The 72089-nt window shown below is 43.2% G+C and overlaps 3 protein-coding genes and 1 long non-coding RNA gene across 4 annotated transcripts in view; all 4 read right to left on the bottom strand.

The window, feature by feature from the left end:
• Positions 1 to 9944, bottom strand: part of slc18b1 (solute carrier family 18 member B1) — a gene marked incomplete at its 5' end in the record, with an annotated part of 19738 nt that extends 9794 nt beyond the window's left edge. Inside the window, 3 exons of the mRNA XM_083632528.1 lie at positions 128 to 201; positions 448 to 543; positions 9846 to 9944. Of these exons, the coding sequence (XP_083488654.1) occupies positions 128 to 201; positions 448 to 543; positions 9846 to 9944 (269 nt within the window). The remainder of the gene's footprint in view (positions 1 to 127; positions 202 to 447; positions 544 to 9845) is intronic.
• A 4407-nt stretch (positions 9945 to 14351) lies between these two features.
• Positions 14352 to 36706, bottom strand: tulp4b (TUB like protein 4b; the record flags this gene model as incomplete). The annotated part of the gene is made up of 14 exons (XM_083632651.1): positions 14352 to 14468; positions 15255 to 18637; positions 19279 to 19422; positions 19530 to 19623; positions 21249 to 21393; positions 22348 to 22489; positions 25561 to 25795; positions 27736 to 27960; positions 30658 to 30824; positions 31148 to 31279; positions 31365 to 31545; positions 32806 to 32967; positions 33726 to 33854; positions 36455 to 36706. The coding sequence occupies 14 exons, from the start codon at positions 36704 to 36706 to the stop codon at positions 14352 to 14354; spliced, it is 5508 nt and encodes a 1835-aa protein (XP_083488777.1).
• A 2977-nt stretch (positions 36707 to 39683) lies between these two features.
• myct1b (myc target 1b) lies at positions 39684 to 42159 on the bottom strand. The gene is made up of 2 exons (XM_083633480.1): positions 42102 to 42159; positions 39684 to 40399 (listed from the first exon to the last, which is right to left on the bottom strand). The coding sequence occupies exons 1-2, from the start codon at positions 42154 to 42156 to the stop codon at positions 39855 to 39857; spliced, it is 600 nt and encodes a 199-aa protein (XP_083489606.1). The 5' UTR covers positions 42157 to 42159; the 3' UTR covers positions 39684 to 39854.
• Positions 42160 to 45840: 3681 nt separating this feature from the next.
• Positions 45841 to 56383, bottom strand: LOC310773807. The gene is made up of 3 exons (XR_014552562.1): positions 56286 to 56383; positions 51600 to 51670; positions 45841 to 46003 (listed from the first exon to the last, which is right to left on the bottom strand). It is a non-coding gene; the product is annotated as an uncharacterized lncRNA (long non-coding RNA).
• Between the last annotated feature and the right edge of the window lie 15706 nt (positions 56384 to 72089).

Below are 72089 nucleotides of genomic sequence, written 5' to 3'. Positions count from 1 at the left end.
GTATTCAAGGATGTACACACAAAATTACCTCTCTCTCTCTCTCAAATATGTTAACAACCACCGTATTATATATCATATGACCATCACTGTTCTCACATCACATAGGAGGAGTGTGACCCAGACTTACCCAAAAAGAATGGTGCAGCCTGAGGAGACAAAGAGTCCTGCAACAAGCATGAACTTTGCACCAATCTGGACAATCTGATGCAAAAGACATACAGAGTGAAGAGGACGGTCAGGTTAGCTGTGCATCAACACACACCGCTCATGAGATGGACTCATTCACAAGTAAATTTTGAACACAAATAAAATAAAGTAAATTTGTAATAAAATAAATAAATAAAGTTGATATATAATTATAATTAATTCATATTTTTATAATTAAATAAATGTTGATAATAATAATAATAATAATATTAATAATAATAAATTTGATATATTACTTACATACTTTCCCATGATCAGTGCACCAATCAAGTTGCAAACAGCGTAGCAACCAAATATGAGACCAACGACCGTCTGGCTGGCTCCTTTCTTTAATGCCTGTGTCGGAATAATAATTGAATATATTTTTTCGGTATATGTCCGGTGGTCTGCAAAAACCCTTCACATGGTGGGAATATGACATTTTATTTTTATTTTTATTTTTTTTACATTTCCATAAATTAGAAAATATCCCCTATAATATAACTTTTTGAATGACTGCGATAGCTCTCTCAGATCAAAGGTTATGAGTATTTTAATCTGTTATGTGTCTAAAAGTAAAACATGGCTTTAAACATTCCACATATTTTCTACAGGGGCATTCCACCACAACCATCCAAATAAATTATTTCCCTTTTGTTTTAGGAAAATAATGATGTGCTGCTACAGAGATGAAAGTAAGCAAATCACTCAAGATCTCAAAATACCTGGAAAACTCATTTTCAACATTGTTTTGCTCATTGCCAACAATGTGCAAGGATTTCTGCAGGCCAGCACAGATAGATCAATAATTAGTGTAAACAAAAGCCCTAAACATATCATAAAATGAATGGAAAACAAATTTAGAGAGGGGACAAAAAAAAATCATTAAACCTACCTAACCCTATGTAATAAGTTATTACAGTACAGGCCAAAGTACAACTGGGAGAAAATGGGTGAGAAATCAGAAGGAAAAAAAAGAAAAGAAAAGAAAACCCAGCAGCTTTGGTTGACACGCGTCATTGTTTAAATGTGCTCTATAAATAAATCTGATTGATTGATCTGATTGATTGAAACATGACTGCAGTGCACACAGGGCTGTAGCTAGGAATTATGGGCCCTCCTATGTACACGAGGGGGCTCGCATCCTCATAATCTTTGAAAAACTATGGGCCCTATTCTCCCACAAGCCTTCGGCGCTAAAACGGGCCTTAAACGCAAAAAAACGTGCCTTGCAACTGTTTTGGGACGATATCAATATGGCTTTACGCTGCCAAATGCGCTTTAGGCTGAATGGGCGTGGCGCAGTCCCAGAATGGGCCAGAGTGGGCGTGTCGGCGCTAAATACCGGTGTACTGCTATCTTCCGACCTGGCGTACATTTAGCGCTTTGCGCTTTTGAAAACCAGGCCTATTCAGAGTGCGCCAGTTGCGCGGAGCGCTCCCCTCTGGCTCTCTCCCTCCCCTCTGGCTCTCTCCTCTGTCACCCTTCTCTGTGTCACTCTCTCCCTCTCTCCTCAGTCTGCCAGGCACAATACCGACTGTCTCTGACTCCCTCGCTCAGAGTCCCATAGAAAAAATAAGCTGTAAGTTCACTGCAATGTGAATGTCCCAACATGCATTGTGTTTCTCCATTTCGCTACTAAATAGCAACCAAATGAGCCGAAAACCTATATTAAGGGAGGATCTAAATAATGTGTAATGGTAAGACAACCTCCAATTGTAGGACATTTCAATATTGGACCAAATAAAACATCGAAATGAAAACACCACCCTATGTGAAACATATATGCCCTACTGGGGCTATAAATATCCCTTGTCGATTTAACGTGATTTAGATAAGTGACAGCGGAACGCGCTTCGGAAGCTTCTACTGTCATCTGCTATACTGTGATGTCCGCTCCAATAACTTGGCCCTATTCCACATTTAGTTTTACAATAAAAACACATTTATGCAATGACTTTACATAATGTAGGCTATATTTATGTGCATCATCCTTCCTGCAGCAGGCGAGAGAAAATTATATCTTTCTGGACAAACTTTCACCAATCTAATAGGCTATATTTTTCTAGCTGATGCATTTAGAACATTATTTTCACTTTGATCTTGCTATAGTGTAGCGTATTTACATGCTTGCAGTATTTAAACTGCAGTTAGATTGGTTTGAGAAGCATAATAATATGGAACTAGATGGTCTACATTTCCTAACGAAAATGTAATTGTGCTTGCTGTCCTCGCCATGCACCGCCTGGCTTCCAAAGTCCCTGCCCATGGACCTAGGGGGTGCCTATGTGAGTAAAAGGACTTTGGAGTAGAAGTACTTGGTAGGTGGGGAAGTCAGACTGGTTGTAGCCTACTAGAGAGACACAAAAGGCTAGCCCAATCTCTGCAATCTAAAACTACATTACCTGCAAACTACAGCATCAATAATTACCATGTATTGTAAATGTCTCCAACTGTCTCAAGGAAAATAGGACATGATAACCTCCAGAGAAGTAGTATTCCTTGTAGTGTCATTCATGTTTATGGTTGCGACAACAACTGTTTACAAAACTAGCAGGCTTACCAGAGCTGCAAACACACAAGTGAAAAGCTATCAATGGCTGCATCTAATCAGCCAGTAACTAATGTAGGCTATGTTCCATTATGTTAGTGTAAGAAGTCAAATGTACTGATAATAGTCCCTGGTCACCAAAGTAATGTTACCCTTTTAGTTTTGTTACAGAGTTGCTGATCGGTTGTCATGTGTCCAGTCAGCCAGAGAAGCTGCTTGGGTAGCATGCTAACTAACGCCTAACGCAGTGGTTCTCAACTGGTGTAGCCTCAGGACCCACTATTTTCCTTGTCATGAAGTCGCGACCCAAATTTCAGATTTTTTTTTAAACCACTCAAATTTATTGCACAAAAAATAGCGCATTTATTTAATACACAATGCCTTCATGCACTGTCAAATGAACAAAAAAGTGCAACAGAAGTGCAACTACGGCTAAAAACCAATTGAAATAAGGCAGACTTGAATTACAGGCCTATATGTTTTTAAATTTAAACAAGTCAAACTGGTCATGGTCAGAAAGTCTTATTTGAACTGTATGAAATATGAAATAAAAGGCAGACTTTTCTTGAATCACAGGCAGGCTATATGCTTTTTAGTTAAACTGGTCATAACTTTTAATTAAACTGGGGCCATGCAAATCCAGTTTCAATCATCTGAATTGAACTAAAATTAAATATGAAATGAAAAGGCAGACTTCTCTTGAATTACAGGCAGAGCATATGCTTCAGCTTGTTAAACAAGTGAAACTGGTCAGGCTAATCCAGTTTCAATAATCTGAATAAAAAAAAAAAAAAAAAAAAAAAAAAAGTACTGTACTGTAAAAGTCCGCGACCCAATCAAAACGGCCCCGCGACGCTACCCACCAGTTGAGAAACGCTGGCCTAACGCTAGCATTAGCTCAATTAGCTTGTTGCAACTAGTCCCAAACATTGATGAACAGTGTGTCCTAACGCCAGGGGGACAAGGTGTTTGTTTTGGCTGGCTGAGGTTAGCCTATAAGGCACAGTTGTTGTGGCTAACAGCCTCCATTCACACTAGGCTATTCACACTAGGCTATCTCTTCCATTATGTTTTCAAACCCAGCTGGCTGTATAAAATGAACAACCACAAAGTGGTGACACTTACCCATGGGTTCAGTTCATTTTGTTCATTCATTGTTTTCTGGACATGTTACCATGCTACATTAACACAGCAGGTAACAGAACAGACAGGCCTCCCATGGTTGGCGACAAGTGTATATCATTGTCTCTACCCAAGATGCAACACTGCTCTACCCAACATGCAACGCTGCTGCTCAGAGCTGCTCTTTAGCTCTATTAATCTGGTCAAATCTCACCGGATTCCTGTTTCCAGTACACTTTTAGCATTTGGTTTTTAACAGAGAAGAGTTGGAGCTGCTGAAAACATACAGTATGCAAATGAGAGTGAGACCATGAGTGATATACCCACTGAGATACAAGCATAGGTGTGTCTGTTGTCTGTATAATAGCGTGCGTGTCATACAAGAAGGAAGGCTGGCCATAATGAGAATGAATCTGCACTTCCTGCCGCCCTTCAAAATAAAACCATTTAGAAGGGACAGGCACTGAATGCTGCTATAGCGCCCCCTAAAGGCGAAATGACAAAATACTTCTGATATAGGCTCAGAGTACATCCCTCCACACCTGTACCAAGTTTGGTTAGCATCGGACGATCTTTGTGAAATAGGCCCCACCCACAGAAAGTTGGAAGTGGATTATATCGCAACGGTGCGTTTTTTTCAAAAACTTCCAAATCAGTGTTGTGCAGGACAGTCCCCACATGATGTGTGCGTTGGTTTGGTGAAGATTGGACAAAATTTCAAGGAGAAATGGCAAAAAAACGGTTTTGGACAAAATGCAAAATGGCGGAAAATCTAGTCAGACGCAAATGGGCGTGGCCTAGTTGAGTAGATGCGGGAGGACCCAAGGAATCCAGGGAAAAAAGAATTTTGATGATAAACCCTACGGTTCAAAAGTTATCGAGCAAAAGGTAAGGAGGGCTGTTATAGCGCCACCATATGGTCAATTGGTGCAATTTTTTCGGGGATAGTAAAAGACCCCTCAGTGCACCTCCCTACCAAGTTTGGTAGCTGTAGTGGTTATGGTTTCTGAATTACAGCTAATTTACTGCAAGATTTTGCAAGATTTTTCCAAACCCCATGCAAGTCAATGGGGAAAAAAATGGCGCTTAATGGCGAATTGCGGCCAAACCGCTTTCACAAACCCTTAGCAAAGTCATAGCATACATGTCCTCAATGAGCCAGTCATTTTGAGGTCTGGCATGTCTATGTGGCGCAAAAATTGAGGGAGTTATTACGCGCCAAACTTTTTGGCAGATATAATAATATGATTAAGTATGTGGGATTTCAAGATTGTGCCTTGCTTGTCAGCAAGCACAATAATAATGGGGGACTTTGTAATTTGTGCCTTGCTTTCAGCCAAAGTGTCAAGTGTCATACAAGAAGGAAGGCTGGCCATAATGAGAATGAATCTGCACTTCCTGCCGCCCTTCAAAATAAAACCATTTAGAAGGGACAGGCACTGAATGCTGCTATAGCGCCCCCTAAAGGCTAAATGACAAAATACTTCTGATATAGGCTCAGAGTACATCCCTCCACACCTGTACCAAGTTTGGTTAGCATCGGACGATTTTTGTGAAATAGGCCCCACCCACAGAAGATTGGAAGTGGATTATATCGCAATGGTGTGTTTTTTTTTTTAACTTCCAAATCAGTGTTGTGCAGGACAGTCCCCACATGATGTGTGCGTTGGTTTGGTGAAGATTGGACAAAATTTCAAGGAGAAATGGCAAAAAAACTGTTTTGGACAAAATGCAAAATGGCCGAAAATCTAGTCAGACGGAAATGGGCGTGGCCTAGTTGAGTAGATGCGGGAGGACCCAAGGAATCCAGGGAAAAAATAATTTTGATGATAAACCCTACGCTTCAAAAGTTATCGAGCAAAAGGTAAGGAGGGCTGTTATAGCGCCACCATATGGTCAATTGGTGCAATTTTTTCGGGGATAGTAAAAGACCCCTCAGTGCACCTCCCTACCAAGTTTGGTAGCTGTAGTGGTTATGGTTTCTGAATTACAGCTAATTTACTGCAAGATTTTGCAAGATTTTTCCAAACCCCATGCAAGTCAATGGGGAAAAAAATGGCGCTTAATGGCGAATTGCGGCCAAACCGCTTTCACAAACCCTTAGCAAAGTCATAGCATACATGTCCTCAATGAGCCAGTCATTTTGAGGTCTGGCATGTCTATGTGGCGCAAAAATTGAGGGAGTTATTACGCGCCAAACTTTTTGGCAGATATAATAATATGATTAAGTATGTGGGATTTCAAGATTGTGCCTTGCTTGTCAGCAAGCACAATAATAATGGGGGACTTTGTAATTTGTGCCTTGCTTTCAGCCAAAGTGTCAAGTGTCATACAAGAAGGAAGGCTGGCCATAATGAGAATGAATCTGCACTTCCTGCCGCCCTTCAAAATAAAACCATTTAGAAGGGACAGGCACTGAATGCTGCTATAGCGCCCCCTAAAGGCTAAATGACAAAATACTTCTGATATAGGCTCAGAGTACATCCCTCCACACCTGTACCAAGTTTGGTTAGCATCGGACGATTTTTGTGAAATAGGCCCCACCCACAGAAGATTGGAAGTGGATTATATCGCAATGGTGTGTTTTTTTTTTTAACTTCCAAATCAGTGTTGTGCAGGACAGTCCCCACATGATGTGTGCGTTGGTTTGGTGAAGATTGGACAAAATTTCAAGGAGAAATGGCAAAAAAACTGTTTTGGACAAAATGCAAAATGGCCGAAAATCTAGTCAGACGGAAATGGGCGTGGCCTAGTTGAGTAGATGCGGGAGGACCCAAGGAATCCAGGGAAAAAAGAATTTTGATGATAAACCCTACGGTTCAAAAGTTATCGAGCAAAAGGTAAGGAGGGCTGTTATAGCGCCACCATATGGTCAATTGGTGCAATTTTTTCGGGGATAGTAAAAGACCCCTCAGTGCACCTCCCTACCAAGTTTGGTAGCTGTAGTGGTTATGGTTTCTGAATTACAGCTAATTTACTGCAAGATTTTGCAAGATTTTTCCAAACCCCATGCAAGTCAATGGGGAAAAAAATGGCGCTTAATGGCGAATTGCGGCCAAACCGCTTTCACAAACCCTTAGCAAAGTCATAGCATACATGTCCTCAATTAGCCAGTCATTTTGAGGTCTGGCATGTCTATGTGGCGCAAAAATTGAGGGAGTTATTACGCGCCAAACTTTTTGGCAGATATAATAATATGATTAAGTATGTGGGATTTCAAGATTGTGCCTTGCTTGTCAGCAAGCACAATAATAATGGGGGACTTTGTAATTTGTGCCTTGCTTTCAGCCAAAGTGTCAAGTGTCATACAAGAAGGAAGGCTGGCCATAATGAGAATGAATCTGCACTTCCTGCCGCCCTTCAAAATAAAACCATTTAGAAGGGACAGGCACTGAATGCTGCTATAGCGCCCCCTAAAGGCTAAATGACAAAATACTTCTGATATAGGCTCAGAGTACATCCCTCCACACCTGTACCAAGTTTGGTTAGCATCGGACGATTTTTGTGAAATAGGCCCCACCCACAGAAGATTGGAAGTGGATTATATCGCAATGGTGTGTTTTTTTTTTTTACTTCCAAATCAGTGTTGTGCAGGACAGTCCCCACATGATGTGTGCGTTGGTTTGGTGAAGATTGGACAAAATTTCAAGGATAAATGGCAAAAAAACTGTTTTGGACAAAATGCAAAATGGCCGAAAATCTAGTCAGACGGAAATGGGCGTGGCCTAGTTGAGTAGATGCGGGAGGACCCAAGGAATCCAGGGAAAAAAGAATTTTGATGATAAACCCTACGGTTCAAAAGTTATCGAGCAAAAGGTAAGGAGGGCTGTTATAGCGCCACCATATGGTCAATTGGTGCAATTTTTTCGGGGATAGTAAAAGACCCCTCAGTGCACCTCCCTACCAAGTTTGGTAGCTGTAGTGGTTATGGTTTCTGAATTACAGCTAATTTACTGCAAGATTTTGCAAGATTTTTCCAAACCCCATGCAAGTCAATGGGGAAAAAAATGGCGCTTAATGGCGAATTGCGGCCAAACCGCTTTCACAAACCCTTAGCAAAGTCATAGCATACATGTCCTCAATGAGCCAGTCATTTTGAGGTCTGGCATGTCTATGTGGCGCAAAAATTGAGGGAGTTATTACGCGCCAAACTTTTTGGCAGATATAATAATATGATTAAGTATGTGGGATTTCAAGATTGTGCCTTGCTTGTCAGCAAGCACAATAATAATGGGGGACTTTGTAATTTGTGCCTTGCTTTCAGCCAAAGTGTCAAGTGTCATACAAGAAGGAAGGCTGGCCATAATGAGAATGAATCTGCACTTCCTGCCGCCCTTCAAAATAAAACCATTTAGAAGGGACAGGCACTGAATGCTGCTATAGCGCCCCCTAAAGGCTAAATGACAAAATACTTCTGATATAGGCTCAGAGTACATCCCTCCACACCTGTACCAAGTTTGGTTAGCATCGGACGATTTTTGTGAAATAGGCCCCACCCACAGAAGATTGGAAGTGGATTATATCGCAATGGTGTGTTTTTTTTTTTTACTTCCAAATCAGTGTTGTGCAGGACAGTCCCCACATGATGTGTGCGTTGGTTTGGTGAAGATTGGACAAAATTTCAAGGAGAAATGGCAAAAAAACTGTTTTGGACAAAATGCAAAATGGCCGAAAATCTAGTCAGACGGAAATGGGCGTGGCCTAGTTGAGTAGATGCGGGAGGACCCAAGGAATCCAGGGAAAAAAGAATTTTGATGATAAACCCTACGGTTCAAAAGTTATCGAGCAAAAGGTAAGGAGGGCTGTTATAGCGCCACCATATGGTCAATTGGTGCAATTTTTTCGGGGATAGTAAAAGACCCCTCAGTGCACCTCCCTACCAAGTTTGGTAGCTGTAGTGGTTATGGTTTCTGAATTACAGCTAATTTACTGCAAGATTTTGCAAGATTTTTCCAAACCCCATGCAAGTCAATGGGGAAAAAAATGGCGCTTAATGGCGAATTGCGGCCAAACCGCTTTCACAAACCCTTAGCAAAGTCATAGCATACATGTCCTCAATGAGCCAGTCATTTTGAGGTCTGGCATGTCTATGTGGCGCAAAAATTGAGGGAGTTATTACGCGCCAAACTTTTTGGCAGATATAATAATATGATTAAGTATGTGGGATTTCAAGATTGTGCCTTGCTTGTCAGCAAGCACAATAATAATAGCCTATAATGGAGACAGACAAGACTGGATGAAGGGAGGGGGGGGGGGGGGGGCAGAGCGCTTGGCTTTCGTCTGGTTTTGCGGGACCAGTGGAATTGGAGCTAAAAAGGCAAGCGTGCGATTCGTTTATTGCAGTTATCCAATGAGCATGACGGTGCATAATTTTACGCTTAAAAGGCGTGGTTGTAATGCTTTAGGCTGCGTGTAGCGCCAGCACGACGATATCAAGTGCGCTGGTCCACGCCCACTGATTTGCGCTGCGCCAGGCGCTCGGCCTAGAAACAGCGCTGATGCAACGATAGGGGGCCATATCTATATCTGCCCGCCCACAACTCAAACGCACCCCCACACATTAATTTACCCAACAATTATCATCAGACAATGACAGTGCTAAGTGTTCTTCTATCCCTGCCTGTCTAGGGAAGACCATTTTGGTTTAGACTGCACAGGAAAACCAACAGTTGCTGAATCATGATTTTGAGAAAGTTTCCAGTTTGTAGACTGCAACCGCACACCATTTCAAAACAAGAGCAGTGTGAAATAAAAGCATGAAATAATTATTTACAAATAAATGAGGACCAAAACAATTATTATTTTTTGTCCAGACACTAGGCTATATAGGGGCCCTTGTAGTCTGTACCCTATCATCAGCATCAGTATGGGTGGACAGAGTGAAGTGTCATGATTTACCCCTTGACCTATACATAGGAAACGCCATATTCAGTGCCAGTGCAATGTAAACAAACGCATGCCAGTTTGACTGACCCACACAGCTTACCTCATTGGGGAAGAATGGCCCTAATATTGAGTAGCAGATCATTGAACTGAAGTTGACAGAAGCCATTGATATCAAGGTGAGGATCTGCTGTCTGGACATCCTAGTCTGGGGAGGCTCTGCTGGTTCATTTGGAGTGCTGTTATCTGAAACGAAATAGTTTACCATATCGGTAACACTTTACAATAACGTACACAAATACTATAGTAGTTACTAGTAAACTAACCATTAACTAATAGCCAGTTAATGAGTAGCTAATGAAAAATTTGGCATTAGTCAATCACTAGTTAATCATAGTTAATGAGTAGGTAGTCATTAGTTAATGATTATTATAAAACGGCTCTCTCAAATCAAGCAATCTGATTGGTTCACCGCCATTGTATAATTCCAGTAACCGAGTTCAATAACCCATGGCCATGGGTTATTGGTTGCCATGAGCAGTTATAGTCCCACTCGGCCTGCGGCCTCGTGGGATAACAGCTGATCAGGGGGATATATTCTTCACAACACACTGGCTCTCATGCTATATTGCTTAAGTATCTAATTTCCTGAGTAGAGTAGTTAATCATTACCTAATGATTACTAAATATCAGCTCGTGAATAGAGTAGTTAATCATTACTTAATGATTCCAAAATGTCAGTGCGTGAATGTATTAGTTAATCATTAGTTAATCATTAGTTAATCTTTTTGTGTACCCTATTGTAAAGTGGTGCATCATACTCAGTAGTTTATGAATACTGAATCATTACCTGTCCATTAGTTACTCTTTTCGCACCCTAATATAAAGTGAAAGATATCCTTATCAAATAAACACTCCCTCCAGGTGAGACCCTACCCTACCATCTGAACTAACCAGCCTGTTGCTTGTTAGAGCCATACTATCGAATGTAGAGCCTGAGACCAAGTATTATAGTTTAAAGGTATATTCCACCCAAATACTACTTTCTGTCCAAGTACTTACAAGTACTTAGACATAAGTAGTATTTGGCTGAAACATACCTAAGTACTTGGACATGAAGTAGTATTTGGATGGAATATACCTTTAAAACTATAAGTATTTGGAGAGAAGGTAGTACCGTATTTGGGTGGAATATATCTTAAAAACTATAAGTACTTGAACAGAAAGTAGTATGTGGATAGGACATAATACTTAGTCTCTGACTCTACAGACCTATAGTATGGCTCTACCAAATAATGAGGCTATTCTCGACTTTACATGAAAATGGGCTGAACCCATTATATAGCCCAAGTGTTTCCTCGATTAACTGTAGCGAACTTAATGTACTTGTATTAAACTTGTTGTAACGTTTTATGACAGATATTATCAGACTAAGAAGCATTATTTATTAGACAGTATAAAGGTCACCAACCTGGCTGCTGAGGATCAACCATAACGTGCGGATCCATTTTTGGATTTTCAAAGTTGTTGTTTTTTGTGATCTAGCTTGTACTTTGTTTAAACTTCTGAGTGGAGATTCGACGAGGAGGAGCGCTTCAGCTCCGATGAGGCTCCGACTCACACATCCATGCCTCCGACAGGTTAAACCTGTCGGAGGCATGGATGTGTGGTCGGAGTATCGGAGCTGAAGCGCTCCTCCTCCTCGACTCTCCCCTCAAGAAGTTTAACAACGTCAAGCTAGATACAAAAACAACAACTTCCGTCCACAGCTTTCAAAATAAAAGCTATGTTGCACTAATGAGCGCCAGAAATGTTTAACCCATATAATCAATATAATTGTTCCTAAATCCTAATGGCCTCCAACATCCTCCGATGTCAAGTCAGGCAGAAAAAGGCCGTCACTGATGTCTACTAATAGCCTATCTTAGATAGGTCTATTTTAACTGTAATTTAAACAAAAATCACAACAATTTAACAGCTATAGTTTAGCCCCATATTTAATCCGACAATTGCACTAAGTATACATGCTTTTTATTGTTCACCCACGCCGAAGCCAGGGGCCAGGGGATTTACTGTCTTCCCTACAAATGTATGCTAACTAATTTTATTCTATTTTGAGGCTTTACTTCCGGTCTAATTCTATCTCTATTTCTCTGTCTGGCTTGACATAGCTCTTCGCGTGCTTTAGTGACGTCAGATCCTAATACACGCACGCACACGCACACAGACACAAACGCGCGCGCACGCGCACGCACACACACACACACACACGTACGCACACGCACACACACACACACACACACACACACACACACACACACACACACACACACACACACACACACACACACACACACACACACACACACACACACACACACACACAGAGAGAGAGAGAGAGACTAAACCTCCCACAGGGCAAATCACAATAGAAAATGTAAATGAAAAGGCAAAAACATTTGAAACAAAAGATTTTATTACCTTTTGGGCAGTCTATAGGCTAGGTCTATAAACCTATGGTCATATAATATTTGTTTCTTTTACAAAATAAGGGGGGGGGGTCAGGCAACCAAATATTAATTATAGGCAGTAACGCTGATAACCGACACACACTGTGGGCCATTAAGTCTCTGAAGCTGCATTCTTAAATGAAAACTCTCTGCATAGGATAGCCTATCGCAAAATATTTTCTCCAAATAAAATAACTTCAAATCAGCAAATTACAAATGTCTAGACATTTCCACAAATATTTCTTTATACGTTAGCACCAAATCTACATGGATCTCACTCTAGTAACAATTAATCAGAATAATTTATTAATATGCTGTATACACAATACTTTTGCTTTTCAACAAGTTCAGTTTTCACATTTTCCGTCTTTTTTTTCTACAGGTGTAACATCCAAAAAACTCTTGATGCCATATCAAAGCAAAGGCAAATTACTACTGAAATTAGCAACATATAAGCACAATATTTGAAGCATAATAACGATGTTGAAGCGGTTTACTAAACAGACAGAGTGCAAAAGCAGCTTCATGTTTTGTTTTGCAGGTACAACATTAGTTCTAAGTAGCATCATTGCAGACAAGCATCTACCTAAAGCAGCATTGTTTTCCAAAAGCAAACTACTTCACACATTCAAATGCAATTTTCAAGTAGCATCATAAACACCCAAATGACAACAATGCAGAGCCAACCAAGCTTAAGATCAACTGAGGGGATCTAGCTCTTTTACGCAGGATATTCTGGGGAGGGAGGGGGGGGGGGTTATTTATTTATTTGTCCCAGTTTCCCCCCACAGGGATAATTAATTAACGTTTGACTTTATTTCCCCCCCCCTCTTTGATAAAGGCTTAAATGTAAACCTACAGTACAGACCGTTGACATGGGAGTTTTAGAAATCAAAAAGAAAAGGACAGAATTATGTATATAGCTTTGACAAACACATCAAGTTAAAATGATTCATGACCAAACAATATAGTGTCAGTCCGTGAGAACTCAAGAGTTGCGTAAAGAAGGATTTGTGGTATTGTGGCAGAAAGCTCTCTTCATTCGACCACTTCATAGAAGTAAGATGGATAGAAAATATGATATGACCATTTTACTCAACTCTATGTTGCATTTACACAATCAATATGGTCTTCTATTGCACATCAAGCATTCTGAACACATTGTAGAGATTTAAAACACAAAACAGATGAGAAACATTCCTTTGAACACGTTGGACGTGAAGAAAATTGGCACAAATAAAGGCATTTCAAAACAATAGAAATCTGTTTGACACTCTATAATAAAAGGTTGTGATTTATTTGGTTAAAAGATTTTCAGGAAACTGCTGAGCCGCCACTGAACTGCCCCAAAAGAATAAGCAATACAGATTATTTTTTTGAATTTTTGTTTTGCATATACATATATATTTTGAGTGTATCAAATATGACATGACGTGGTGCTAAAAATTAATCTCTCTGCAACTTTGGATTGCACCATAACTCAAGATACAGGTCTATTCATTCCCCCCCCCCAACACAAACGCAACCAAAAGATTTAGCGTTTTGAAACACATTGAAAACTCTTGATTCAATGTCACACATGTCAGTCCTTAATACTCACTCAATTCTAGAGTGGAAAGAATGTCATTTGCACACTTTGGCACTGCACTTACAGTTTGAGTTTTTAAATTCAGTGTAGCATTCATTTCAACATGTTTTTTTTTAATCCAGGGAAGGTGTAGTAATTATTATAGTTGAACATTTTAATCATTAATAATATCAGCTTGAGTACATTCAACAAATGAATTGGCAATGGTGGATTTCTAACTAATATTTTGTTTCATAACCATTTACTTAGATTATCATTGTCTTCCAAAGATTGATTGTAAATTATTTGCATGTAGCGAGAACAAGTTGTGTATTAATCTCCTTTTGCAAAAATAGCTGTCACACCTCATTTCCTCCAACTAAAGTCCCACGTGGATGGGCTGAAGACCAAGTTCTCTTTTCATATGAATCAATCTATAACAAAATAACTCTTTATGTTGTCACAAGCACAGAGCAGAGTATCTGTTCACTTTAGCCTTTGGGTTACATTGGCCACAGATCAGAGCACCCGTTCACTTTAGCCTTTGGGTTACATTGGCCAAGGCAACAGCAAATGCCTGCACTGCTGAAAAAGGATACTGGAAATCCAGGATATAGGCATTCCCATCAATTCTCCCAAACTGCATCACCTAAGAAAGACGGAGGAAAAGTTATGACACAGAAAAAGGGCATTTAATTTAAATTATTAGGGGTGTCACGATACACTCAGTTCACAATATGATATGATACATGATATTGGGTTCACGATAACGATACGATATTTTAACTATATGTTTTTGCAATCGATTTGTAAGTTGAGGGGGCATCCTCCACGCTAATTTGAGTAATTTCACCATTTTCATCCTCCGTGTCTGTAACGTCCCTCGTCTGTTCAAACAAAGCAATGAAAAGGAGAGCGAGCATGCAATCAGATGCAGATCAGTGCCACCATGTTCAGCTTCTTTTTCTCGCGATATGAGATTACATTTCAATGATACATATTGTCACGTTTTGATATCGCGATCTATCGTGGTACGATATATTGTGACATCCCTAATATATATATATATATATATACACACAGTATATATATATATGACACAGAGAGTATATATATATATATACTGTATATATGACACACACACACACACACACACATATCTCATATATATTATATATATATATACACATACATACATACATACATACATACACACACACACACACACACACACATATCATATATATATACATACATACATACATACAGACATAAAAAAAATTATATATATATATGTATGTATATATATATATATACAAATATATAAATATTATATATATATATATATATATATATATATATATATATATATATATATATATATATATAAAGTATATCTATATAACTGTTAAAGATTTATTATTTAACAAAATACCTGTCTACCATCCAGCTCAATCTGGAAATTCTTGGCTGACTCCTGAGTAACACGACCTCCAAAGTCAAGCTGGTAGACCTGGGTGGCTTCGTTCCATAGCGGTTGCTTATTGGCCATAACGTAGACAAACCCCTGACTGCCCAAACTGCGGTCCTCTCTGTCGTTGGCCTTGCGGCACTTGATCTCCTCCAGCTCGCTGGCCATGCGCAGGCTGCGCTTGTTCTTCCAGCTCTTACTCTTACTGCTCTGGTTCTGGTTCATGAGCTCGTCGCCGCTGATGAACAGCTCGGGCTCGCTCTCCGAGCTGTCCTGGAACTCGTTGGTGGTCCTGCCCATCTTCTTGGTCTTGTTGAGTTGCTCCCTCTGGCCCTTGGGCTTCTTCTTGTCTCTGCTGCCGAGCCTCGGGCTGGAGATGAGGGTGCTGAAGTCCGAGAGCGCCCGGCCCTCCTTCCTGGACTTGCCCTCGGAGACGTTGGCCACGTTGGCCTCCTCCGCTCTGCTGCTGTCCAGCCTTTTGCGGCTCTTCTTGCCGAAGCGCTCCGACTCCTGCGGGACGGGGCTTTCGTTTAGGGAGGAGCTCCGCTCCGGGAAGCTGCTGGCGGCAGACTCCGCTAGATCTTCCGCTGCGCTCTTCGGAGGCGGCGGCGGCGGCTCGGTGGCGGGCGGGGGAGGAGGAGGAGGAGGAGGAGGAGGGAGAGGAGGCGGTGGAGGTGGAGGCGAGAGAATTGGCTTCTCTAACATCTGGTGAGTCTTGGTGGGGAGGGGGGGCGGCGCCGGGTGGGACGGGGGGTCCTGCATGGGCGGAGGCGGACACGGGTAGGGATTCCAGGGGTGCAGATTGACAGGGTGCAGCTGGAGTCCGGCGCACGAGCTGGCCCCGGGGTACATCGGAGGGAGAGGGCAGCAAGCCAAGCTCGCCAGGCCGGGCGGGTAGCCCGGCGGCAGGACCAAGCCGGGCTCCGGGGTCTGAGCAAAAGGGGCCGCCGCGGTGACCACTTCGTTCGGGGGGTTCTGCAAGGCCTGGAGCGGGGGTCCGCCGCCGTGACCCACAGCCGGAGGAGGGAAAGGCGAGAGGGATATCTGGTAGCCCGACGGGAAGGTGAGCGTGCCGCCGCTCCCGTTGGCGGGAGGCTTCGTCGTGAGAACGAAGGGCAGCCGGGTCATGTCCAGGTGCTGAGCTTGACTGAAGATGAGCGGCGGCGGCGGCGGCTTGTGCGGTCCCGAGGGGGGCGCCGCTGCTAACATCGTCTGGTCCGGAGAGAGCCAGAACTCCTCGGTGGTGGACGGGTCCCACTGGTACGGCGGGGGGCGTTTAACCGTCAAACTGACGTCGCCCAGAGTCAGGTGACGCACCGACTTCTCGAGGTGACAGTGCTGGCTCAAAGTCTCGTCCTCGGTGAAGGCGGAGTTCACGTACACCGTTCTGTCGCGGCCGTTATCCACGACGGGGCTCAGCAGACTGTACGAGGACTGCGAGCTGCTCTTGGACGAGTGCACGATGATGGTGCTGTGGTGAGCGCCTTTCCCCGGGGGGAAGTCCTGCCTCACCACCGTGCCGCCCGCGATGCCGCTGCTGCTCGTGCCGCCGCCGCTCACGCTGACACTGGCGCCGCTGCCGCCGCTGCTGCTGCACTGCGTGCACGTGTACAACGCAGTGGGCACCCTCTGCTGGTAGGAGAGCGCCAGGGCACTGTTCATTTTCGCCTTGGTGGGAAGGGTTCTCGAGCTCTCGATGATCTGCGGCACTTTGAGGCCCGCCTCTCTGCGGTCCCGTCTCAGGGTGGCGTGGATCAGGCTATTGTCAATTCTCTGGGGAGGGGGCAGCGTCACAGTCACTTGATTGGCCGGGTCGGGGTAGGGAGGAGGGTCCCCGCTGGGTATCGAGTATCGGGGGACGGAGAGGCGGCTCAACGTCGCCGAGCTGTAGGGAAGCTGTATCTTTTTATTCTCCGACGAGGTGACTTTGAGCGTGGCCGAGCCGCCGATGCCTTGCGCGGCGTACGCACTCTGGTTGCGGACCAGGCGCCTGCGCGGCCGACACACCTCCTCCACGTTCCCGCTGCTGTCGAAGGTGGTGATCCTCTCGTATCCCAAAGGCGTCGGGTACTGCAGAGTGAGCGGGTGGAGCAAGAACTCGTCCTTCTTCAGGCAGGCGTCCGCCACCAGGACGCTGGGGCTGTCACAGTTGGTGACCAGGGTTTGAGGAGGAGGAGGAGCCGAGGAGGCCGCGGCCGCAGCCGCGGACCCGACGGTGCCCGGGTACGGAGGCGGAGGGTTCACCTTCCTCATCTGAATCTCCAGCGATCCGTCGATGTCCATGAAGGAGGGAGGCAGAGAGCGAGGCAGACTGGGCTTCAGGGTGTGTCCGTGCTCTCCCCTCTCGGGCTCGGCGGTGGGCGGCGGCGGGAGCTGCGGCAGAAGGTGGATCTGCTGCAGGGAGATGGTGGCGGGGTAGCCGGCGGGCGGAGGCGGCAGCGTGATCTGCATCTTCAGCTGCTGCTGCATCTGCTGGTGTTGCCGCTGCATCTGCTGATGCTGCTGCTGGATCTGCTGATGCTGCTGCTGGAGCTGCTGCTGCTGCTGACGCATCTCCAGGATCTGCTGGCGGATCTGCTGCTGCTGCTGCTGCATCTGCTGCTGCTGCTGCTGCATCTGCTCGTGTTGCAGTTGCATCTGGTGCTGCTGCTGCTGGATCTGCTGCTGATGCTGAAACTGCTGCGGGTTCTGCTGCTGCTGCTGCTGCTGCTGCTGCGCGTTCTGTTGCATTTGTTGGTGTTGTTGCTGGACCTGCTGTTGCTGTTGCTGCAGTTGCTGGTGGAGTTGCTGTAGCTGTTGATGTTGCTGCTGTAACTGTTGTTGTTGTTGTTGTTGTGATTGTTGTAATTGATGATGGTGCTGCTGCTGCTGTTGATGATGCATCTTCTGCTGCTGCTGCTGCTGCGCCGCCTGCATTTGCTGCGACTGTTTGGACTGCTGTTGGTGAGATTGCTGCGCATGAGAGCGCTGTGGGTGTGGCTGCGGGGGGAGATGGTGGGGCGGAGGTGGGGGAGGCAGAGTGCCCGGGAGAAGAGGACCCATCTCGAGCCCACTGAAGATCACCTGTCCGGGATTAGAGTATCTAGCTGGCACCGGGTACGGCGCGGCCACAGCATCCTGGCCGTGATCGGCAACTGGGACGGAGGCCGCGGCCGCTGCTGCGGCGGTGGCGGTGGCGGTGGGATTGGTCAGTACATCGAGCTGAATATTCTGATTGGCCAGAAGAGACTGAACCAGGCCAATGCTCTGAGTTGGGGACATGGCCTGGGCTGGGCTGTGGATGGGCGCAATGGGAATGTTGACTGTACAGGCAGGATTGTCTCCCGCCACTCCAGATCGACCCATCACTTTATGAAAACACAAGAGGAAAAAGCTGATTAGTGAGAGGATTTGAGCACGGATGCAAGAATGCACAATACATTTCAATAGAATCACACTCATTTATCAATATTTGCTGTACTGATGTAACAACAAGTACACGTGCAGTGTTTCCCCCTAGAAACATTTTCAGGTCTGGAGGGATTTCGAAAACGTACCTCGACCGCAACGGTGGGGGGGCCCTCGCCGGCGACGCTAAACTTTTAGCTAACCTGTTCGCATCTATGTTGGCAATGGCATCCCAAGTATCATCATACTATTATGGGATGCGATGCGAACCGTTGTATTATGGGATGTGCGTCTCCCAGGCAACGACACACGTCGACGCGTTTTGGAACAGCGCCGCACGCTGGCACAATGCTCCTAAAAGCAAAATGCTTATTGTTTTGAATGATTTGGCATCTTCTATTAGTGTCAACACTGTCAACACCAGTGTTGTTGTATTGTAATAATATGCCATAAAGGTTTGTTGAAATTTTGGGGAGAGCAGAAAAAATATATATTTTTTTTTTCTTTTTTTTCTGGCCTGGCGGGCCGCCAGGCCTGTAGAATGGTAGGGGAAACACTGAATTGTGCATTCATTCACTTCAATTCATTCGTTCATCCACACCTGGCAAGTCGTCCTCATCCTCACTGAACACATTGGGGTTGAAAACAGGAAGGCTCATGAAGTCAAGTGAAATCTTTCGCACTTCTGGAAGGTAGATTGTCATCTGCCTCGGTTGCAGGTGAAGCAGACTGGTCTTATAGATGACTGAAAGCACAGAGGAATATTATAATAATGATATATTATTATAGTGACTGTCAGAACTCACAAACTGCTCCATGTGACGTCTTGTGTGCGGCTTTTGTGGCATTTACCTGCACCCAGATTGGCAGGCAGGAAAGAAGCAAGGCCCACAATTTTGAACTTTGTTCCCCAAATGTTGGATGTGACTTGAGCGAGGTAACTGTGCTGTGAACCCAAAGAAATGAGTGAGTGATAGAAATACATCATGAGAATGAGCAATTGGTGTGATATCAAGAGGTGTGATATCGCTGGTAATAACAAAGAAATCATAAACAAGATTGGCAGACACCAGGGTAGGAAATTAACTTTTTTAAACAAGGGCTATTTTTGCCCCTGTGAAATATATTTCGGCGGCATTTTGGATCATTTCCAGGGCAATTTGATCAAATGTTGGGAGATACCTTAGTTGCACCTATGTTTCATGACAGACCAATCAATGACTCTTATCCAAGCATATTTTATTTCTAAAAGTTCATAAACAATCACAGTTAAAGATCCCCATTTCCTATCTCAACAACACTTTTGATTGTCTGGCGTGTTATTAATGTATTAACGTTCTGCTGGAGAGGCAGAATCTGCTCCGAGGGCGGCTGTTATTGTTTCTTTTTATTTATTTTAAGTGTGCGCACATCCACAGAGAATGGCATGGAGAGCCTTAACGAGCCTTAATGACTTGCACCTGGCGGGGGCGGACTTTCTGCAGGAGGATTTTTCTCCATGAGGTAAACAGAGAGAGAAGGTAAACACTGCCCATGTGCTTATAATACCGAGATTATATATGATACAAAGTGGGTTGATTATCGGTGAAGCCATCCTTTAAAGTCGAGCCGAACCCAAAAATGACTTCTTTTCTTTTAGTTCAAATACCTGGGTATGCAGTGCACCTATTTAATAATGTATGGCAAAAAAATCACAAAAATATAATTTCTTTAGTTTTTCACACTTTTTCACATCAAAAGTTCATTTTTCAAGATTTCATTGATAACAGCAATCAGTTACAGTTTGCTGACGTCACCTAGTACTATCAAATTTCTACCCCATTTCAACCAATCATATCACAACATGCAGCTGTCAATCAAATCTTCATTTCAGGATAATTTTCTCTTCCAAATGAAGTAGAAAATGGCACCTAGTGCCTGTCATCTGGCAGAATTCCTATCCCATAAACTGACTACTAACTTGGCCAATTGCATGAAACATGAACAAAAAACAAAAACTATCATCTCTAAGAATGCAAATGTAACTGGCTCGTTAAAACGCGCATTCCAGGAATATCGTATTTACAGAAATAGCGTGAATGGCGCGCGCATGAGAGTGTGGTAGTCAGGGGTCGCCCCTCGGAGATTCCAGGCGGGCAGGCAGCACCTATGCATCGGATTGTCCGCTCGCTCCGCACGAAGCAGCTGGCTCCCTGGTACTCTGCGGATCCCACTCGCGTAGCACGACAACAGGCTGAATTCCACTCGATTTGGGGGTGGAACACGCCAGGATTGGCCAATGCCAAAGCCAGTCCTCAGAATTATCAAATCAAATCATCGACACGTATATGGTCCGCCTCTCAATTTGTTTTCAGTGTACGACGCTCGCGCTAGTGCATTCCGTTCCGGTTCACGTCGACTTTAAGAAGAACACATTTAAATAACAAACGCCCCCACTTTTACATGCTGCAGCCACCGCAACAGTACCGCAGCAGTGCTGCCTGCGGAACTAAACGAGTAACATCTGCAGCACAGCGTTAATACAGATGCAGTTAGAGGCAGGCTTTGAAGCATATTGTACTATTATGATACCTCTGTGATTCCATCCATAGAAAACTCTCGACGTGTCAGACTGGGGGAGCGAAGTGGAGGTTTCTTCGTCGGTAACCGGGGAGACCGTGGGCCTTCCTGATTGGCCCGTGAGAGTTTGGGAGATTTTCTAGATTCCATGTTCATTCTTTAAAACAATCGAAATAAATCTTCAGTTATATTTTCATTTTTACTTTGACATTCTCAAATCACATTTTAGCTTGGTGATGGGTGATAATAACCGTATTGTATGCTATATTCTAAAATATTTACTTTCAGTCAAACAACAGGATAAAACAAATGCTAAGAATGACACTATTTGCAAATACTATTTGACTCAGATCTTTTTTTTTTTCAATTTTATGCCCCATTAGTGCTCATTTGATTTCTCAATCCTGGTTGCTGCTCCACCCTCTGCCGATCTGGGGAGAGCCGAGACTGGCTCCATGCTTCCTCCGAGACATGGGCAGTTAGCCAGCCGCTTCTTTTCACCTGACAGAGGAAGCTTCACCGGTAGGACATAGCACGTGGGAGGTTCACGCTATTCCAACCAGTTCCCCTCCCTCTGAACAGGCACCCTTAACAACCAGAGGAGGAACCACATTAGCAACCAGGATATTGCATGTTTTTGTGAAGGGGGTTCCTATATGAAGGAAACCCCCGGGAGGCACGGGGAGAACATGCAAACTCCACACAGAAAGGCCCTTTTGCCGACCCCAGCCGGGCGGTGGACACTCGAGGACATGCGGACGGGCACGCATGCCTTCAGCGTTCACCTCGTCCCCAGGTGGGAATCGAACCCACGACCTTCGAGCTGTGAGACGATAGTGCTTACCACTGCACCACCGTACCTCCCTATTTGACTCAGATGTGTATATTGTGTAGAAACTCTATGATTGTCAGTGTTTCTGACCTGGAGAGTTTGGGTCAGATGTGTATATTGTGTAGAAACTCTATGATTGTCAGTGTTTCTGACCTGGAGAGTTTGGGTCAGATGTGTATATTGTGTAGAAACTCTATGATTGTCAGTGTTTCTGACCTGGAGAGTTTGACTCAGATGTGTATATTGTGTAGAAACTCTATGATTGTCAGTGTTTCTGACCTGGAGAGTTTGGGCGATCGGTTTCCTCGGGAGACCTTTGGGGACTTCTTTCCAACCCACTCGTCACTCAGCTCAATGTCACTGGAGTCTGAGCAGTTACAGCTGTCAGTGTAGGAGATCATGGGATTCACACACACCTCCTCTGAAAAAAGGCAAAACAACGACGTCGCGTGACGTCCCCTCACACATACCTGGCTCATGTTCTTTGTAAAGAACATTATTACAAAAAACACCATATTCCATCAGAGAGCAGCGGTCATCAGAGTCTGTGGTGAATGGTTTTTACTCAAGGCGAATGATGGACTTAACCTGACGCTGCCAGATGGGGGCGGTATGATGGACATGGGCATCTTAGTGGAGGTCAGTTTTTGCAGTGGCACACTGTATGCGCATAGCCTGGGAACCTGACGAATCTGCAAGCGCATTTTTCATTTGCTCGTGCAGCTGTGCGTCTGGCCGCCCTCACGTTCAGATACATTTCCACCCGGCCTGAAAATGGCCGGCCCAATCACAGCCCCTTTATTCCACGGCTTTGTTAAACATTCATCTGATTGGTCAATCACACAGCATTCTCGTCTGCTATTTCTGTATAGCAAACCGCTGCTAGCAGACCGTTGCAACTGAACGCTGTTCTGATGGCGAGATATTTTTTCCTACTATGGGCCCGGGATGACCACGCCCCGAACTCATTTGATTGGTCGCCGCAACTGCTTCTTCCTGAAAATGTGCGGCAAGTAAAACAATTTTGGTTAAGATTATGGGGGAAGATGTTCAGCTCAGGTTGTGCTCGGGCTTGTGACTAAAGCGCCCGGCATGGTTTTGCGCAGCCACGAGTTGGAGCCTTGCCGCCGACGAGCGGCGACAGCGAGACTGTGCATACTCAAACGTAAGTCATCCAAAACGTTATCGTGTCGTTTACCAAGAACTTGCAATCATGTCGGTGGGGGAACATTTGATTGTCCCTCCATTTCAAAACTCATTCCGGTGAGCCTGCAGAAGGCTTTGCTAGATGAGGGACAAGCACGTTAAATGAGGAAATGGCATTTCCTCATTCCTCACAACAATGAGTTGTCGGCGCTAGACGGCGCAGGGTGACATTTTCGAGGAGCTGCACGCCCCCTACGCCGAGCTGCGGCGATAGGACGCCCAGCTGCGGCGACCCCCTCGGCGCAGCCGGCGCCGCCGATTTCGCTCGAGCATAATTTCCGCTTTAATGGCTAACGCGCTTGTTTTCCAATCTGAGGACTGGGTGTGTCAAACCACACATAACTTTAACAAGCAACTTTCTTATTTTCAAACAGGGTTAGGCAAGTACCACAATTTGGTTAGGGTTAGGGTTTGGGTATGGTTGTGGTTAAATAAGAAAACCCTAACCGTAATGTTTTTTTTTGGCAAAGGAGCACGGGTCGGAGTTGAACCTGGGTCGGCCACGTGAAGGAGTAGGCTTTGTGGTACGCATACTAGCCAGGTGAGCCACTGGGACGCCCCATATACCCCTAACCTTAACCACATCTTTTTTACTTCCTGCACATTTTCAGGAAGAAGCTGTTGCGGTGACCAATCAATTGAGTTCGGGGCATGGTCAACCCAGACCCATAGTAGGGGGGGGGGGGGGGGGGGGATCTCACGTTCTGATACCCACATTCAACATCCAGGTCAAAACACTTCTGTCAAAGCACCACTAGGTGTCCCTACTCAACAGGCTACAAACATAATGCCTCAGCTCGCCATAACAGCTGATATCATGCGGGTGGCAAAACAGCTGATCCGTAACGCGAGTCTGTTTACATGTGTTTCAGTCACTCTATGCTGTGTGTCACACGTTTCGTTGCTCTGATTGGTTGAGGCGTTTTGGAATGCGCCCGTTGGCAACGCCCCCTGGAAATGGAAATTGAATGGAGAGATTTCAGAACTATTCGCATTTTCAAATGCAATGCAATGCACATTGGTCTGACGATGACAGGCTAGTACAGTGGTTCTCAAAGTGGCGTCCAGGGAGCCCCAGGGGTCCTTGAGGGGGTTCCAGGAGGTCCCCAGCCAAAAGGGGGGTAATTTATTTTCGCTATAATTCCATTCATAAGTAACACAATTCATATTTTAGTCATGTGTTTTATACACTTTCTATAATAAAACATCTAAAAGCATCAATCTTATTATCATATGGGGGACCGTGGGACAAAATCCTATCAAATGGGGGTCCGTGGTCTAATCTTTGTCAGTTTAGGGGTCCCTCATGTGAAAGAAATTGAGAACCACTGGTCTAATGCATTGTGGGTCTCTTTAGTCTACTGGTATTCTCATGAATATAGATTAGAGGGGGCGGACCTACAGGGCAACATGCTCTGACCTCTATTGTCAAGTCAGTCATCAGACAAAAACATGCATACGCATCAAGCACAAAATATTAATTTAGTTTACATATACACGTCCAAACTGTAAACTGAAAAGGTAAATATTCCCTAGGTTTGCACTTGCAATTGCTGTTGGATAATGTTAACCTAGACTCAGCTCTCAGTCTTAATCCGTTTCACTACTGTAAGACTGAGAATATTACTATTTAAATCTTTTCATAACGTTAGGTGGTGCTGTTGGAAGCCTTGCATCGGAGAACCAATCATGAGCGTTGTGGGCGGGCCTGCTTTCTGGGGGCAGTGACGCTCATGCAGAACCGGTGCTGTCGCGTTTGCGGAGAAACATATTAATCACTTAGAAACAAACATAACCTGTTAATAGGACGTGTTTCATCCGGCCCCGGCGGCTAGAGGTCTTTCCCCCAGCGATAAGCCCGACTCCCGAGGCTAACGTTACAGAGCCTGCTGTCTGATGACTTCACAGCTCACAGTAGCAAGCGGGCCACTTCCGGGTAGGAAAAATTATTGTAAAATAAACAACAGGTACAAACTCTCTTTGCAGCACATCAGTGTCTCGCTCTATATTGGAACTATGAAACATTGCATTGCCGCTACCAAATTAAATTCTAATAATAAATGTAGGCGTGTCTGCTGCCGGCCGTTCTCGCCGGGCTCAATGAACCAGATTTGGAACAGTAAATCCCCAGACGTTTGGTGGTTAGGTGGCGCTGTTGGCGCCGCCCACCAAACGTCTGGAAACCGAGACTAGGATAATGTTAACTTGTGTTCTCCTCACTGCAGCAGCCCCCACTCTTTCTATTCAAATGCTCACTATCCGCATGCTCTGAAGTCTAAAGCCCACCTGCTTTGCCGTCTGTTTTTGGATCCATGATGAGGAACTCGGGCCGCAGCTTGCTGATGCGCCGTCCTTTGAGGAGGGGCACCAGGCCGCCCAGGTGTTCCAGGTACAGAGTGTAGCAGGGTCCGCCCGCCTCGGGGTTGTCCTCGGCTCGCTTCATGGTGCAGTGGAGCCTCTCGTTCCCAGCTGTGGGATAGCTGACAAAGTCGCGGATGTTGTTGGGGTCGGGAATTGGAGGCTAGAACAAAGAGGGGTAAATACATTAAAAAAGAATTTCGATATTTTTCAACCCTATTTTCGTATTTGTTTATGTATAACTATAAGTCATGTGAGCAGAATTTTTTGAAATTGAAGCGGGATTGGCCGAGATCGCTTCAGTCGCTTTTCCCACATGCCCCTCCTGCCTCGTGCAGCCTGCACGTACGTCCACTAAAAAAAGCTTGTTTTTTTTGCAATGGACACAGGCTCAGATTGTTATTGTAAAAGAGAGAGAAAATGAACGCCTGTATTTGTGTGTATTTGCGTGTTCACCCTCTGTCTGCTGTCCGTCACAAAGGTAGAGAGAGAGGGGAGTACGGTGGTGCAGTGGTATGCGCTGTCGCCTCACAGCTCGAAGGTCCTGGATTCGATTCCCACCTGGGACGCTGTGAATGCTGAAGTAATGCGTGCCCGTCCGCATGTCCTCGAGTGCCCGCCGCCCGGGTGGGGTCGTCAAAAGGGCCCTTCTGTGTGGAGTTTGCATGTTCTCCCCGTGCCCCCTGGGGGTTTCCTTCTTATAGGAACTCCTTCACCAAAACATGCAATATCCTGGTTGCTGATGTGGTGCTATGTCCTACCGGTGAAGCTTCCCCTGTCAGGTGAAAAGAAGCGGCTGGCTAACTGCCCATGTCTCGGAGGAAGCATGGAGCCAGTTTTCGGCTCTCCCCAGATCGGCAGAGGGTGGAGCAGCAACCAGGATAAATATAAATTAGCACTAATGGGGGATAAAAGAATCTGGGGGGAAAAAACAAAAAAAACAAAGGTAGAGAGAGAAGCTACCGTTGCCCCCGCTCCTCAGTTTGTAATCCGTATAACGTTAGTCTGGCTCAAATAAATACGGGCGGCCTTCGAATTCAAAGGCCTCGTCCATATTCTCGAAATCAGATCAATATTCAGCCATAACTTACAAAATCATGCAGCTCCGCTATCTGTTACCCCAAACAAACATGGCAGCTCCCACTCCCAGCTTTCCGCCCCAACCACAGCTGAGCTTCAATCTCTACCAACGTGACCTCAATACCCAGAGTGCCTTGCGGCCCGAAGAGCTCCCCTCGGAAATTGTATCTCTCTATATCAGGGGTGGGCAACTGGCGGCCCCCGACCTCACTCAGTGTGGCCCCTGGGTAATTTTTTTTTTTTTTATCAAGGCGGACGTTTTTGGTTAGATTAGGTTAGACCACCAAAATCTGTGTTTTTATTTTACTGTACAACCCAGAACATGGCGCTAATGACGTTAGCATTGTCCATCCACATACTGTTTAACGTTAGCATTTGAGCTAACGCTATTGTAACAAACTATATCCAGGATGCACATTGCACATGCAACATTACTAATCTGATTAATACCACATATTTGGGTGATGTACCATCAAATTGCTGTAGCGGGCTGTTTTAAAGCTAGAGCAAAGTTTCTGGTGTCATCTGAATGGAAGAATGACTAAATTTGAATATGAAAAATATAAATGTTGGTATAATAAACTTTGATTACCAGTCCTTTTCATCAAATTAGTAGCTATAATTGGGAGTGATGGTGTTACAGTAGGCTACTGGTGGGAGTGCACAGTCACAATCTGGCCCTCTGGTAGCGAGGACATTTTTTGTGTGGCCCTCTCTATCATCAAAGTTGCCCATCCCTGCACTATATTAATGTCATGATAGAATAATCCTGTCAGTATTAAAAACAAGCTTGTTTAGTGCAGTAGGGGCATGGGGGAAAAGCGGCTGCCAACTGAAGTGATCTTGGCCAATACTGGACCAATATTTAAAAAAATCTGTTCACATGACTTAGTTATACCGAAAGAAAAATATCCTTTAAGGTTGGCGATCATTCAACTTGAAACATTTCACAGTATTTGCATGATAGCCGTGTAACAACGCTAATCAGTCACGCTGCATATTGTTGAGTAGAGCTGAACGCACCTTGATGGTGGGTATGAAAGCGGTGGTCACATAAGAACAGAGCAGGGAGGGCATGTTCAGTTTGCCCACGTCTCTCTCCTCTCGCAGGGCGCTGGCAATGCCCTGTTGGCACAGCAGCTGCAGGCTGGCCACCCTGTGCTCCACGCGCACCACATACAGTGCCGGTCCACAGGCCAGGAAGAGGCGAGAGTCTCTGTGACCCCAACAGATGGTGGTGATGGGTCTCTGAAAAACAGCCAATGATTTAAAAAAAATCAAAATAAATGAATGAATAAATAAATAAATACATAAATAAATACATACATAAATAAATACATAAATACATAAATAATAATAATTATAGTAATAATAATAATAATAATAATAATAATAATTATTATTATTATTATTATTATTATATATACTGTATATATATACTGTATATATATACTGTATATACAGTGTATATATATTATCTATCTATCTATCTATCTATCTATCTATCTATATATATAAATAGTCCATAAATACTTAACAACCTAGTGCATTTTAAGCATGGGGTGGCCCTAGTGCGACCTTACAGGACGGCTTTACCGATTATCAACCCACTTTGCATCATTATAATCTGGCACATGGGCTGTGTTTACCTTCTCTATGTTTTCCACATGGAGCCTTTGTCTGCCTGCAGAAACTCCGCCCCCGCCAGCTGCAAGTCATTAAGGCTCTCCATGTGATTCTCCGTGGATGTGCGCATACTTAAAACATTTAAATAAACGATAACAGCCGCCCTCGGAGCAGATTCCGTGTCTCGAGCAGAGATTCCGCCGTTCCGTTGTGACGCATTGTGACGTAAAACGCGTCACAGCGATAAGGATGGAGAGGCTCAGATCCCTGAGAGCCAACTCACTTCATAAGTTTCTATCTATGTGGGAGCCGTTTCTGGCCGACCTCGACGAGGTTGGCGGTGACTTTCCCGGTTGGTTCCTCTGGGACCCCGAGTGGGACGCCATGCGCAACGTCTCTTACAAGCACTATATCAGGCATGTCCAAAGTCTGGCCCGGGGGCCAATTGTGGCCGACAGAACGATTTTAAGTGGGCCTCGTCTTGCCCCACAAACGGGCACGGTCTGCATAATCGGGCACGTCGGGCGATGCCCGGTGTGTGTGTGTCAGGCCACTCACTGAACAGCAGGCCAGGCGCCGCCTACTGGTTTACTAGTGGTTTTACTACTTTATTAGTTAGTCTGAAGTAATAATTACACCCCAGGGTTAAAGTGGGTGCATCTCATTGTAAAATTGGACTCAGAAGCTCAGAACCATGAAAATATGGACAGAGCCACCGTGATGTCACTCATTCATTTCTGGACTCTTGTGTTGGAGCCTTGAGTTTTGCATTAGAGACTAAAACCAGTGTTGGCCTAATTTTTCAGAAACAAAGGTTGGGGCTTGAGCAGAACACACTACCATGTGTTTAATGTTAGGGGCTTGCTTAAACAGGAAGATGTTTAATGAAACTGAGAATATGAAAATGTTTATTATTATTGTTATTATGATGTGTAGTTCTTAAGCCTGTGGAGAATAACGCAGTATGCACGATCTGATCACTCTTCCTTAAATAAAGTTTGCTGTGAAGCGTTTGTACAGAGGCATGTTTTTGGTTTTACTTCTTCATATTATACTTGCAGTTATCTAGGCAATGTTGATGTTTCTATTAGTGAACAAATAGGTAACATGTATCATCGCGTTAGCATTATATTCACTAAATCTTGCTTCAAACGACCCAAATTGGGCTTCAAACAGCACGCCGGCACGCGCGTCAGCCCATATCGGCCTGGCCTGCTTGGTATCTAATGCCAGGCCTGAATTATGATCCCAGTCCGCCCCTGCTCACAAAATATATTATTATGTGGACCTCCACAAAGTATTGGTTAATGAAACAAGTTCAATAAGCATTTTTTCCATTCACCTAACGATGACAGCACTTTCATACAGTTTGTACACAAGCACCAAGTGGAACTAATGTTTTCAGACAGTAAACAAAATCCTTAGAGTACAATTGTATTGTATGTGATTTGTTTATTTATTAGAAGCAGCTGGCCCCCGGTATTATCTAATCTGGCCCCCATTCAAAAAAGTTTGGACTGCACTATATGGATGGTAGCAGCATATTTTAATTGTCGATTATTATATGTATGTATTTTCTTTCCTTTCCTGTCTCTGCGCTTGTTCGTTTGTTTTGTTTGTATATTGTTAAATTGGAAAATTGGAAAGAAAAGAAAAAACGCGTCACAGCGGAGCGTTTTGCCAGAGGAGGAAATGGAAGCTTTCTGCGTCTAAAACATATAGCGAAGGTAAACACGGCCCATCTGCTTCTATTAACGACATTATAATGATCCAAAGTGGGTTAATAATCGGGTTAAAGCCATCCTTTAACCCAGGGATACTCTACTTGCTTTGCCCGGGGGGCACTTTCGTGAAATGATAGGAGGCCAGGGGCCAGTTAATAAACAATCAATATACATTTTTCTGTAGCGGATTGTAGGTTTTTGGGGTGTCAGCCGGACAGTCTGACAATGTTGTGCACACCGGATAGTTAGTTAGGTTAAGTACATACATAAGTGCCTGGGTAGCGAGCAGACGGCAGTATTTGACAATTTAGCAGCTAAATCATAGATTATTGAAAGATATTCCATATTCCAGACTGAAATGTTATAAAAGTGTATTGGCCAGAATTACATGAACATTTGGACACTTATTCAGCAGGTATCTTGCATGTTGCGTTCAGGTGCACTGTTTTTTGCAATTCCACCGCATGTGGCCCGCGGGCCGCACGTTGAGTATCACTGCTTTAACCCCTAACACTGGCAGGGTTACACTGCTATTCTCGACTATGGCTATACTATATTCTCCTCCTAGGCTATTAGGTTGCCTAGGAGGACTAACCTGTGCGGGCGTCTCTAAAGTGTAGATGTGTTCCCCTTGGACATTATAGAACTTCACCAGGGCGTTCCTCATGATGGAAGCGCAGGCAGGCTCGGCAGGGAGCCCGTGTCTCTCCATGCCGGCCACAGCCAGCAGGTCTCCCTGGGAGCACCACTGGACCTCAACATCTGGAGAAGGAGAAGGAGCGGGAGAAACCGCACGTATGGTCATAAATCTCCAGGTAAACTCAGTCAAAATATCCGTATGCGATCATTCAATAATGCTTTTCAATTGCTTCTTCATATTTATCCTAAAATCTTTTCGTCTTTACAATGTCGTCTATTTTTACGAGGTCGACGGCAATCAGAAATGCACCCGGAGATAACCCTTCATGATGAGCAGGTCACAGAGATTGAGATCATCATCATGCACTTCTACGGCACCTACTAGTTTATGACAAATGCCATTTCACACTTCGTCATAGTCGTACCTCCGAGAGCTGACTTCCTACCTTTCAGTCCTGAGCGAATGATAGTGGGGGAGAGGTCATCATAGTTGTTCATTAAGCTGATATCTCCTGACAAGAAGCCGACAGTCAACAAAGGCTTGACTCTCCTCACTTGCAAGAAATAAAGCAAACCCCCTGTTAGCGTCCCCCAGTCGACACATTGAACAAAGGCAACAAGCAAGTTCTACCCGCGGTGCACAGGGGGGGAGAGGGCGTGTACCTAAAGGCAGGACATTGTCGTCGGAGTCGGTGTCGCTCTCTGTACTGTCCTCCACCAGGAAATTGGGGCAGTTCCAGGACATGCTCACGATCCCATCGGACTCGTGCAGCAGAACGTGGGCTAGCATCCGTCCATGGCAGTCCATCACGATCACCTGCCCATCCGCCGTGCCAAACAACACCTGAAGGGGGCGTTGCACGTTAAAGCCATAATAGACAACAACACCATGAATATGCTATGCATCATCAAATACTTGGGACTGCAAAAAAAATGTCCATCCTAACAAGTCGTTTTTAAAGCAGTGCAGCCGCTTCTATACGTGACATGTTTGTAGCACGAGGTGTCCTTTTGTAGCATGAGAGGGTAGATCAGGGATGGGCAACTTTGACGACAGAGAGGAGCCACACAAAAAATGTCTCCGCTACCAGAGGGCCAGATTGTGACCGTGCACTTCCACCAGTAGCCGACTGTAACACCATCACTCGCAAATTATAGCTACTAACTTGATGAAAAGGAATGGTCATCAAACTTTATTATACCAACATTTATATTTTTCATATTCAAATTTAGTACTTCTTCCATTCAGATGACACCAGAAACTTTGCTCTCGCTTTAAAACAGCCCGCTACAGCAATTTGATGGGGTACATCACCCAAATATGTCCTATTAATCAGATTAGTAATGTTGCATGTGCAATGTGCATCCTGGATATAGTTTGTTACAATAGCGTTAGCTCAAATGCTAACTGTTGAACAGTAAAATAAAAACACAGATTTTGGTGGTCTAACCCAGGGGTTCCAAACCTTTTTTGTGCCACGGACCGTAGATAGATGGGGAAAAAAGTTGTGGACCGGTTGTCAATTTTAATTAATTTTTTTTTTAGTAATAATAATAATTGGACCGGGCTCGCAGCCCGGTACCAAATGCGTTGCGGCCCGGTACCAGTCCGCGGCCCGGTGGTTGGGAACCACTGGTCTAACCTACCCTAACCAACATCCGCCTTGTAAAAAAAAAATATATATATATATATTATTTATTTATTTCTTGGAAATTGACCCAGCGGTCACACTGAGTGGGGTCGGGGGGCCGCATCCTGCCAGTTGCCCACCCCTGGAATAGACCAATCAGGAGTAGCCTATGCATATGGAGAGGGGGGGGGGGGGGGGGGGTTAGAAGCGGTCGACCTGCATAAGAGGCTCTAGGCTTATGTTATTACCAAAGTGACGTCACAAAGGATTTATTTTTGCCAAGGAAGACTTGTTTCCAGGCTCCAAAAACACATCCAATCTGCGCTCCTAAACCTGCACCCCACCTGGGTGTCATTTTCTAATCTTCTCATTATTCTTTTTTTTAAATAATAATAATACTGAAAACAACATTAAATGAATTTAATGTGCGTTTAAAAGACTCATGTATGTACGTTGAAGAAGAAGACTTGTACCTGCTGATCATCGGGCGTCCAGATGCCGCAGGTGATTTGACTCTCCAGGTTGATCTCGGAGGACCAGTGTCTTTGTCCGCTGACGGACCCGACTAACACAAAGCCATCTCTGTACGCGATGAGGGCCTGCGTGCCATCATGGGACCAGGTAAAGTCACTCACCTGGTGGAGAAGAAAGACGCACTGTCATCAACGTGTGCGGTTCAGTTGTCTTTACTGTGAGTTAACAATATATCTCTACACCTTTTTTGGCTTGTGACCCCACTTTGACGTCACTAAAATCTAGGGGCCCCCCAGACATTCAAATTTCGGTACATCGGTAATATCATCAGTGACATAATCAATGATGCCACATGTATGCTGACTTTTCCCCTTCGGAATTCTGACGTTACTTTGAGAATGCTGACTTTAATCTGAGAATTCTGACTTTTTTCCTCAAAATTCTGACATTAAACTCAGAATTCGGACTCTAATCTCAGAAGTCTTCTGATTTTTTCTCAGAATTCTGACATTAAAATCAGGAATGCTCACTTTTTTCTTAGAATTCTGATATCAATTTCAGAATTCTAACTTTTTCCCAAAATTCTGACATTGAACTCAGAATTCTGACTTTACCGAATTCTGACATTGAACTCAGAATTCTAACTTTATTTTCAGAATTCTGACTTTATTTAAACTCAGAACTCATTCACATTTTTCACATGTGGCCCAAATCGTAGTTTGTGGTGTGTAAAAGAAAGAAAGAAAAACATTTGACAAAGGTTAGGAACCACTGCTCTACATTGACTGTACTTGGCAGGTAAAAGTGTTTCTGAATTTTGAGGCATGTTTTTCAGGACTATCAAGTCACTGCTATTCATCTTAAATGTCTTGTTGTTTCGTCAGTATTTACTGTATTTAATAGCAGGGAAAAGGTGTACCTGTGCTCCTCTGTCATTCACCAGCTCCACAGACCACCTTCCTTCATACTGAATCCATACAAAAATGCCTCCTTCCATATCACATGTGGCCAGTTTCTGAAAGGGTTCATTCCAACGCACCAACACAACCTGCAAAAAGCCCAAATCACTGTTATTACACTCCACAAACACACTCTCGACATACTGCATACATATTACACTGTTATTACACTCCACAAACACACTCTCGACATACTGCATACATATTACACTGTTATTACACTCCACAAACACACTCTCAACCAGCGTTTGGGAAGCTACTTTAGCCGCTTGCACACACACAGATCACGCAAAATTGCAGTTCAGAAGGCCCGCAAAGCCAGCAGCCTCATCACAGAAATTGCTTTCACACACAGCCAAGCAGCATCGCCACATTCGCGTCCTGGGGTGTGCTTTCAGGTGACAGCCACCCCTCCCGGATTGAAAGGCGAGCGGAGGCATTTCCACCCAGCTCCTCCTTGCCCAAATGAATATTTTGATAGGTTAGTGTAGCCTAGGCTACTGTATGCTGAACGAATTCATTCAACAACCAAACATCGCCGATGTATGCCAGCCAACGACGTGCAGCTGCGGTCATTAAGGATCAAAGTGATTATTGATAAAACACGAAAGTGTTTTCCACATGCAGCATGGTAACAAGGCTTTCAATAAATCTGATCGACTTTATGGATCACAGATGCACCATCATGTAGCCTATTAGGTACAAGGCTAATTCTTATCTTTTGGTTCCAGTTTTTTGTAAAGCAAATTATTCCCATGAAGTAGCCTAATTAGCGTCCATTCTGAAAGACAACGCCCGCATATCAAACAGCTGCAGTCTGCATAACGTTCGTCGGGGGAATAGTATAGGCTATAAATGCACATGACTAGTATAACGTTAGTAGTTTTTGTAAGGGAATGCACAACTGGCTAGCTAGACAGATTGCAGTTCTGGAGCAGGTTTCCAGAGGGAATATCCTCAGACCAACTCGCCACAGACAGCTATAGTCCTCTGAAGCTTATTATTATATCCGTTAATTTTACCTACCAAGTCAACATCGTTTGAGCATAAAGCCTAACCTACTTACTCATGGAGCATTCCTCCTGGCGCCCTGCAGTCATGATTGTATAGGCTACTTTTTTTACTTTCACTCATGCCTTTCTTATTGTTGCATGAGGTGATTTCCCCTGTAATTTCTTTTATGAATGAGCTGACCAGTCGCACCGTTCCGGCTTGGCGCTCCTACGCTTTCAAGTGGAGGCGGGTTGCCTGGTAACCCGGCGCTGTCACTATAGGTCCAGTGGCGGAACGAAAGGCGTACAACAATTACCCACCAACCCGCGTTCACAACTTTCACATCGGAGGCGCGGATACTATTTTCCGTGCATTTTGCGGCTTTCAAGGCCGGTGTGAAAGCGGCTTTTGAAAGCATAGCTTAGGAAGCTACCAACATGTGTCGGAGGAAGCATGGTGCTAGTCTACGGCTCTCCCCAGATCGGCAGAGGGTGGAGCAGCGACCGGGGCACCAGGGGGGAAATTGGCCAAGTACAATTGGGGAGAAAATGGGGGGGGAATCAGAAAAAAAGAGTTATGATCCATATGTTCTGACAATGATCATGAGAACAGCCAGGAAAGTGCATGTAACCTTGACACTTGACACTTTTTCTGTACCTACTAGTTCTGATATCTATTGGACTTACTAATTGGCCATTTAGTCAGGCCTCGCTCACAGAGTTGGCATGCAGCCTCTCCTCTCTCTCTCTCTCCAGAGGGCTTTCTGCTCGGGTGTGCTCCATCATCAGCTAACGAATGGAGCTCTCCATGGTGCTGAACCTGTGTTCCCTCATTTTGCTCACTAATTAGCTTTTTTTTTTTTTGCCATTTAGTCAGCCCTAATTAACTAATCCAGCCCTGTCACCATCTGCTCGGGACCTCTGCTGGTACCTCTGCCAAATACGAATGCTGTCAGGCCAACGGTGTCCGAGTAAATGGAAAAAGAGACACATAAATATATACATAGTTTTGCTCATTTACGTGTAAGATGGTACCGTCATATGGAGTTTGGATAAGGTAAACAGCTGGAAATGCACATACAAAATGATGCACATTCTGTAAATGTTATCTAAATATAACCTGACACTGCCAAATGGTTGTGTGATCTGATCTCATGGTTGTGTGATCTGATCTCATGATCTCGCACGAATCAAGCTGCCTTAGTTGCAAGGTTAATCTAAATATGAAAAGTCAATATATTTGATAGCTGAATTTTTTTTTAAATGCACATCTGCATGCTGTGAGACACTTTCTGTACTTATGTACGGCCTTCTGTAGACCTGTTATTTCTAATGCAGTGCACTTTCTCATTTTCTCATTGATTATACTATATTGCATACAACAGGTATTGATGGTATTGGTATATTTTGTTAAGTGATTTATTCATTGATTTATTTTGTTCTAGAGCAATGTTCTGCTGTAATTCCCGCCCCCCATATGTTTCATTTATGTATTTGTATGGAATACATTATGATTTTGTAATTGTTGGTTGCATTACATTTAAGTACCGCTATTTCTTGTTTATATTCTTTCTTCTTGCTGTATCCTATTGCTATTGGTTGCTGCAACAATCCGATTTCCACATGGCGGTCATTAAAACCTCATCTGATCTGATCTGATCTGATCTGATCTCGTCTTTTCTTATCTCATCATTCACCTCGCTGTTGTGTCCTCGCAGGTTAAAATTGATTCTCTGCGGGGTGTTTCTGTCCCTCCTGCAGTGACTCGATGTAAACGTCACCCCGACAACTCCTCTCCCGTTCCCGGTGGCGAGCCAGCCCTCCTCGTAGTAGCGCCTCCGGCACACCGGCTTGTCCTTCTCGCTCTTGGGAACGCGGCCTTTCCAGGAGAGGCAGAGGATGTTGGAGTCGCTGCAGAGGATGGGACCATGTTCCACGGCGGCCAGCATCCCTACTGAGTGACCAGGCTGACGGGCAAAGCAGAGAGAGAGAGAGAGAGGTCAGTTAAAGCTGCCATGTGCAACTTTTTTATTATTATTTTTTTACATCAAATTGGACATAAATAAATAAGTGAACTATATGATGCATTATCAGTGTAGTCTTTGCACACAGGGTCACAGACGGGGGGGGGAAATCAACAATAACTTATATTCCATTTACAAGTCAAACTCATCAGAAACATAATGTGTGCCTATGTGAATATATCCCGAAATTGTAATGGCCATGCAAATAAACTGCTGGGTAGCAGCACTGTGGCGCAGTGGTAGCGCTGCCGCCTCACAGCAAGAAGGTCCCGGGTTCGATTCCTGCCTGGGACGCTGTGGGCGCTTAGGGTGTGCGTGTGTCCCCATCCCCATGTCCTCAGTGCCTACGGCCCAGGTGGGTTAATCAAAAGGCATGTTCTCCCCCTGGGGTTTCCTCCAGATAGGAACCCTCCCCGCTAAAAACATGCAAAATAATATGAATAATAATAAAATATTGCTGATATTCTTTTTTAGGCCTATGGGCTGCATCATGTTCAACATACCTCATAGCTCCTGGACATGTTGAGTCAAGATTCCTCCTCTGAATGTGTCCATATTTCCATTCAGATGATGCACTGATGAGGGCTAAGTTGTTGTAACTGTTCTGGTCGTGATGCTTAGAATGTGAAATCTATGGGGACGCAAAAGGCATGATCGTATACAGCCAGATTTTGTCCAGCTCTAAAAATCCATCTGATCAAGGAGCTCTGCACACTTCAGAGTTGGTGTCTGTCATCATCATCGTGAGGTAGGTAGCCTAATGTGAGTCTTCTCTGGCAGCAGCGGCCCATCCCCATGTCTGTGTGTAGCCTAGTGTAGTGCTTTCTGGAGAACTCTGCGAAAAACACAGAAATAGCTACACCCTTATTCAACAAGTAACGCCATCTGAAAAGGCTTAAAATAGCCGCGTTGTCATTCAGTGCATCAACCTTGAAATGCACTGTTTTCGGTCTCTATGCAACAGCAACACTGCATTGGAGGAGAGCAGGCAGGGGGGCACTCGATCGCAGACAGTCTCCATACTGATATTGTCCGTTATTCTACCTCAACAACACACCACATTGCAGCAAGATAAGGATGAGAAACTCAAACGTGTCACATTCTAGTCTACGTGGAATAGAACGGCAACATCATTTGAATAGGCCTATACGCATCTAATACGAATGCACATTTCAATTAAACGGCGACCAAAAAGGGGATCGCTTATAGGCTCTTAATCAAATAATTTGGATTTACACTGTAATAATTATCCTATTAAAGTCGAGGTAAACGAACAGTCCTCTGCTCTGTTTAAGGTCTCTGATTATTTCACGTAACGCTATAAACGTTACATCAAATGCATATTTATTTCCAAGGCGTCTTATCTGACCGCATGCACCAATCTGAATACCGGTCATTCAACCAAAGCTGGCGTGGCGATTCTGGCGAATAATTAGCCGTGAAATAAAGAAGCCGCTTAATCAAAGAGGACGCGGGTTAATATGATGGAATCGTAGCCTACCTGACACCGCTAATATCGTTATTAATCTGGGCAGTCGGCGGCGCACTGTGCTGCAGCCAGGCGCTTTTCCGCTGGCTGGCTAGCGCACTTTCTCGCTGACTGTGTGTCTTTAAAACAGGTTGCCATGTAGTGGCAGCTTGCAGGGAAAACAGACCCAGCTTTTCAAGTCCATAAAAAAAGGCATCACGAACGGACTTGACCGACACGCCTGGTAAGAATGACTCGAGAGAAATGTGTATGATCTAATCAGATCCGATGTTGAGGTGCCTGTTTGAAACATTGTCTACCGGGTAAAAAGAAAATAACCTCAGATTGACTGCATTTATTGCTGCACCTCAGAAGGGGGGGTTTCTTTCATAATGGCAACCTCACACGGTGCACCCCACCTTTTTGTCATAGAGAGCCAAAGTGGAACGTCACTTCCTGCTTCAGCACTGTACCAGAGATTTCCATCCGCCATTTATTTTCCCATAGACATTTGGTCAAATGCTTATAAAGATAGTTTTACTGGTTCAAACCAAACGGTTCAGATATATTTAGAAGCAGGAGAGACCGCATAACATTTCACAAGGACCAAAACGTTAAAAAAAAATGCAGGTTTAAAAAATATTTTTTTTCAATATTTTTTTTGTTTACATTTTGGTCCGAGTGAAATGTTCTATGGTCTCCCCCGATTCTAACTATAGCTGAACCGTTTGGTTTGACCAAGTAAAACTATTTTTATACGCATTTTACGAAATGTCTATGGGAAAATAAATTGGGAAGAAAATCTCTGGTATAGTGCTGAAGCAGGAAGTGACGTTCACTTTGCCTCTCTAATGTAAAGTTGAAGTGAGATTGTTGACCAGAGACCTTGATGTGATGAATGTGCCGGTTCTGAACAGTCACATGTCTTATTAGATCACATGTGACACACCGTTTTTCTGGATGGTTGCATACAAGTCTTTCAATAAATAAGACCTAAGGTAGGCCAGGCCCCCAGGGATCCTTGAGGGGGTTCCAGGGGTCCCCCAGCAATATAATGTATTTTTCCACGGAAATTGCAACCATAAGTAACACGATAGAGCAGAAGAGGGAAGCGCTGCATGGATCTTTGAGAACCACTGGCCTACAGTGGTCGTTGTTTATGTTGTTATGCACAAAGGCACAAGACATTTGGATAAAACCATCATTTTGTTTTATTGTGATATCACAGAATAATGTGGCATATTGTCTCCTCGTCTTCACCCGCACAGTCTCCCTTCTGGCCCATGCAGGCTCTCCTTGAGACCAGTGTTGCTCAACTGGTGGACCATAACATGGCTCGTGAGATGCCCTCAAATGGTCACACAGACGAACAATGTCGTCTGGGGAATGTCGTGAATATATCTAACATACTGATCTGAGACATCACGGCCGTGGAGGCAAAATGAACCGCTTTAGACTGGAAAGTGGCCGAGGTCGCTATGAGAAATGGCCCGATGTCCCACAAATACAGAAACCTTCTCCTTCGTACAAAGCAGATGACAGCCTGGCCATTGCAATCCCTAGATCTCTCTTTTTTTTCTCTCTGCCATGACATATTAAGCAGAATCAAGTGCACGTCTCTTGGAAGGCGTAGATGACACTGTCGTACGCAGGCGGTGGCGTCTGCGAGGGCAGGAACCCCTTGAGTCCATTTCCGCCCAGCCAGAAGGAGTGCCTCTTGTTCGGCACCAGGGACGACGACTCGGAGGAGATCGACGCCGACGCCGTGTCTTCGTGCATGGCCGCCTGGGTGTCGGCTCCCGCCTCCAGCTCCCGCCCCCTGCTGCTGCTCCCCTCCAAGTCCCGCCCCCTGCTGCTGCTCCCCTTGGGCAGGGGGCGAAAGGTGGACGCCTCGGCGCCGGGCTTGCTCCCCAGCGGGCCCACGGGCTCGAGGGAGGGCTGCCGGTAGACGCTCAGGAAGGTGCTTCGGTAAAGGCCCATCTGGTTGCCCATGAGGCTCTGTGCTTGTGAAGAGCCAGGGGGCTTCGTGGAGCGCCGGGTGATCCTGGCTGTGGCCGTGCGCCGCGACGCCCACGTCAGGAGGACGTAGACCAAAGCACCGAGCAGCAGACCCACCAGCATAGACAAGCAGAAGGCCAGGATCAAGTTGTCTGGAATTACAATGGTCAATGAGGACTGTTAGAAGGTGTAGAGGGAGGCGAAATGTCAATATGGAGCAAAAAAGAATTGTTACAAATGACCAGTGTTGGGGGTAACTCATTACAAAAGTAACATATTACATGTAATATATTACTTATAGCAGTAACTCAGTAATAAACTCAGTAATAAACTCAGTAAATAAAAAAAACTCAGTAACGTATTACTTATAGGATGTCAGTAATATTATACCAGTTACTTTGTCAAGTAACTCAAGTTACAAATGTTGTAACTTTTTTTTAAAAATCAAAGCACCTATTTAAATAAAGATACAATCATTTCCTAATCAAACTGTGTTTTTTTTATGCAAATAACCACTATAGATGACAATAACAAAGGAAATTTGGATTGTTTACACTGACTTCAAGGCGGTTGAAATTATCTTTCGGGATTGTTCCGGGGTGGCAATGTCATTCTGCTGCTGCTGTTGTTTTGGTGAAAGTAATGCAAAAGTAGTGTCATAAGTAACGAGTTACTCTACACAGACAGTAATATTGTAAAGTAACGTATTACTTTTAAATGAAAGTAACTAGTAATATGTAGTATATTACATGTTGAAAGTAACTTGCCCAACACTGCAAATGACTAGGAGGCAGGATGCACTTTGGGGTTCGGGGACCCCCAGGGGTCCTTGAGGGGGTTCCACGGGGGCCACTCCCCAGCAAATAAGGAAGGGGGGGGGTATTTATTTTCACCAATTCCATCCATAAGTAACACAATGACAGAATGTATGACTATTTTGGTCATGGGTTTCATTATACACTTTCTGTAATAAAACATCTAAAAGCACAAATCTGGGGGACCCCTGGGATAAAATCTGATCAAATGGGGGTCCGCCGTCCGCGGTCAACTTTGTGTCAGTTTAGGGGTCCTCGACGTGAAAAGGTTTGAGAGCCACTGTTCTAGGAGGCAGTCAGGCAGGACGCACTAACGTTGAGCTATAGGAAATCTGATCAACATAGACAAACAGTATGGCCCATTAGGAACTGCACATCTTGTTTTGGATCACTGAGATCGTATCTGTGCTAACATTTGTCTTCAGGAACTATTGCTCTGTTATTGATTTGTTATGGCTGGGCACTGCTATACTTGGGCATAAAAGTTACATAAAATCTTACATCACCCGCTGTGTGGGCTCCCACTCGCAGTCTATAAAGAACCATCGCCCACAATTCATTGTGTTGAAACCTAAACTGACCCGAGTACAGTTTCCACCCTTGTCTTTCTTGTTCCAACTTGAAATTATGATAGAAATGGTCATTTGTGATTCGAGTAAGTTCTCCAACAGAAAACATATTCAGAGCCAAAAAAAAAAAAAAAAAAAAAAAAAAAATTGCAAGGATCTGCAAATAAAATAAAATAAAATTGTAGTTCGCGGAAAGCAAAAAAATAAAAATTTGCAAGGATCTGTAAAATAATCAAATTTTCTGTAGTTCCCGGAGAGCTTTTTTTTTTTTTTTTTAGGGGAGAAAAGGTTTTCATGTGAAGGCAGCACTATACTATAGGCCTCCAAATGAATGTATGACTTGATGAACTATTACATGTGCATGTTACATTACAGTACAGCATGCTACTCTCCCACAGCACAGCTCCATAAAATAGCCAATAGCTCTTCACCTGCCATCGCCACTAAAAGCAAAATACAGATACACTCACCAAGATTGAATGATTTGAGTATTTCCAAAAAGACATTGGTTTCGTTATAGGCCATTGTGCCACCATAAACTGGTGTTACAACAACCCACGCTGACTGAGAGCACAGTGGAACACGAAGCTTTTTCCAAGACAGGCTTGTCCCATTTCCCCCCCCCCTTCAGTGTTTGCTCAAACGGAAAACGTTGCTGTCATGCTTCCTTCCCTTTTTGGCTTTTAAAATTAGCAAGTGCTTTGCTTATCTGTGTGGGACAACTCTGGGGAAACAGGCCCGTTTCCTTTTGCATCATTTCCTTAGGATCAATAAATTGGAACAATGGCCGCCCTTTAGCTCCATTTTCCTTTTCAAATCAAGGCATGTTGCTGATTAACCAGAGTTGTGGGTAACTCATTACAAAAGTAACATATTACATGTAATATATTACTTTTAGCAGTAACTCAGTAATATAACTTATTACTTATAGGATTTCAGTAATATTATACCAGTTACTTAAGTAACTAGCAAGTAACTCAAGTTACAAATTGAGTTACATTTTTATTTATTTATCAAAGCACATAAAGATACAATCATTTCCTAATGACACTGTCTGTTTTTTATGCAAATAACCACTACAGATGACAATAACAAATGAAAAAGAATAACATTTTGAATTTTGGATGGTTTACACTGACTTCAAGGCGGTTGACATTTCTGCTGCTGCTGTTGTTTTGGTGAAAGTAATGCAAAAGTAGTGTAATAAGTAACAAGTTATTCTACACAGACAGTAATATTGTAAAGGAACGTATTACTTTCAAATGAAAGTAACTAGAAATATGTAGTATATTACATTTTGCAAGTAACTTGCCCAACACTGCTGATTACACGTCGTCTTCTTTGTGATCAGCCGAGGCTGTTAAAAGCACGGTGAAGTCAAATCAGCACAAGAAAACCCCCGCCTCATGAGAAACACAACATCTCTCTCTCTGATGTAACAAAGGCATGTGTCCGTGTGTGTTCTGGATCAGTTAACCCATGAAAAACGAACCATTCACCAGAGTCTGCAGACTATCAAACTCTCAGTCTCCACGGGGATTTCCTTCCATTGTTGCACTGTTGTTCCCACTTCACTTTTGCCCTCAACGTTTTCAGGCTGAAGAAAAAAAACAGCCCTCTGCAGCTGAACAGCTAACTATGCCCTTATTGGAAATTTACCATTTTTTTTACTTTCATAAATCTAATTAAAACAGGCAAAAAAAATAAAAATAAAAAAATATTGTGCATAGATATATATATATAAGCTTTCCTGGGAATACCTGCCACTTTTAAGAATTTTTTAAAGCTGTCTCCAGTTCTATTTTCCTGAGGAAGAAGTCAAATCATGAGACAGGAAGCCAGCAGGTGGCACTAAAGCACTTCCAATGCAGATTCCTCTGAGAACCACCAGCCTTGAGCATTCCACAGCCAACAATGAATGATGGGCATCCCTATATGGCCTGGCCTATAAAACTACATTACCCATGAGCCTGGCCTATAAAACTACATTACCCATGGGCCTGGCCTATAAAACTACATTACCCATGAGCCTGGCCTATAAAACTACATTACCCATGAGCCTGGCCTATAAAACTACATTACCCATGAGCCTGGCCTATAAAACTACATTACCCATGAGCCTGGCCTATAAACTGTGAGAAACTTGTTGAACCACCAGGTGTGAAGAGGCGGGGCATACAGTTTTTGACCGTGGCCGTGGCGTCTGCAGGTGTAGCTCAAGTTTAGTTAGTATGATTAGGGCTTTTTCACACTACACTTAGCCAGGGTTAAGTCATTCTGTTAGCCTGGGGCTAAGAGAGCTTTCACACTTGCACAATCCTGGCCCACTCCAAAGTGGGCTAACCCTGACTTAGCCCCGGCTAACTGGCCCTGCTCTGGAGCAGGCTTAGCCCCGACTCTCCATCTAAACACAGCAGGGCTAAACGTTGCCAGTGTGAAATGGGGCCAAGGAAACTACAAACAAAAGCATAGGCCTGTTTTCAGGTTAACCTGGGTTAACAATGTGTGTGAGAAAAGGGGCTAAGTTAGCCTGGAGCTATCTACTACTTTGAGTCTCTTTTAGTCCAGCACACATTTTTTTCAACTGGTGGGGGCGGGGGGCGAGTGTATGTCTTAGTTATTATTCTAGCCTTAATTGTGCTTATGTGCGCTGTGAGGGGGGGCCCATCATGTCATAATCTGCCTATGCCACTGAGCCACCATGTGGCACATGTAGGTCATTACACATCTGCAACATATTTCACCAAAGCAAACTGATGAATGGCACTTACACAGCACTGTAAACTCCATGTAGTTTATTTGGGGGGAGAGTGATTGACTCAAACTGACCCAGCAAACTCTACAACCAAATCACAATACAATTTGTTAAACATAATTATCAGCTAAACATTAGATCAGTGATATTCAACTTGCAACCCGGGGGCCAGATGTGACCTATGATACGGTGCCGAGTGGCCCCCACCAACCATTTTATAATTCACAATGAAAAGTAACATTAAATAATGTTTGACTGAGCTCCAACTAAATTGTCAAATATCACTGCTTGCTCGCCACCCAGGCACTTATATCAATGTACTTAACTAACAACTTTATGTTTAGTAACTGGCCCCTGGTCTCCTGTCTGTTATTCCACTGTAGTAATCACAAATCAGACCTTTAACAATCACAGCTCTCCATTCAAACTATTATTATCATTTACTTTGTGATGAGATATTTACATTGTAGCAACGCAATGTCAAGATTTATGGCCGAGAAACAAACATAATTATGCATAGACAGACTTTGCTGTGACTGAACTTTGATTCATTACATGTTTGGATGGAGAGAGAGAGGCTTGTTCCCCCTGCAGACAGTGGAGGCGCTCTTCAGCAGGTTAGATGCAGCGGTGTCTCTTCAGACCAGATGACTGAGTGAACATTTTCTTACAGCGGTCACACCAGTAGCCTGTTCCAGTGTGAAGGCGTTGGTGTGTTGTTAGGTGACCTAACTGACTGAAGCTGCTCCCACATTGGTCACAGTTGTAGGGCTTCTCTCCAGTGTGAATGCGTTGATGTCTTTTTAGGGCAGCTAAGTGACTGAAGCTGTTTCCACATTGGTCACAGTTGTAGGGCTTCTCTCCAGTGTGAATGCGTTGATGTCTTTTTAGGGCAGCTAAGTGACTGAAGCTGTTTCCACATTGGTCACAGTTGTAGGGCTTCTCTCCAGTGTGAATGCGTTGATGTGTTTTTAGGTTACCTAACAGACTGAAGCTGCTCCCACATTGGTCACAGTTGTAGGGCTTCTCTCCTGTGTGAATGCGTTGATGTGTTTTTAGGTTACCTAACAGACTGAAGCTGCTCCCACATTGGTCACAGTTGTAGGGCTTCTCTCCAGTGTGAATGCGTTGATGTCTTTTTAGGGCAGCTAAGTGACTGAAGCTGTTTCCACATTGGTCACAGTCGTAGGGCTTTTCTCCAGTGTGAATGCGTTGATGTGTTTTTAGGTTAGCTAACAGACTGAAGCTGCTTCCACATTGGTCACAGTCGTAGGGCTTCTCTCCAGTGTGAATGCGTTGATGTGTTTTTAGGGTACCTAACCGACTGAAGCTGCTTCCACATTGGTCACAGTCGTAGGGCTTCTCTCCAGTGTGAATGCGTTGATGTGTTTTTAGGTTACCTAACTGACTGAAGCTGCTCCCACATTGGTCACAGTCGTAGGGCTTCTCTCCAGTGTGAATGCGTTGATGTCTTGTTAGGCTACCTAACTGACTGAATGATTGACCACTCTCTCCTGAGTGAAGTATCTGATGTTGCTTTAAGAGGTGCAGCTTTGTGAATGCTTTGTCACACTGCTGACAGCGGTGACGTTTGGGTCCGTTGGTGTCTCTCTGTTTCTGTAGAGAAAGATATATAAAGAAAGGATCAGGACAGAGGCAAAGTAAGTGTGTGTGTGTGTGTGTGTGTTAGGGGTGGGGGGAAAAATCGATACACCACAGTATCGCGATATTTTGCCTGACGATATTGTATCGATATTTGGAGGCCAAGTATCGATATTGCAAAAATATATATATATATATTTTTTTTTTGCAGGCCATGCCAGGCCACCGGGCTACTATAAACTTTAGTTCCAAGGCCAGCAGTAAACAAATGGTAGCATATTTTCATTTTGTTTTAACAGTAACAGTTTTGTCATAACAGTAATTTACAAATTCCCTAGTTACTGAATGGGCTGCACAAGATGTTTTGTGTAAGTGAAGTGAAGTTGCAAAAACTACATAAGTACAGTAGTCCACACACACATCCAGTTAAGGTGGACTGTAAGTAGACTGTAACAACAGTTCAGTTTGTCAGGTGCATGCAACTATGACATGACTTTATGAAAGTTGTTGGTCTGTCTACTTGACAATGTTGCTGCAATAAAATGGTTGAAGTCAGATGTACAGACTGAAAAATTGTTCTTATATAAACCAGATGTTGACAAAGTTTTCCTTTGGGGACATCATTTGCAGTTGAAAAAGTAAGAAATCGCAATATATCGAAATATCGCAATATTCAATATATCGCAATATCGATATATCGCAATATCGAAAATATCGCAGTATCGCAATACTATCGTATCGTGACTCAAGTATCGTTTCAGTATCGTATCGTGGGCATCTGGTGATTCCCACCCCTAGTGTGTGTGTGTGTGTGTGTGTGTGTGTGTGTGTGTGTGTGTGTGTGTGTGTGTGTGTGTGTGTGTGTGTGTGTGTGTGTGTGTGTGTGTGTGTGTGTGTGCAGGGCCGGCTCGTGCATATAGGCGACATAGGCGAGTGCCTAGGGCAGCACTTGAGGGGGCAGCAAATTGTGCGGCTTCACATGCAACTCTCCAAATATTCTCCAGCGCTCTGCCTCTCCCCCCCTACTAGATCCATGCTCTCCCTGCTGTCCACGGCACGAACCGCCCGCCCTACTATGCCTCTGATTGGCTTACCCTGATATTCTTACCCTAACCCAACCAATCATCACTCCTCATGCCTAAACAAGCACTACTACTAGCCAATCAGAGGCAGAGGAGGGCGGGTCATCATGCCTTCTCCATCCAGCTTGATTGAGGAAAAGGAACAAGGAGTAAATTAAATTACATACAAGTAGACTCATTTACATCATTAACTTTGGGTTAAGGTAGCCTAGGCCATGTGCTCATATGTGTGTATGAGTGTAATCAGTAAATTAGCGCGATATTCTAACGTTGTTTCTGGGTTCCAAAACAATCTGTTTCCCTGTGCGGTGCGCAGTGCCTGCCTGCCCATTCATTGGAGAGACCAAAATTCCAATACAATATCTGAAGTTTCTCAAAGTTGAAACTACCTCTGCAGTAGTAGCCTACAATGAAACAAGACAGACTTAATGGACTGGCAACAATCTCCATATAAAATGAACTGGCAGAGAGAATCCTAACTGAGGATGATTGGATTTATTGAAAGACCTTTGCTGACGCAGCCCCCGCTGGTGTCCACTTCTGAAAGGTAAACAAGCTTTATTTGCCAACAACTCGCCATTGTTTAAAGGGGGACTTACCCCCCAGTTATGTATCAGAACAGTGATTTGAAAAAACCTATGGAAAAAAACAAGAAATGACGTATCCTCTTGTCTATACTATACTCTTTGGCTGTGCTCAGCTCAGGAATTTTCTCTGGGAAATCGACGCCATGACAGTTTGCCCACCGCCTCGAAAATAATTTATAGGAGAGCTGCAATATCTTTATAAATATCAACAACTAGCCAACGCTGGTGGCCTGTATGGAAACAGCGTTGCTCAAAATGGTTGAAAGTTATATCAATTTGGCCATTCAGTGGCGAACTAGATATTTAATTATTTTTCTCCTTTGTATGTGTGCGGCGTCTTGTCTAACTACGTGAGTCACGACAAATGCCCCGCTCTCACGCTCATGTAATCATAATGCGATATTTCTCCACGTCATTCCCTCGTCCAACTTGCGATAAACCGCGCCATCAAATCCGTTTTTAATTTTCGTTTCTCCCTTTTCCATGATTCTTTGCAAAAGTTTTCCTCTCAGCGCAGAGCTGCAGGCTGCGTTCTCCCCCTCCCTCCTCCCAGACATCGGCTGGCGAAACAGCAGAGCTCTCCTCCTCCTCCTCGGCCCTTTGAGATGCAGGGAAATATATTATAGTAGCCGATGTGTTTAGAGCAGCTTTGTCACGTCGTAGTATAGCGTTATATTTTACATGTGCGCTAAACTGCGATGAGATTTGTTTGCGGAAATGTCAGACTGTTCTCACCCCATGCCTAAGCCCCCTCCTCGGCTCTCATGACTCATGCTGCTGCGCGCGGCCCGGAGCTTGGGGCTCGTGCATGAGGATACGACTCTCTCCCGCCTGACTGGCCGGGAGACAGTGCTTCCAACTCGGACTGATAATATAAACATCATCATTTGAGCTTATCCAGGTAAGATATTAATAATGTAACGACACATTCAGCGATAAACTGTCTACAATGAAGACATGTGTCAAATATGACAATGTGGTGTTCAGTATTTTAAGAGCACAGGGTTTTTTTTTCATTTCCTGAAAAGTTGGCGTTTTGGAGAGAAGTGGCTTTCATTGCACAGTGACGGTATTATAGTAGCCGATGTGTTTAGAGCACCTTTGTCACATTGTCACGTCGTAGTATAGCGTTATATTTTACATGTGCGCTAAACTGCGATGAGATTTGTTTGCGGAAATGATGGCAGGGATGAAAGTGAGGCTCACTTTGGTGCTGGGGCTCGGAGCTGATGATGTTGCTGCAAACACACAATAACCCCTCCCTCCCTCCAATAGGCTTGGAGATGTGAGGAGCCGGGAAAGGGTACAGGGGGAGTAGGGGAGTAACTATTGTGGGAATCCCGCATCTGTTTGCGTGAACCGCTGCATACGACTAGGCAAGCCGCTGGTCACAGACAGGCGGGCAGAGCGTCAGTGCTAGGGATGTCGAAAATCATAATTTTTCTTGACCGACAACCGACACTCATTAGCCGACAACTGTCGGTTAACCGAGAAGATTAAAATGCGCTATTTTACTGTCTGTGCCCCATTAAACCTTAGGCCTACCAAATGCTTGATTTTTTTTCAGTAGAAAGCGTTTATTTTTACATCTACAAGCAGAAAAAAACACATTAACAAAACGAGAAGACAAGTTAAATCCTCCAGCCATCTAAACAAAAACATTCCTCGGATAGGCTATGATAGGAGCTGCACGCATTTGCAGAAGGGGGAAATACGGAGGGAAAAAACCCATACTCACGCTCACAATTCTTAAATGAATTATCTTACTGCATGTGTCGTAAATAGTCTAATAAAACCAGCAGAAACTAATTTTAAAAGCTCAGAACGAAACGTGTCGCTAATTGAACGAATTTCCACTTTGAATAGCACATCAAGACACCGCCCCAAGCCTTCACGCTGCAGGGCGCACTGACGAAGCGCTTATTGCTCTCTCCTTCTGACATTCTCACTAATTCAACAGTGGTTTACCTGCTTTTGAGATCTGCAAAAAAATAGTTTGCTTCTCTCTCCACGCTTCTCCCTCTCTCTCTTTATCTGCGACGAGGGCTGTAGGTGGCTATTATGCTCTCTGTGTGTCCGGCTGGACGACATGACGACGAGTGCAGCAAGTCCGCACGCTGACAGCTGTCAGCATTGCGGGACTCGGGAGGATGAACAAATGAGGCAGGCTGTCCAAACTTTTTACCGATCTAATATGAGATGCAGAGAAATAATTATATATTAATAGCCGATGTGTTTAGAAGAGCATTCTCACTCTTGCTGTAATCGTTGTGGGATTATTACACCTGAGAGACAGACAGACCCGGAGAGAACTCAATTTACGGTAAAAGTGTGGATTCCTCAGTGAATCGATGTGGAAGACGCAGCTTGTTTTGAAACGCGTCATTGAAAGTAACCTCATGGTCTCATGACAGTGGCTGGAACACAGAAGGAGCATGACTGACTGGCTCGCTGTAGTCTGCACAGGGCAGGGCGTCTTCTCCCGTCTGGTCAAAGCAGAGGGGGGGCGGGGGTGTGGCGCATGTGTGGAGCTGAGTTTATCACAGAGCACATCTCGCACGCGGGGGGAGAGGCGGACAGTGCACACTGCTTTTCCATTTGGAAAAGCCTTTCTCTAAATGAATGTTGTTCTGGCAGTGGCAGGAGCTTTTAATTCCTATATAATGCTGCTACAGTAACTACTTAGGCTAGTTAACATTGTTGCTTACCGCGAAGGAGGGAAAAAAAACACCATATTGGCAACATGTTGTATGCCAATTTAATATGCAAATTAACCGTTTGACCGACATGCTTAACCGACCAATGACGTTGTCGGCGGTTAACCGGTTAACGGTTAACCGTCGACATCCCTAGTCAGTGCAGCAGCACCGTGTCCCCCGCGAAAAGGGGCACAGAAGACCACCAGTGGTCCTTGAGAGGATTCCAGCATTCTATGTTGTCTCTCAACCTAATTATATGGAATTCTGGACAAAATCATATCTAGGCTATAAAAAAAATATATATAAGATTTGCATCTGAGAGACCAAATCTCATCATAGGGCTCCTTAGTATGAAAAAGGTTGGGAATGATTTACAGCAACACAATGCCATGTCCTTCCTTTTATGATTATAGTGGCGTTTATTGATAGTATTGTGTTACATAGGAGTTGGTAGGAAAATAACAGGCGATTCTAATCAATTAACAGGTGATTAACAGGTCAAGTGACATCATGGGAATAGGCTTGGAGTTGTGAGGAGCCGAAAGGGTACAGGGGGAGTAGGGGAGTAACTACCCTGAAATCCCATAGTCTTTGGTTCATCGTGATGTCATGACGTATCAAATATCCCATTCATTTTAGGGCAAAAAAAAGCAGTGTTCCACCCATATGCCGGGTATGCTGCTGAAAAATGATACAAATGGTAAAATGGCAACAGTTTGCTCACAAATGTGGACATTTTGACCAGCATTCTTCACACATCACCCCCAAAGTCATATATATTGGTTAAAAGCTGAAAAAAAAGTGTTCTCCTTTAAGTTGTGAATCTGCTGATGATATAGGCTATAGGCTAAATACATTGTGAGTCTCACATCAATGTGCTTGCGCGGCTGTGCGCACATTCCATGTGTGTGTTTTACGCACATGAGAAAGTGGTAGATAAGAGAGATTTGCATAGTTTGAGGATCTGAAAAACGTGATTATTTGTAAACTAGCTGTGCTGTATCATGACTGCTGTGGTTATTGGAGTTATTATGCAGACATGTGGTTATTTTTGGTAGGCTATATGGATGTGCAAAATGCCTGCATATTGCGTCATGCATACTTTGAAGCTGGTATGGTGTTGCCAATTGGGGGCGGCATAATTTGTTCTCGCCTAGAGCGGCAGAATGGCACGCGCCAGCCCTGTGTGTGTGTGTGTGTGTGTGTGTGTGTTCTCAGCATCAGTGACTGATATTTTCCTCACCTTTGCTGAAGAATTCATTTGGACAAAGTTCCTCTCCTCCTCTGGCAGATGTCTCTTCCCACCAAGCAGCTCTGTAGGTACAGCAGGGTTACATTGTGCTCATCAATCAACATATCAGCAATACACCTCAATGTCAATGTGCCAGAATTAGGGCTGTCCTCCACTCAGGATTCTGCCAGTCCACTCGGATTCCACTGTCCAATATTAATATTCGACTATTCTTAATTTAAAAAAGGAAAAAATATATTTTTTAGAATATCTTCAGTGATTATTTTGACCACATTAAAGCCCCAATCAGTAAGATTTTTGACATTTTTTACTGTAATATAAGAGCTTTTTAGTCTTAGGACATGGTAGATTGACTTGTAATAGGGAGACTCTCGACTTTATTTATCCCACACCGCCCTCCATTGGTCAGCCCTGGGACTAAGCAGGTTGTCTGCCACGTCCCGTGGCAATAAAAAATAAAAAATAAAAGGATGCGTGCATGCGCTGTACAGCGGAAGCACTGTCTTCATGAAAACAAGGAAGTAACTCGATTCGGATTTGCTACGAAAATGATGTTTCACGGAACTATGGATTATTATTTCATCACGTGGTGAGTACCCGATGTCACAACATGTACATAGAGCTTTCTGGCGCTGTGTTTTGTTGACTTTGAACGGCGATATCGTTATCGATACTATTGCACCCAGAGGGCGCAGTTTGTCCAATAGCAAAACTTGGAAAACTTACTGAATGGGGCTTTAACTAGGGATGGGCATTTTAAGCAATTTAAATACTCGAGTACTCTCCTTCCATTATTTATTACCCACCTCAAAGAGAAGGACAAGTCTCCCAATTTGCTGACGACCTCTGCTATTGGGCCTCGTCAAAAAACTTTCAACTTGCCCAAAAAAAGCTGCAGAGAAGCATCACAGAGATCGAGAATTGGGCCAACATGTGGAGAGTTAAGCTAAATCCCCTAAAAACTCAGTGCGTGCTTTTCTCTAGAACCAACAATCGAAAAGACAAAACAATTATTCTTCAACTATATGGCCAAACTCTGCAGGCTAGTCCCACCGCAAAGTTCCTGGGAGTGACCTTCCAGGAGAACATGAAGTGGACTGCTCATATCGCCCTCGTAGAGAAAGAGGCCAGGAAGAGACTGAACCACCTTAAAGTGCTGTGCAGGAGACATGGTGGAGCTAAACCCGAAATTGCTATTCGTGTTTTCCAGGCATACATCAGACCGCTGTTTGAATATGCAATGCCAGCGTGGTGCAATATAGGAAAAGTAGAAATTAAAAAACTCCAGACTGTCCAAAATATTGCAATACGAATGTCATACAGGCTCCCCAGATATACTAACACAAACTATTGCCACCAGATATCTGGCCTGATGACATTAGAAGAAAGACTCATCATTTTAGGAAAAAAGTACTTAAACAAAGCTGAGCTGAACCCCTCGCTCCAACCAGCAATACTCCAAGAAAGAACAGGCCCCCCGAGATATATCTGCAGCACCCCCTTGTCCTTCTTAACCCAACAAATTTAATCATTTTATGATTTTATGGTTTTATTCTATTATTATTTCAACCCTCATTGTGAGTTTTATAGCCGGTTAATTATAACGTTTATAAGGTTAATTTTATGATTTTATTCTATTATGTTAACCCTCATTAAGAGTTTTATAGTTGGGCAATCCTGAAATGTAGTATAACATGTTTATAAGGTTACAGGCTATATTGTTTGTTTTGTTTGTTTTGGTGTTCTAACTCTTAATTTCTCCCATATAGAAAAAAAAAAAAAAAATGCATACGCACAGACACACACACACACGCGCGCACACGCTGGTGAGTAAGGTGATGATGCTGAGTGTAACAGCCTGCCTCCCTGATCCCCTCCGCCCTTCCATCCACTCCGAGGAACAGAGGGACTGAAGAGGACTGTCAGTCCTGAGCTGTCCCTACAAGGTACCAAGATTACTACTACTACTCCATTATGAACGAGTGCTCGAGCACTCGCGCGGGGGGCGCGGGCTGTGTGATTACTATGGTAATGACTGAGCAGGGGTAATTTGCTGTGTATGGGGCTGTTCACACATAACGTTTGCATTTTTGCATGGAAAAAGCGCTACCTGGAGCATTTTTTGTCAGGAGAGGGACTGACTGTGATATTAGGTGACGCTAAGCTAACATCTAAAGCCTACCTTTAGACAGCATCTCCGATGGTTGGATTAGCACTTTGGAGCAGACAAGTTGTGAAACAAGCGAAGGCATTTGATTTCCAATACATGTCCATTGTTGCTGAATAGTGATCACCATGATGCGATTGTCTCCCAAAAAGTGATTCTTTCTCCACATTTCTTGTGACTAACGTTATGGGAAACGACAGTGTAGTCAGTAAACTAGTGCAACGTTTTGAATGAGTTTTATCGGGCGTGCGCTATGAAGAAGCGTGCTTCTCATTCGGGAGAATCTCCAGGCACCATTTTCGGGAAGAGCTGGAAAACTTCCGGTTAAAACTTTCAAAATAATGTTACTTAAACAAAAGTAAATAGCTTATTGATGCACGTTGGAGGAGAAAAGGTATTTCAATGAATGAAGCAGCATCCTTGTATCAGAATACTCATTGTGATGTTATATGGCGTGAAACTGTGGCTGTAACGCATTACTCAAAATAAATAAGGTTACAATAAGCGTTTTATTTTGAAAGCAACAAAGCGGATGACGTACTTGTACATTCTGGCTGACTTGACGCCCGGCCGTGTAGTTGCTGCTGGTTGCTGCCAGATCCACATGACGATGCGTGCGTAGATCTTCTACCATTTTTAAAGGGGTGGGGAGTGAGGCGAGTACCCGAACAGCAGAAACGTTACTCGAATACTGACGTTATGAACGAGTGCTCGAGTACCCGAGTACTCACGCCCATCCCTAGCTTTAACAGTCAATTGCGACAACTCGACGTGGGGATAATGGAGTCTGAATGAGACATATTTCTCTGGCTATGAGCCTATTTTTTTATTTCACCCTTTAAACATGAAAACAACATGTAGCCTACATGAATAAACTAAGTAAAGTCTTTAAACAACATGAAAACAACAACATGTAGCCTACATGAATAAACTAAGTAAAGTCTTTAAACAACATGAAAACAACAACATGTAGCCTACATGAATAAACTAAGTAAAGTCTTTAAACATGAAAACAACAACATGTAGCCCACATGAATAAACTAAGCAAAGTGTAAAGGACATTGCCTCTGCTTTGAAACGACACATCCAATGCCGACGCTACAGTTCTTCTCAAGAAGACTAATAAGACTTAAATAAGTCTAAACAAGAAATAACTGATCCATTTAGATGGAGGGAAGAGGCATAGCATCATGTCATGAATCAATGCCACTGGTCACCCTTCACGCAACTTTTCAAGGAAGCCACAGCTTGTCCAAATAAACACTCTTCCCATTGGCTCACGGAAAATGGGTGCCTGGCCAATCCCGGCACTTTACTGCTGCGTAGGTGGGCACAGGGCGTGGTCTGCCCAAAATTGCGGTGGGTTTCCGTAATAACGCTTCAGGTTATTACTGCGTAGGTTTTACATAATGCAACCAATGGAAAAGCATTAAAACAAGCTTGTGAGTAATTCTTGTAATGCCATTCGCCCTCAATCTGTCACTCAAAGCTAGCTTTATCCTGCTCTCTCCGTCTGTAGCTCCCCAGCCAGGAGGACACTATACCCGGAAAAGACACACGGGCGGACGTGCTGTGTATTCTGATATCGTTCTGACTCTGAGGTGAATTAACCTCGCGTCACCAGGCTCTTCTCGAGGTGAATAGATCAATCAAATGTTTTAGAGTTATACCTAGGCTGCAAACTTGTTTAAACATGCAAATCAAAGTGGTTTCTGATGAGAATAAAGTAACGTTAACATGACGTTATGTCACCCTCTTCTCATCCCCTCTCTGGGCAATGGGAGACAGTGGGAACCCCACTGCTCGTGCCCGCGGCTGGGCAGAGAGTGCAAGTTGGACTGATAACATAAACAACATAATTTGAGCTTATCCAGGTAAGATATGAATAATGTAATGACACATCCAGAGAGAAACTAACTATAATTAAAACATGTGCCAACTTTGACGAGGTTGTGTTCAGTATTTTAAGAGCACAGCACAGCTCACTGACTGGAGGGGAGGGAGAGAAATAAACACGACTGCTCGACTTGAGGAAAAGCCCTCGACTCAGGAGTCTCTCCACTGATGATCGAATCATCCACTTTTAGAAGACAGCCCTAGTAGGCAGAATTAGCACAATTGCTACATTACATGTGTAGTCCCAGCAGGGCAGGTACACTAAACACAAAACATGAAACAGATCACAACACATCTCACAATCACAAAAGACAAATGACAAACAGTACAGAAATAAATCACAAGACAGTACAGTAGCAGCGTCACGTTATGGGGCTAGTGTGTCCCTTACAGACACCGCCATTTGACTGAATTTAGTCCTACGCCGAGGTATGTTTATGTTTACAGTGAATAGAAACTGTCGCGTGGGCTAAAGTAGCTACATGCTAACCGAACTCTCTCTCTCAACATTAGCCTAGCATCAACACGAGACTCAGAAGTCTGGCGTCGAGGCGAGCCCAAACACAGTAAACCATGAGCACAAAACAGCGTCAACATGTTTGATGGTTACTTACCAGACTTACAGCTGCTCATTCACGCGTTTAGAAACGGCCTTCTGGAGTAGAATAGCACAAAGTTAGCACCTTCTCTGCTCTCTGCAGACTGAGGAAATTACCCACAGTTCATAGCGTGGCCGTTCTTCTTCTTCTTCTTCTTCTTCTTCTTCTTCTTCTTCTTCTTCTTCTTCTTCTTCTTCTTCTTCTTCTTCTTCTTCTTCTTCTTCTTCTTCTTCTTCTTCTTCTTCTTCTTCTTCTTCTTCTTCTTCTTCTTCTTCTTCTTCTTCTTCTTCTTCTTCTTCTTCTTCTTCTTCTTCTTCTTCTTCTTCTTCTAATAGCTTAGCAGACTGGATGCCTTGCGGCACATTGCTGCCTCCCACAGGTCGGGAATATTACTGTTCATGGTCTTTACTGATAACACCAAGTCAGTCAAACTTCAGGGATAATCTGTCCATTTAGGAACGTTGATTTTGAACTGAAATGTTTCTTATCATCCTTTGTCTTCTTTGCAGGGACATTGGCGTCACTAGATCTTCACTCATTGCATAGGCTGACTAGGTTGCACCATTTATGATGCCCCTTTGGGGTCTGATGTTGAGTCTGCCCCCTATAGGCCTATTTTGTAAATATTGTGTAAATATCTTGTGATTTTGTATCTATTTAGAGCTGTACTAGCGTTGTTTACCTCACTATGGAGTGCTCTTGTAGTCAGTGCTCTTGCACTGTGTACATTATCTCCTTTGTGAATTCTCATTCCTATGATTTTTTACTATAGCCTACATTGCTGGTCTAATTGAAGAAAGATTTAGATTTGTGCTATTTGTCAATAGGAAAGCTGTACTCTTGTATGTTTGCACTTATCTTGGATGCATAAAGGCCCCCCTCACAGTGCACATACGCACAATTAAGGCCAGAATAATAACTGAGACATACACTCACCTGCATCTCAACAGGATTTACAGCACAGCCACCTGAACACTCAAAGCCAACAGCACAATAACAAGAAATAAACTCATCTGTAGGCTATCTAACACAGGATTTACAGTGCAGGTAGGCTACACTCAATTAAAGCCAAAAGCACAATAACCCTCTATTTGTCCATCAACTTATGGAACATTTTGTCAAAAATATAGGGTCTGGGGCGGGGCCCTAAATACTAACCTGACGCTGCCAGATGGATATAGGTTGGTTCACATTAATTCACAACCTAACATTGTGAATTTGTGGAACAATGCCGCCCCCATCTGGCGGTGTCAGGTTACCTAAATACTGTAACATCCCCACACATCCAACCACCAAAAAAACGTGTGCTGGACTAAAAGAGACTCAAAGTAAAGACAGGAATGTCCACATCAGTATATTGAATAGCTAAGTAGCCTATTTATTGTTTCATAATGTACAGTAAAGTGTTCCAGATAAATATAGTTCCTCAGTAGTAAGGCACTAGTGAGAAATACACCAATGAGTGAAAAGTGGGACCACATGCCCTGCTCTCCCCTACATAAAGCAATCTTATTTAACCATTCGACTTCCTGTGTAATGCACCAAACAAACGTTCACACCTCAAAAACTAGACATGACATTGCTTCTATTTTGACATTTTGAGAGCAGAAGTAGCTCAAGACTCAGTCTGTGTGAACTGTGGCAGTTTTTAAAATGTAAACAGCACAGTCGGGGCTAGAGTGAGACACTCAAGGCTGGCTCTATATAGGGTCCCATTCCTGTTTGCACCCAGTGACGCAATTTGTTTACCAAACTGCTGATCAGCTGATCCCTCATATGTATACAAGGTGAGCATTAAGACACAGTCAGCAGGTGCGCTGGAACATATTTCCAGCAGGGGGTGCTGGGGGCTGCCTTGGATACGTGCATGCAGGCCCGTAAGCCCCAGGGGAGCACGGGGAGAACATACTAACTCCACACACAAAGGCCCTTTATGACAACCCCATTTAGCTGTTGCACTTACTGTATTCACTTCTGCGCCATTATTGAATGATGATTTTAGAGACTCAACTGCACTGAAATGTTGGCATTTCCCCCCCTAAGTTCATTAAATGAATGGAAGCATTACTAAATGCATTTGAATATGAAAAATATAAATGTTGGCATAATAAACTTTGATTACCCCTATATGTTGTCCTTTTAATCAAAATGGTAGCTATAATTGGGAGTGATGGGGTTACAAATGGCTACTGGTGGAAGTGCACGGTCACAATCTGACCCTCTCTATCATCAAAGTTGCCCATCCCTGCATTACATCATACACAACTCTCCTCAGTGTATTCATAGTATTCAGTTCCATCAGCACATGGCCATCTTGGTAGACAAATACCAGGTGATTGTAATAAATTAACGGGTGACCTGTGATGACCTCATGCTGGCTGAATCCGGTGCCTCTGCACATATTCACTCACATAGTCATCACAGCAACAGGCAGTGCAGCCACCTGTTTCATTACAGTCACATCTGGAGTAGAACAGTTTGAACAAAACAGCTGTCAGTTACAACAGTAGAACATGTTCAAAATATGCATGAAAACTGAATATAAGGGCTGCATGTAATCCCCAGGAAGTTATGTCTTCACAAATGAGTTTTATAAGGAATTTCAATCACTATTAGTACCCCTGCTATGCAAATCCTACAACTGGGCGTTAGAGAATAATCAATATGCAAATACATGGGATATGGCAATCATTACGTTAATCCATAAGGAAGGTAAAGAATTAGAAGACTGTGCCTCATACCGCCCAATATCTTTATTAAATGTAGACTATAAATTACAGACATAAATGCTCCAGAAAAAGTCAAGAAGCCTGTAGGCCTTTGTTCAATGATACTGGTTATCACATTTGTTGATGATAATTATGGAATTTATTTCAATTATTATCTGTATGAGAATCAAAGCTTATTTTACCATTTTAATGTGTTGAATCAAGGTTGCAAGAGATGTGAGCCAATAAAGCATGAATACAATGAAATGGTTTGGTGTTGGTTGCTCTTGGTGGTTTTGGTTAGGCTATGTTACAGTGGTAGACTCTGCTGTAACAAAGAAGGAGGTGGTAGGGAAAAAAGTAGATTGAATTTATTTTGTCCAAAAATCAGCCTCCTCAGTGCTCCTGAACCCGACTACAGGCTGTATGAAGCAAATACAACACATCCAGGATGGTAGTAACTCTTAACTTTTGGCATGTTGATAGTGTCTGACAGACACTATCCTTTAGTTAGGACCTAAAGGATCCCCCCTCCCCCCTTTCCTCTGCTCCAACTGTCTGCATTAGTGCACCCCCCATCAGAGCCCGTATCAGGCTAGATGAGATTCTGGAGCGTGGGATGTAGGGCTGTCAAAATAGCCCCAAAATCATATTTGAATATTCCCTCTAAACAAAACATATTTGTTTGAATATATTAAAATACTAAAATAAATAAAAATTGCATGCGTGGCAAACCAATACAACCAGAGAGCTTATATAACTACTTGGTATATTTATTTGAACATAAACTTTTTTTTATTTCAACATAAACATTGCCCCCCCCCCCCCCCCATATTTATTGAGTCAGTAATACAATAGTAGCCTGCACTTTTGTACCGTTTTTAAATACCAGAAATGATTATTCCTTTCATTGGTTTTTAGTGTGTTTACTGCATCATGGAAGCTATTGAACTAAAACAGGAATTTTCCACAAAAATATTAATATAAAATACAAGAAGCACTAAAATCGACAAACAAGTTAGAGCTACGTTACGTCAATAGCTACAGAGAATACATTTGCCATTACCGTTATGTTACATTACATGGAAGGTTATACACGGGAAGATTACTGGAACAATTTCATTACACACAACAAAATGTCACAACTTTTCATCAACTTTCAAGGATTTGAAAAATTCCATGAGTTTTACAGGCCTGGAAAACAAGATTTTGAAATCCCATGACCTTTCCAGGTTTTCCATGGCCGTGGGAACCCTGAGTTAAATGTTTCTCTCTTCAAGTCTCCTTTACAACCAAAACCTTTACCACAGACTGAGCAATTAAATTGTTTACTCTCCTGTGTGGATTATCATGTGTCTCCAAGTGTTCTTTCTGACCAAAACTTTTACCACAGAGTGAGCAATTAAATTGTTTATCTCCTGTGTGGACTACCATGTGTTTCTTCAAGTTTCCTTTATGACTAAAACCTTTACCACAGACTGAGCAATTAAATTGTTTATCTCCTGTGTGGACTACCATGTGTTTCTTCAAGTTTCCTTTATGACTAAAACCTTTACCACAGACTGAGCAATTAAATTGTTTATCTCCTGTGTGGACTACCAGGTGTCTCTTCAAGTCTCCTTTCTGACTAAAACTTTTACCACAGAGTGAGCAATTAAATTGTTTATCTCCTGTGTGGACTATCATGTGTGTCTTCATGTGACCTTTACGACCAAAACCTTTACCACAGACTGAGCAATTTAATTGTTTATCTCCTGTGTGGACTATCATGTGTTTCTTCAAGTCTCCTTTATGACCAAAACCTTTACCACAGAATGAGCAATTTAAATGTTTATCTCCTGTGTGTCTTCAAGTTTCCTTTCTGACCAAAACTTTTACCACAGAGTGAACAATTAAATTGTTTATCTCCTGTGTGGATTATCAGGTGTCTCTTCAAGTGTTCTTTCTGATCAAAACTTTTACCACAGAGTGAGCAATTAAATTGTTTACTCTCCTGTGTGGACTATCATGTGTCTCTTCAAGTGTTCTTTCTGACCAAAACTTTTACCACAGAGTGAGCATTTAAATTGTTTATCTCCTGTGTGGACTACCATGTGTTTCTTCAAGTTTCCTTTATGACTAAAACCTTTACCACAGACTGAGCAATTAAATTGTTTATCTCCTGTGTGGACTACCAGGTGTCTCTTCAAGTCTCCTTTCTGACTAAAACTTTTACCACAGAGTGAGCAATTAAATTGTTTATCTCCTGTGTGGACTATCATGTGTGTCTTCAAGTGACCTTTACGACCAAAACCTTTACCACAGACTGAGCAATTTAATTGTTTATCTCCTGTGTGGACTATCATGTGTTTCTTCAAGTCTCCTTTATGACCAAAACCTTTACCACAGAATGAGCAATTTAAATGTTTATCTCCTGTGTGGATTATCATGTGTGTCTTCAAGTTTCCTTTCTGACCAAAACTTTTACCACAGAGTGAACAATTAAATTGTTTATCTCCTGTGTGGACTATCATGTGTGTCTTCAAGTCACCTTTCTGACCAAAACCTTTACCACAGACTGAGCAATTAAATTGCTTATCTCCTGTGTGGACTATCATGTGTCTCTTCAAGTCTGCTTTACGACCAACAACTTTACCACAGACTGAACAATTAAATTGTTTTTCTCCGGAAGTCTTGTCATCACTAGTTGGTTGTGAATGTGAATTACTAGCTTGATGTAAGTATATAAAGTTCCTGGCTGGTTCTGATACTCCACAGTCCTCTTCATCAGCTTCTGTTTTCATCTGTTCAGTTGAGCAGGTGGCTACAGGCTCTGCCTCTCTGTTCTCTTCAGTTTGGCTTTGATGAAGCTGTGAGGACTGAGGTTCCTCCTCCTCATATTCACTCTTCACAGTGACAACAATGAATGGGAACTTGGTGATATCAGCCTCCTCCAGCCGTTGAAGCTGCTCTCCCTCCCTCCTGATCCAGAGTTCCTCCTGTTCCTCTTTAATGTCTGGGGGCTCTGGTCCCTCCTGAAGCTGCTCTCCCTCCTGACTGATCCAGAGTTCCTCCTGTTCCTCTTTAATGTCTGGGGGCTCTGGTCCCTCCTGAAGCTGCTCTCCCTCCTGACTGATCCAGAGTTCCTCCTGTTCCTCTTTAAGGTGTGGAGGCTCTAGGTCCTCCTGGTCGAGACTGGGGCTCCACTCCTGCTGCTCAGCGGGAACTAACAGCTGCTGGAGGTCTGGAGGCAAGGCTTCTCTGTGTAACCGCACAGCGTCCAGCAGGTTATCTTCATCACCCGCAGTTAGGTGCTGCTTCACCACAGCTCTCAGCTTCTGGACTTTAGACATTTTAATTTTCACACAGTGACAGGAACTTTTCCTCCTGAACTTTACTGACAAACCTCCTTCAAAGCTCCAATAGCTTCACAGCTAACGTTAGCTTCACAGCTAAACCATTCATCCGAGTCCAGTGAGTCTGCTTCCTCTGATCAACGGAGCCCTGGTTCCACTTCATATTCGTGATAATATCGTCCGCACATACGAGTCTTCTGTTTGTAAATTAAACGTCTTAAAGTATTATAAACGGGAGCTAGTATGCTACTGCTAGTGCTAACGTTACTCTTTGTTGTTACAAGAACGTTTGCATGATGGCCGCTTCAACACGTCACCCAATACCCAGAATGCCTTGCGGTAAGAAATGCGAGCGGGTCGGGGGGAGGGAGGTGATGGGGGAGGTGCGCAGTGAGAACCTGCTGAGAACACAACAAAACTGCTGCTGCCTACGCACAGTAGGAGTGTGTGTGTGTGTGTGTGTGTGTGTGTGTGTGTGTGTGTGTGTGTGTGTGTGTGTGTGTGTGTGTGTGTGTGTGTGTGTGTGTGTGTGTGTGTGCAATTATATCACCCTGACATCATTGTGTGTGTGTGTGTGTGTGTGTGTGTGTGTGTGTGTGTGTGTGTGTGTGTGTGTGTGTGTGTGTGTGTGTGTGTGTCCAATTACATATCACCGATGACATCATCTGTGTGTGTGTGCCACCCCCTATGACATCACTGATCAGTCTTGTCACAAATGCCTCATTCCCAGCTGGCATTTCAACGTTGAATCACCGTCAGATACCATGGTTGAAACAACGTTGGATTATATTTTGATTTTGAAAGGTGAATCAACGTTGATATCCCAACCTTGTTTCAACGTCTCCTTTTCAACAGGTGAATTAAGGTCTTTTCACCAACGTTGCATCACTGTTGAATTATGTTTCAATTTTGAAAGAAAAACATTGATATTGCAACGTGTACATTAAAACACGGGCCAATGAATCCATTTCAACAATTTATTGGCAAGTGTGTGTGGTTACAACAGAAAGTAAATTGACATCAACATGCTGCACCAACATAGCCTAATCAATTAACATGGGCATTAAACAGTTAACAGACTGAATCTGAGGTCAAACTTACTTTTTTGTCATTAATGCACACGAGGAGGAAGACAGCAGGTTAGGCAACTCTCAAACAATAATCATAAACGGCAGCGTGAAGTGAGGGGGGATCGTCCGATTCGGTGAGCAGGTAACTGGGGCAGAGTATTGAAGGCAAAAATTTACAGTTATTTTTGACAAGAGTGCTGCTGCCATTGTGGCCTGAACAAAAAAAAAGTAATGGGAAAACGGTACTGAACCATGACAGCCACAGGCCAAAATGGCAGGTCAGCTGCACTGATGTTGGAATGGAACGATCCACTAGCTGTCCCTCTTATCAATGTAAATTCTTTGGCAAAACGTGAGGATGTGAAGGATTCTGGGAGTCCAGGATGTTTAACAAAATCATGTTGAAAATCAACAATAAAGCATAGATTGCATTTCCTTTTACACTATTGTGCATTAAATTTAGCGGTTGCAATTGGATCAACATGACAAATACTGACTGAATCAGTGATTTACATCAATGCATAAATATGTATGCAACTTTGTGCATACTATCACTATACCATATACACAAAAATAAACACCTCAATAACTCAGTGGTAAAGCTTGAATATGCTCAAATCAGACAAAGATTATGGCACATTCCTTCATAAATGAGGGAAAGCAGCTGTTATCCAATATCAACAAACCCAATATCCCAGTATCAGTAAATACTAACATGTAGATTAACACACCATTTTGAAATGAATGGCAGCTTGTAAAAGTGACATCCTTCTCGATCAAATATGAGATAACAGACATGCATAGAAAATCTAGGTAGGAGCCCTGGATCTCTCCTGGAACCAACTGGAATGTTTAACTGGGTTTGAACTGAGAACTGTTTTGCAGACCTACAGTGCATCAAGAAGAATGGTCTGCTGGATCATTTCTGGCGTGGTCCTTCCTGTTGCTCCTCGGGCGCTATAATCCAGAGAGAGAGCAACAGCAATCTGAAGTAGTAGACACCTCCCAACTCTCAATATACACATTGTTCATTCTGGAGCAGGATGGAGTAAATAAAACGAAGAGAAAAGAAAACAGAGTTTGCCATTTCCCTTTCCGTTCCAGGTGTGTTTGACAAACAAGGTGGGAGGTGGGAGGTGGGAGGTGGGGCGAGTGGCACAAACATTAAGAACAAGTCTCAAGGGAGAATTTTGTCACAAGACAAAACAAGACACCTTTATTGCCACACAATTAGGTTGGTGGTATTTAGTTTGGGTACAGTATTTTCTGCAGCTCTGAATGAAACATAAAACATAGAACGTGTATACATTTACCCACCTTCCCAACAATAAATACATAAATACAACACAGACCAGTCAAACATTAGAGTCCATCAGGTGCTTATGGGGTGAGAGGGTTTGGGGGGGCCAAGGGAGTTCAGGGTTCGTAGTACGGATTTGGGGAAAAAGCTGTCCTTGCAGCGGCTGGTTTTGGGGTGAATAGAGTAGACCTGTAGTGTCTACCCGAGGGCATGGGCTGAAATAGGTGGTGTGCTGGGTGGGAGGGGTCCATGGCAATCTTACCAGCACGAGTGACTGTAGGGGAGGTGAAGTCCAGCGAGGGAAAGTCACATCCAGTGATTTTGGAGGCCTTCTTGACCATGCACTGTAGTTTGTGTTTGGAGTGGTTATCTACTGTTTTGTTCATGTTTGCTTTAACAGCAACAGGATCTGGATGAAGCGCTGATGGCAGGGAATGGGAATCCGGTGGCAGCAGGGGTGAGTGCTGGTAGCGAGGAGTCGCGTTTGGCATCAGAAGATCAAAGCGTGGCAGGCAGGTGTATAGCTTGGAGGCTAGGAGGTTGCTAGCAGGCAGGCAGGGAGACAACCAGGAACGCAGGCAGGCAATGGTCCTGAGAGACAAGAGGTTTATTAGTCACAGGGAAACATGAAGAGTCATATCAGACCAGACATATTACAGAGAGGATGGACATGATGAAAATGATCATGCTAAAAAAAAAAAAGACTGTACGCTTTCTCACCATTTTTTCTCCAGGCTTTCAATGTGGTCTAAAACAGAGAGAGAGTTTTAACAAGTTTGAACAAGAACTTCATTATTAAAAAGCACTCTAGAAACATTCAACCCTTTCAAACAGCAAAATAAAACATTCACAAACCAAAACTGTAGAGAGAGACACAGAGACACTTGTCTGTCAAGCCAGACTGTTCTTCTCCGTTCTGCGAATGCAGCTTAAACAGTCTATAACTCACGCCCACATAACATGGACAAAGGAAGTTGGGGGGAGGGGAAATGCTTCAGACCGGAGGAAGTTCAAACCAATGCAGGTGATTGGAGAAATACGGTATTGTTCCAATCAATTGCCTTTAGGCGGGACATCCCCCTATCATCACTCATTAATTTCAGTGATTTTTTTATTTAATTTGGTCTCAAAGTCCATTGCATAGTTTTCCCATTGGTTTCAATGTTAATTTTGCACAAAAACAACATTTTTTTTTTCACTCCCAGCTAATTTTCCCAAAAAAATCATTATTTCCTTGATGTTACACATCTCACCTTGACTCAAGGGGTTAAAATTGTAGTTTCTACTGTGTTTGGCTATTTCCCCATATTCCCCCAGTTTTGGCATAGCAATCAATTCCATACAGTTTACATGAAATGTAAAAAAAACTGATTCCTATGCCAAAGATGGGAAAATATTAGAAAACTGAATTTGACGGTCCACACTACTGATTTGAAGCCTTTAGACCAGGATGGATGATTTTTGGCTCAAAATATGAAAAATATTATTTTTACAAAAAAAATATGAAAACCCACTGATGATGTCACAATGTATGTGAAATCATCAGTAATGTCATCAGTGACATCATTATTGACCAAAATCATCTTATGACATCACTGATGATGTCATAGGCTAGTGATGTCATAGGTATTGTGACTTCATTCTAAGCTGTATCCTGCCAATCTTTGACACTAGGCATCTTGCAGTGGTGACTTTTGTAAAACACCCCAACCTGCCCATAATATCAGACCCAAATCCAGTTTGCCTTTATGGGAAGGAAAATAATTCACTTTTTGTGTTTGTATGTCGTTTTTCATTGTACTGTAGGCTACTTACTGTACACTGGCATTTGAGGGGTTAAAATTCTGAGTAAGTATGAAATGTTGATATATATGAGGTATTAGGGAGGAAGTTAGCAATGAATTATAAACAATAAAAATAAAAATGTATATTCATAAATTAATACATTATAAATATGACGGTCCATCAGATGGACCAATGGTAAATTGAGGATTTCATTTGCAAATGTACATTTCTTGAAAAACTAAAGAGTGATCAGAATAAATGTTGCTGCCAATCTTTGACATATCCCAAGCCATGATAATCCCCCCAGGGGAAATCCAGTTTGACTTTATGGGAAGGAAAAAAAATCACTTTTTGTCTTTTTACTGTACTTTTTTATTTTTACTGTACTTACTGTACACTGGCATTTGAGGGGTTAAAATTCGAATAGGTATGAAATCTTGGTATGAGGTATTTTAGGGATGAAGTTACCAATGAATTATAAACAATCAAAAGTTAAAAAATTAAAATTAATATTTATAAATTAGTACAGTATTACTTAAGGTCCATCAGATGGACCTTAATAAATTTTGGATTTTTCATTATTGGGGTACAAGGGTTAAAAGTCTATTAACTCTACACCCGGCTATGCCCTACTTACAACACGGAGTACCGAACACATCTGCTCTTGTGGGGACGTTTTTGGCTTTCTGCCAAGTGGATTTGGCAACTCTGATTGGCTCAAGGAGTTCTCTATCAAGGCAGGTACTCCCACCCACTGAAATACATTTGGGCGCATTGGAGTCCAGACTGATACATGTATAGTGAAGGCGAATGTGAGATCACATTATCAGGGTGGTTTTTACCAGCTTAGCTGCACCATACATATTGCACAATCATAATTGTGTTTGCTTGATATCGCAGTATACCTTAAAAGTGTATATCGTTGCATCCCTATTTCAGAGACTTATACTTGGCAGTGTTTTCAGCTGGTGTGTTGTCTTCTGACCTTCTGACAGTAAATAAATCTAGGCTGAATGCAAATTGTTTCTGCTGCCTGGGATTTTGATCACAGGGCAAACTGACCTGTAGTGGGATCAAGCCCATGAGGTGTGTGTAGTGGATGTAAGTGGTGTGGTGTAGGGCATTCACGACTAGTGAATTTTACGTTCTTAAAGGGCCCATATTTTGCTAATATAATGTATTATTATTTTATTGTTGGCCTCCACTAGAGTAACTTATTGCATCAGTCATAGTTGAAAAAACTCATTGTTTATCTTGTACTGGCTCTCACTGCCCCCTTCAGTTCACCCTCTGTCTGAAACGCTCTGTTTTAGGTCCTGTCCCTAAACCCCCACCCTCCGGGAAATACTCCAGGTGGGCAGCGCGAGGAGTTTTTGTGTTTGCAAACTTCTGCCCAGAGAGCTAGCGCTGTAGAAGCGAGACTGTCTGTCTGTCTGACTATCTATCTATCTAGATATATATATATATATATATCTAGATAGATAGATAGATAGATAGATAGATAGATAGATAGATAGATAGATAGATAGATAGATAGATAGTCATGCATAACAGAAACAGACAGGCGATCTCTGCTTTGCCTACTAAATTTGGTAGTTGTAAAACAATTATATCAAGGAGCAACGGATTGTCAAAACGAATTTGACCATCGATGAAAAACGTGACTTGGACGTAAAGCAAGCTATCAATTGATATATCAACATCCCCCTAGCTATCTACAGCTCCGCTAGGCCCGGGCTGCACCCGGACATTTCCTTCGGTGGCTGGCCGAGCAGGGATTCTATTACCGCGGCCGCCATAACGTTACACCCTGCCCGGGGAGCTTCACACTAGCTAATGTAGCTAGTTAGCTAACTTCCCAAGTGCTACACGCTGAAGAAGGCCGTTAGGCTGAAACGTCCGTGTGCTGTAGGCTACCTGGTGTTAAGCTGGAATAAACTCAACGAAAGGACATTTTTGTGTGCTGGCTCTCCTTCTCCTATCAATGATTTGTGCTGACATGGAGTGGGTTGACATGTTGTGGGGCTGTTATCACTTTCTATTAGGGGTGTCACAATATATCGTCCCACGAAATTTCGCGATAGTAAAACGTCACGATATGTATCGTTGAGGTAAAATCTCATATCGCAATTTTTTTTTTTTTTAACACGTTCACGTAAACGTAAAGATCGATACTGGGATTTATGTATCGATACTTGTTCCTTCACATGAATATCGATTCAATATCGATATATCGATTTTTTTTAACCTAGCCCTACATACAATACCATATAATCTCAGATCATCTCATTCTGCTCTGCATCACATTTGACTCTACCATAGCCTACCTACAGTACATAGAATGTAGAGAGAAACATGGTAGGCTACAACACCTTTGATACAATTATGCAAAATGTGGTTGTGAAAACAATGATGACATTTTATTTTGTTAATCACATTTGATCAATTACTGTACAAAGCATACATTGTGTTTGACATTGTATTGTGTACAATGCAATGTTAAATGCCCAAGTGCAGGCAGCTTATGTGGGTTTTAAAAATGTTGAATATTTCACTTGTCAAACGTTGCCCTCTAGTGGCATTATGTGCTGGAGCGACTGCTTCATGGTCCAATAACAGTCAGGTTTATTTCAGCACTTACCAGGATGTCACATATTAAATTATATATATATATATATTTTAATCAGCCTCAATCTGATGGTAACTCAAATCTAGTCAGTTTTGATAGAATGTTTCCTGAGCACTGGCATCACCATTACTGCCACAACAGCTTACCTGCTACAAAGAAGCACCTAGTGTTTATAGATCTGAAACAGGCATCTTGCATTCTACCTACAATAGGTCTGTAGCAGGGTCATTATAGTTTCATAGCTAGTGCCACACAGGCTGGATGTATATGGCATCCAGCTACAGGTGGCTCCTCATATACATGCAGCACATGTTGAACATGTCAGCATCAGAATCAGCTTTAATGGTCACGCATGTACACATACAAGGAATTTAACTTTGGTATATATTGCTCTCAAAAGAATGCATACAAGCAAAAACAAACAAGGACAGCGATCAAACGTACATAAAGCAAGTTAACTGCTATTTACATTATATACAATAAGTGAGATGTAGAGTGACTAGGGGTGTCACGATATTTCGTCGCACGATATATCGCGATATCGAAACGTCACAATATGCGTATCGTCAGAAAAAAATTATAGCGTAAAACTTTTTTTTTGCTCCTGAATAATAATAGAACAAATTTAGCAGAATCAACACGCATGAGTGAGGGGGTAGACTACTACTGGCATGGCAAAACAGCTCAAGGGGTACATAAGATTACATAAGTTTAGGGACCATTGAGCATGAGTTATTTAAGAAATAGATTGTATACTTTATTTTTCTTTCACCATGCAACAAACATTTAGTTTGTGACAGTGTGACACATTCTATTGCAAGAGAAGCATTATCTTCCATGTTGTTTTATAGTTATTATAATAACAATTTCCAAAAACAGCATTTGTTTTGTATTTTGTGTATTTCAAATGAAAGACTATTTTTCCAGTATTTTCCCAGGGCTCCCTTGAAAAGAGGTTTCGATTTCAACGGGACTCACATGGTTAAATAAATGATAAATAAATACATAAAAATTATTTACTTTTGTTAAAAAGAATATTGTAAAAATATCGTATCGTATCGTTATCGTGAACCCAATATCATGTATCGTGACACCGCTAAGAGTGACCGTTATAAATATATATATAGGAGGGGGGGGGGGATTGTCTACCTAGACTAAGTATATGTAAAGCACACTGGATTGTAAACGAGCCTGGACACAATAATATAAATTTACACATGATCAATAGAGGCTTATAAGGTGTAACAATGTTTTATTTAACTCCAACAATATTAACGGAACATGAATGTAACTTCAATAAGACAGAAGATAAACAGGTCATTATCCTGCATCTACTGAACATATCTATAACTTCTTGTAATAAACAACACAGCGGTGTGGGGTTTCTGTACAAGTGTGTGTGTGTCTGTGTGTGTGTGTGACAAGTTTATCACAGCCAAAAAATAAACACCAAAGCAAACAAATTGATGTAAACTCCATGTAGTTTATTTGGGGGGTTGGAAAGTGATTGACTCAATCTGACCCAGCAAACTCTACAACCAAATCACAATACAATTTGTTAAACATAATTATCAGCTAAACATTAGATCAGTGATACTAAATTCAATATATCTCTATACAGAACATGATGCTCTGGTGGGTCAGAAAGAAATCATGGTGATATTAGCTCCATGTTATTCTGCTGTAGTAATCACAAATCAGACCTTTAACAATCACAGCTCTCCATTCAAACTATATGATTGACTTTGTGATGAGATTTTTACATTATTGTTTACATTGTAGCAACGCAATGTCAAGATTTATGGCTGAGAAACAAACATAATTATGCATAGACAGACTTTGCTGTGACCAAACTTTGATTCATTACATGTTTGGTTGGAGAGAGAGAGGCTTGTTCCCCCTGCAGACAGTGGAGGCGCTCTTCAGCAGGTTAGATGCAGCGGTGTCTCTTCAGACCAGATGACTGAGTGAACATTTTCTTACAGCGGTCACACCAGTAGCCTGTTCCAGTGTGAAGGCGTTGATGTGTTTTTAGGTTACCTAACTCACTGAAGCTGCTCCCACATTGGTCACAGTTGTAGGGCTTCTCTCCTGTGTGAATGCGTTGATGTGTTTTTAGGTTACCTAACCGAGTGAAGCTGCTCCCACATTGGTCACAGTTGTAGGGCTTCTCTCCAGTGTGAATGTGTTGATGTTTTTTTAGGGTCGCTAAGTGACTGAAGCTGCTCCCACATTGGTCACAGTTGTAGGGCTTCTCTCCAGTGTGAATGCGTTTATGTGTTTTTAGGGTAGCTAAGTCACTGAAGCTGCTCCCACATTGGTCACAGTTGTAGGGCTTCTCTCCTGTGTGAATGCGTTGATGTGTTTTTAGGTTACCTAACCGACTGAAGCTGCTCCCACATTGGTCACAGTCGTAGGGCTTCTCTCCAGTGTGAATGCGTTGATGTGTTTTTAGATGAGCTAACTGACTGAAGCTGCTCCCACATTGGTCACAGTTGTAGGGCTTCTCTCCTGTGTGAATGCGTTGATGTGTTTTTAGGGTACCTAACTCACTGAAGCTGCTCCCACATTGGTCACAGTTGTAGGGCTTCTCTCCTGTGTGAATGCGTTGATGTGTTTTTAGGTTACCTAACAGACTGAAGCTGCTCCCACATTGGTCACAGTCATAGGGCTTCTCTCCAGTGTGAATGCGTTGATGTTTTTTTAGGGTACCTAACCGACTGAAGCTGCTCCCACATTGGTCACATTCATAGGGCTTCTCTCCAGTGTGAATGCGTTGATGTCTTTTTAGGGTACCTAACCGACTGAAGCTGCTTCCACATTGGTCACAGTTGTAGGGCTTCTCTCCAGTGTGAATGCGTTGATGTCTTGTTAGGCTACCCAACTGACTGAATGATTGACCACTCTCTGCTGAGTGAAGTATCTGATGTTGCTTTAAGAGGTGCAGCTTTGTGAATGCTTTGTCACACTGCTGACAGCGGTGACGTTTGGG

The sequence above is a fragment of the Poromitra crassiceps genome (genome assembly GCF_964638095.1).
Source record: "Poromitra crassiceps genome assembly, chromosome: 3".
In the NCBI taxonomy this organism is placed as follows: domain Eukaryota; kingdom Metazoa; phylum Chordata; class Actinopteri; order Beryciformes; family Melamphaidae; genus Poromitra; species Poromitra crassiceps.
Note: the sequence above shows the minus strand (reverse complement) of the source record. Positions and strands in the feature narration are given on the sequence as shown.

Excerpts from the sequence above, each read along its gene's own strand:
- myct1b (XM_083633480.1), bottom strand. The coding sequence starts at position 42,156 with ATGGCCTATAACGAAACCAATGTCTTTTTGGAAATACTCAAATCATTC. Across the intron at positions 40,400-42,101 it reads ACTCAAATCATTCAATCTTG|ACAACTTGATCCTGGCCTTC; the intron begins GTGAGTGTATCT and ends TTGTAATTCCAG.